This window comes from Pseudophryne corroboree, chromosome 2, assembly GCF_028390025.1.
Source record: "Pseudophryne corroboree isolate aPseCor3 chromosome 2, aPseCor3.hap2, whole genome shotgun sequence".
Classification (NCBI taxonomy): domain Eukaryota; kingdom Metazoa; phylum Chordata; class Amphibia; order Anura; family Myobatrachidae; genus Pseudophryne; species Pseudophryne corroboree.
Genome location: NC_086445.1, coordinates 736,602,695 through 736,674,783, shown reverse-complemented (window position 1 = coordinate 736,674,783; position 72,089 = coordinate 736,602,695).

Sequence of the window (72,089 nt, the reverse complement as noted above, 5' to 3'; positions counted from 1 at the left end):
ATAAAGCAGGTGCTGTCCACGCCCCACTCAGACCTCACAGACTGTGAGCACAAAGACCAGCACCGGATCCCCTGCCGTGCACAGAGCCTGTAACCACTGCACAGCAAAAGACCCGAACCGGAGTATCAGCTGCGCTCAGGTTACTCCGCTAGCACTTGTCTCCCGGTTGCCATGACGACGTGGCAGCACAGGGCAGGAGACCCTAACAATATGTCTATTAATTGGAGAGTTTTTAACAGTGAAGGTATCCCCAGGGAGGGGGATGGGGTACGCAGTCTTCGCGTGGAGGATCTATCAAGAGTAGGGTGAGCAGTCAGGTTGAAGTCGCCACAGAGAATAATGGGGGCAGACATATGTGGGAGGAGTAATTTAATGAGCTTCTGGAGGAAGGATCTAGAATAGACATTGGGTGCGTAAATAGAGCCAAGAGTGTACGTCGTGTTGAATAATGAGAAAGAGACTATCAATATCCTGCCATCAGGGTCAGAGTAAGTGGACAGTATTTCTATAGGTAGTGATTTGGAACATAAAATTACAATTCCTCTGGATTTGGAGTTATAGGGGGCAGAGGCCAGAATTTTCCATTTAAGCATTTGGAGTTTCAAAATCTCAGGGGGTAAGAGGTGTGTTTCTTGGAGACATGCAATGTCTATAGATTGTTTATGTAAATAATATAAAACCTTACGGCGTTTAGCCGGAGAGTGGATGCCACCGACATTGAAGGAACCTATCTTCAGCTCAGTCATATGTGTCTGGATGAGAGTAGAATCCGTCCCTCTGGACATGACCTTGTTGGAGTAAAATGGTGGTGGACCTAAATGAGGACAAACATGAGGTGAGAAAGGGGGGGGGGGGGACATGCAAAGACAAGACATGGGGAATACAAGAAAACATAATAATAGCATGATCAACATGCCAAGCGTCCAAAGGACATAAATGACATTCCGCAAATGTAACAATAGATATAACTGTGGGCTTATCCCGTATAAGGGGATAGCAATAGACAACTGTAGATACCGGGGCATGACGGGTGCTTAGGGACCCTGTAAAAAAGAGCTGACGTAATGGACCAAGACATCAATATTAGGGAGAACCATAGGCTCTGGGTCATATCGAATTAGGGGAGAGATTATAAGGAAGCATAGGCCAAGACAAAAAAAAAGGGGGGGGGGGATAAGGGCTGAAATAATAACCGTTTGAAATATATATGCGTCACACAATAACTGAAATAAAGCGGAGTTTTAAACCAAAAGAGAGGCAGTTCCAGGGGTGGCAAGAGTTCAAGCAGGGGTGTCAGTGATGTCAGCAGTGGAATCCTCGCGGTCATCAGATAGGAAGGCGTGTGCATCTTCAGGCATCGTGAAGTCATAGTGTGTGTCATTTATGAAGATCCTTAGCTTAGCCGGATAAATGAGGGCAAATCGTCGATTCATGGAGACTAGCTTCGAGCAGATAGGAGAAAAGGATTTACGCATACGTGAAAGTTTCACAGAGAAGTCCTGGAAAAGGCGTAGTCGTTTTTCTTCCCACATAAGATTCTGGATCTTTCGTGATGCTCTCCAGAATGCCACTTTGCGAAGATAGTTTAAACATCGGTATAATGTGACCCTAGGGCGTGATTCATTCGGGTGGGGAGGCGGGCCGACTCGATGAACTCTCTCCACCACTAGATCTTTACATTCATCTTCAATGCCTAGTAGCTTGGGTAGGGTTACAGAAACAAAAGAAGCCAGTGCTGGACCTTTAACATTTTCAGGGAGTCCCACCACCCTGATATTATTACGACGGGAATGATTTTCAGCGTCATCGATTTTATTCCATAATTGATTATTTTCTTTCTGCAGCTTAATAATATCACATTGTGCCAAATGCATATCATGACACAGCGCTCCTATATGGTTTTCAGAGTCAGAGACTCTAGTAGTAAGGTGCTGCAGCTGCTGAGAGATGTCAGCCACAGCCTTAGATAACAAAGGTGACATCGTGGATTTAATGGCATCCACAATGTCGCCATACGTAGCGGGAGTGTCCGGGTTGCGGCGTACCTGCGGGAGGTCTGTTAACTCCTGGGGTGAAGCCACCTTCTTGGAGGCTGGCGTGGACGGGGCCGAGGACGCGTCCGGCGCCATGTTAGGATCGGCGCGGCGCAGAGCCAGGTACTTATCCATCTGGGGAGAGTGGGTGATGAGCCGGGTAGCGGTCGCTGTGTGTAGCCGAGAACGGCTACTTATTAGCGGGTGAGCGGGTCCCTAGCGGAGCAGCGTTTTCAAGCTGCACTCCGCATGCAGCCGGAAGCGGAAGTCTGGTTAATACTTTTTTTAAAAATAATAACATGTTCCATCATAAAACATTTATTAAAAACATATTCAAATTAATACAGAGGAGATATATTATTCCACACTTTAAGATGTATGACTCTTATATATATATAAAAGGGATGAGCGGGTTCGGTACTCTGAGAACCGAACCGTACCGGATTTCACGCTCTGAGCCTGGTTCCTAGTCTGGCTCCGGTTTTCCCACCTGACTAGGAAACCAGAATGAGGCAAAACGTCATCATCCCGCTGTCGGATTCTGGCGGGATTTGGATTCCATATAAGGAGCCGCGCGTCGGGCCCATTTTCACTACAGTCTCGGAGAGTGTAGTGAGAGGACGTGTCTCCGTCCTCAGTGTCTGTGTGGGGGCGGAAAAGTGGGGTGGCGAGTCTAGTGCTGTCTTGTGCTGCTCAGTCAAGTACAGTGTAGTCAGTGTTTTATGCTGCAGCAGTCCAGCCAGTCGTAGTGTTGGTGTCCTCTGCTGCTATTTGTCCCCAGTGCTGCTGGCTGCTGTATAAGTCCCTTGCATTTTTGCTGTGTTGTATTGCATCAGACCAGGGGTAGTGTCTTGTGCAGCATCAGTCCAGTGACCAGTCACAGTGGTGGTGTCATCTGCTGCCATATATCCAGTGTTACTGCCATATGATTCCTGTGATACTGGCGTATAATTCCTATGATATTGTCGTATAATTCTCGGAATACTGGCGTATAATTCCTATGATATTGCTGTATAATTTCTGTGATATTGCCGTATAATTCTCGGAATACTGGCATATAATTCCTGTGACATTGCCGTATAATTCTCGGAATACTGGCGTATAATTCCTGTGACATTGCCGTATAATTCCTGTGATATTCCCATATAATTCTCGGAATACAGCCATATAATTCCTGTGACATTGCCGTATAATTCTCGGAATACTGGTGTATAATTCCTGTGACACTGGTGTATAATTCCTGTGATATTGCTGTATAATTTCAGTGATAAAGCCATATAATTCTCGGAATACTGACGTATAATTCCCGTGATACTGGTTTATAATTCCTGTGATATTGCCGTATAATTCCTGTGATATTGCTGGATAATTCTTGGAATACTGGTGTATAATTCCTGTGATACTGCCATATAATTACCGTGATACTGCCATATTAATTCCCATGATACTGGCGTATAATTCCTGTGATATTGCCGTATAATTCTCTGAATACTTGCGTATAATTCCTGTGACATGGCCATATAATTCTTGGAATACTGTCATATAATTCCTATGATATTGCCGTATAATTCCTGTGATATTGCCATATAATTCTTAGAATACTGGCATATAATTCCTATGATATTGCTGTATAATTCCTGTGATATTGCCATATAATTCCCGTGATATTGCCATATAATTCTAGGAATACTGGCGTATAATTCCTGTGATACTGCTACATAATTCCCGTGATACTGGCGTATAATTCCTGTGATATTGCCGTACAATTCTAGGAATACTGGTGTATAATTCCTGTGATACTGGTGTATAAGTCCTGTGACATTGCCGTATAATTCCTGTGATAATGCCATATAATTCTCGGAATACTGTCATATAATTCCCGTGATACTGGTATATTGCCATAAATTCCTGAGATATTGCCAGATAATTCTAGGAATACCGGTGTATAATTCCCATGATACTGGCGAATAATTCCTGTAATATTGCCATATAATTCCAGTAATACTGCCATATAATTCCAGTTATCCTGCCATATAATTCCATGTAAATCCATATAATTCCATATAAATCCAGTCCAGTGGTGCTGCCATATATGTTCAGTGGTGCTGTCCTGTGTTGTATATTATTTACTCCAAATAAAGGGGTTATTAATATTTAAACCAAATACATTTTACAGGGTTTGCCCTGTGAGGTGTAGGGGTACACTCTCTTGTGCAGCATATTTTGTTATATAACTCCAGAAAAATAATGGAGAACAAACATTTTGAGGAGTTAATAGGGAAAGATCAAGAACCACTTCCTCCTAGTGCTGAAGCTGCTGCCACTAGCCATGACATAGACAATGAAATGCCATCAACATCATCTGCCAAGGTCGATGCCCATTGTGATACTAGAGGGCATGTAAAATCCAAAAAGCCAAAGTTCAGTAAAAAGACAAAAAAAATTTTTTTAAATGGTCTGAGGAGAAACGTAAACTTGCCAATATGCCATTTACGACACGGAGTGGCAAGGAACTACTGAGTCCCTGGCCTATGTTCATGACTAGTGGTTCAGCTTCACATGACGATGGAAGCCCTCATCCTCCCGCTAGAAAAATTAAAAGAGTTAAGATGGAAAAAGCACAGAAAAGAACTGTGCATTCTGAGATGGTATCACAAATCCCCAAGGAGAGTCCAAGTGTGTCGGCTGTTGTGATGCCTGACCTTCCCAACACTGGACGGGAAGAGGTGGCTCCTTCCACCATTTGCATGCCCCCTGCAAGTGCTGGAAGGAGCACCCACAGTCCAGTTCTTGTTATTCAAATTGAAGATGTCAATGTTGAAGTACACCAGGATGAGGATATAGGTGCTGTTGGCGCTGAGGAGGATGTTGTGGTTTGTTTAAGTCAGGCACCGTGGGAGACACCTGTTGTCCGTGGAATGAAGTAGGCCATTGTGATGCCTTGGCAAACTACCAAAAAAGCCACCTCTTCGGTGTGGAATTATTTCTCCACAAATCTGGACAACAGGTGACAAACCATATGTTGCCTCTGTCAATCTGTAATAAGTAGGGGTAAGGATGTTAACCACCTAGGAACATCCTCCCTTATATGTCACCTACAGAGCATTCATCATAAGTCAGTGTCAAGTAGTGAAACTTTGGGTAAAAGCGTAAATAGTCCACTGACACCTAAATCCCTTCTTCCTCCTGTACCCAAGCTCCTGCAAGCCACACCACCAACTCCCTCAATGTCAACTACCTCCTCAGTCAGGAACGTCAGTAGTCCTGCAGGCCATGTCACTGTCAAGACTGAGGATTCCTCTCCTAACCGGGATTCCTCCAGAGGATCCTTGAGTGGTGCGTCTGCTGTTGCTGCCACTGGTGTTGTTGCTGCTGGGAGTCAATTGTCATCCCAGAGGGGAAGTCGAAAGACCACTTGTACTACTTCCAGTAAGCAATTGACTGTCCAACAGTCCTTTGTGAGGATGATGAAATATGACATCAGTCATCCTTTTGCAAAGCGGATAACTGAGGCCTTGACACTTATGTTGGTATTAGACATGCACACGGTATCCACAATTAGTGCAGTGGGATTTAGACAATTGATGGAGGTATTGTGTCCCCGGTACCAAATCCGATCTAGGTTCCACTTCACTAGGCAGTCGATGCCGAGAATGTACAAAGATGATTTGTGATATCGTACAACGCCAACAATATTGTGCGTGCATTACATCTGGCCAAATTCCAGCAAGTCCCATGCTTTGCACATACAATTAAAAATGACAGGGGTGTACAGGAGATGCTGTCGGTGGCCCAAAAATTTGCGGGCCACTTTCGACATTCTGCCACTGCGTGCCAAAGACTGGAGCACCAGCAAACACTCCTAAACCTGCCCTGCCATCAACTGAAGCAAGAGGTGGTAACGAGGTGGAATTCAACACTCTAAATGCTTCAGAGGATGGAGGAGCAGCAAAAGGCAATTAAAGCCTATACATCCACCTACGATATAGGCAAAGGAGGGGGAATGCACCTGACTCAAGCGCAGCGGAGAATGTTTTCTGTCTTGTGCAAGGTTCTACAACCCTTCGAACTTGCCACAAGTGAAGTCAGTTCAGACACTGCCAGCTTGAGTCAGGTCATTACCCTCATCAGGCTTTTGCAGAATTAGCTTGAGAAATTGAAGGAGGAGCTAAGACTGAGCGATTCCGCAAAGTATGTAGGTCTTGTGGATGGAGCCCTTCATTCACTTTGCCAGGATTCAAGGATTGTCAATCTGTTGAAATCAGAGCACTACATTTTGGCCACCGTGCTCGATCCTAGGTTTAAAGCTTACTGTCAGGTCTCTAGGTTTGTCTGTCCCCGGCGGGGGCGCTAGTGGGTCAGTGTTGGTCTGATGGATAAAACGTGGAGGCAATGTAATAGTCCTGTGCATAGGCGCTGATGTTTTATTGTTACTGAGCAGATCAGATAACACAGTATAAATAGAAAACCGGTAATGGAATGACAATAGATGATAACTGGATTTAAATAGCAGAGGTCTCTTGCAAAATGAAATGTTAAACAACAAAACTGAAGGCAGATGATATAACTAAAGTCCAATAGTACTTGATAGCACACAGTCTCGGTATAATGTAAGATAAAGTAACTTGAAAGGCAGAACTCCGGTATGTAAAAGAAACACTCAGTCTCTATAAAGCACACAAGTCCAGATAGCTATACTAGGTTCAAGCAGGAAACAGTCTCTAAGCCATCAATAGTAATACTGCTGAAATGCACAGATGGAATACAGATAGCCAGTGTACAAGTGAGATACGAACACCTGAGGAGAGTCTCTGCTGCTGGTGATTGTGGCTGAATGGAATTGGAGTCCGGAGTTGACAGGAGAGCTGTGAGAATGAAGACTGGAACAAATGGAAGTAACCACGGGGATCGCTGGAAACAGGAACCAGAAGAACTAAGGCACACGGTGTGTGACTTGTTGTCCGAGGCAATGTGAGAGAGCCACAAGCTGGAAGTTATACCTCCTGCCCAGCAGTGATTGGACACAAACTGCAGGCGGAGAAACAAGCTGGATTGAACATCAGAATCAGCTGCGTGCAGGTGCCATGGTAACGACCACACAGGCTGTACTTCGGCACGCCGCAAAACCCACACAGGACCAGACTCAGGAATACTCAGCAATGTGAAATAGAACGCTCGCGGATACTACACCCACGCAGCCGCAACTGGGGCCAAGACCTCCGGAGGCCCGCACACCAGCACGCTGGTAAGTGAGATGTAGCAGAGCGCCGATTCCTGACACCTACATTGTATCTTTCTTTCTGGCAGACACAAGTCTGCAGAGGTACAAAGACCTGCTGGTGAATAATCTGTCAACTCAAGCGGAATGTGACCTGTCAACAGCTCCTCCTTCTATTTCTCTTGCCACTGGGGCTGCAAGGAAAAGGATAAGATTTCCTAGCCCACCTGCTGGCGGTGATGCAGGGCAGTCAGGAGCGAGTGCTGACATCTGGTCCGGACTGAAGGACCTGCCAACGATTACTGACATGTCTACTGTCACTGCATATGATTCTGTCACCATTGAAAGAATGGTGGAGGATTATATGAGTGACAGCATCCAAGTAGGCATGTCAGACAGTCCGTATGTATACTGACAGGAAAAAAAGGCAATTTGGAGGCCCTTGCACAAACTGGCTTTGTATTACCTAAATTACCCCCCCCCCCCTCCAGTGTGTACTCCAAAAGAGTGTTTAGTGCAGCCGATCACCTTGTCAGCAATCGGCGTAGGAGGTTACTTCCACAAAATGTGGAGAAGATGATGTTCATCAAAATGAATTATAAATTCCTCCGGGAAGACCTTTACCAGCAATTGCCTCCATAAAGTACAGAGGGACCTGTGATGGTGGATTCCAGTGGGGACAAATTAATACTCTGTGAGGGGGAGGAGGATGTACACAGTGAAGGGGTGAGGAATCGGAGGATGAAGTAGACATCTTGCCTCTGTAGAGCCAGTTTGTGCAAGGAGAGATTGATTGCTTCTTTTTTTGGTGGGGGCCCAAACAAACCAGTCATTTCAGCCACAGTCGTGTGGCAGACCCTGTCGCTGAAATGATTGCTTTGTTAAAGTGTGCATGTCCTGTTTATAAAACATAAGAATGGGTGGGAGGGCCCAAGGACAATTCCATCTTGCACCTTTTTTTCTTCTTATCATCTGTGCTGTTTGGGGACTATTTTTTTTAAAGTGACATCCTGTCTGACACTTCCGTATATATCCAGTGTTACTGCTATTTAATTCCAGTGATTTAGACGTATAATTCCAGTGATTTTGCCATTTAATTCCAGTGATTTGGACATATAATTCCAGTGATTTGGACGTATAATTACAGTGTGAATTGTTTGTGTCGCTTGGCTACCTCATTGCACCTCTTTGACTTCTTTGCATGAGGTGCTGTGTGGGGCCTAGTTTTTGAAAAGTGCCATCCTGTCTGACACTGCCGTATGAGTCCAGGGGTACTGCTGTATTAGTCCTTGGGTACAGCCGTATAAGTTCACCTATAGCAGAATTTTTAAAAAAATGACAGGAGCGTGCTGGAGATGCTGTCAGTAGACCGAACAATTGCGGCCCACTCTCAACATTCAGCCACTGTGTGACACTACTAGATGGGCCAAGTGGTTGTGTCGCTTAGCTTAGTCATACAGCAACCTCGGTGCACCTTTTTTTCTTCTTTGCATCATGTGCTGTTTGGTGCCATTTTTTTATATCTGCCCTCCTGTCTGCCAATGCAGTGCAACTCCTAGATGGGCCAATTGTTTGTATCGCTTGGCTTAGTCATACAGCTACCTCATTGCACCTCTGCTACATCTTTGCATGAGGTGCTGTTTGGGGCATAGTTTTTGAAATGTGCCATCCTGTCTAACACTGCAGTGCCCCTCCTAGATGGTCCAGGTGTTTGTGCCGCACACTTGTTTCGCTTACCTTGACCATCCAACTACCTAATTGCACCTCTTTTTCTTCTTTGCATCATGTGCTGTTTTGGGACTAGTTTTTGAATAGTGTCATCTTGTCTGCAACTGCAGTGCCACTCCTATATGGGCCAGGTGTTTGTGCTGTACACTTGTGTTTGCTTAGCTTGGTCATACAGCCACCTCGGTGCAACTTGTAGGCTTAAAAACAAAATTGTGAGGTGTTCAGAATAGACTGGAAATAAGTGGAAATGAATGTTATTGAGGTTAATAATACCGTAGGAGCAAAATTACCCCCAACGTTATGCGTCATGCGCTGGCATGGTGGGTATATCATGTGTGCGATAGGCCCTCTGCACACATTTCACTCATTGCTATCATGGGTAAATGGGGTGATTTATTGAAATGCAAAGGGGGATGAATATCGACTTTTGAGCCAAGGATAGCAGTATTTCTGAGACAGCGCAGTTTGTGAACTGTTTGTCTGCTGTTGTGGTGAAGGTCTATCATGGCTGGACAAATGGCACCATTGCGAATAACTGATGTAAAAACGGCGGATCACCAGGTGCCATTGGTGTGAGAGGTTAACATCGGCTATGAAGGTGCATGAGAGCCGACCAACACACTACACTATACTACTACAGCTCACCATCAAAATGAACTTTGGGACTACCAGATGTGTGTCTAAAACAACAGTTCGGCATATCTAGGTGCTGTCTGTGCTACACATGGCGGTTACTCTGGCTATCAGCTGGTGGTCATAATAATGACTGGACCATGTATATATACACAATATGGACATAACTATTTGGCCATGCCTGCTAATTATTGAATTCAGGTGTTTCAATCTGATCTGTTGCCACAGGTGCATAAAATCAAGCACCTACCCATGCAGTCTCCATTTGCAAACATTTGTGATACAATATGGGTCATTCTGAAGAGCTCAGTGACTTAAAGCATGTTACTGTGATAGGATGGCTTGTTTGTAAGAAGTCAGTAATAGGTCAACTGTAAGTGATATTATAAGACAGTTCCAACGTTTAGGAGCAAAAAGCAACTGAGCCATGAAGAGGAAGACCATGTAAAATCACAAAGCGGTGTCAATGACTGCAATGGCTCATGGTTCATAAAAGTCACCAATGCTCTATATTATCAATGAGCTGGATGTAACTGTCAACTGTTATAAAACTAATTAGTAGCTTAGTAGCTCTCCCAACACAGTCCTGATCCCCAGCTTTCTTTCTGTTCAGTTTTATAATAATTTTACCATTGCTGGATGGGTTTAAAGTTTTCCTTCTGTTATTAATGTTGCAATTCCAAGGCTTTTGGGTACACAACATTTTTTGGCATCCTACCTCCATTTCTGTTAGTTATTTTAGTTAATTGATTTAGTATTATTTCAGTCAGTTTTGTCAGGTCAGTGGTCATATGGTCATATAGTATATGTCACTTACTACAGTTAAAGATGTCTTCCAAGTTCATCCAGTAGGAGGACCAGAACATTCTCCCTGTATCAAATTTCTACTCAGCGTACACCATAGGGAGGTATTACTGGGACCCCAACCTCCTAGTATTTCTTCTTGGATCCAATCTTACCACGCTGTGAACTTTTCTTCCAAATCCATCCAGTGGAAGGTCGAGAACAGGCTCCCTACGTAAAGTTCTGACTGGCGCATTCTGTCGTGAGGTCTGACCAACCCCCTAATTTGGCACACCGGAAGCATTGCTCCTTTCAAAAGTTACTCACAGGTCCACAGCGGCACCGGAAGAGAGCACGACACGCAGAGCTGAGTGGGAGCAGAGAGAGACCAAGTGACATCCACAGTATGCTGAGTGTTTAAAAACAGTGCTGCAGAGTGTGAGCAGCGGGGAATGCCAGAGAGAAAAAAATTGGATGAGGAGGGGGGTGGGACACCACCACCGGACACCTCTAGATCTAAGGAGAGGCGTGGATGCCTATGGCCATCTTGGGACTGAAAGGAGCCATTAAGGACTGGCTGAACAAGTGAACACCTCTGCTTAAGAGGGCCGGAGTGAGTTAAAAACCACAAGAGCCATGTGCAAGCTTGATATCAAGGTTAAGAGACCCCTATCCATAACTGTGACAGAGAATGGCATGGACAACATAACGACACATTGCTTAAGTTAGTTACTGAAACAACATAATTCTGCCAGCTAAGTACTGCAAGGAGTTTATTGAGGCAACCCATCCCTCTACCACATTAAGACTCTGAGACTCAGTAAAACTGAGTTATGGTATCAGTGCAAGTACAGAAATTTAATTTGAGAGATTGAGTTTTTTGACGAGTTTTTGTACAACCCTGAAAGCAGTAAAAGAGACAGCGTGTGCTACATTGGAAAAGACCCTCATTGCTTAGTAAAATGTATCTGTTGACATACTGGCACACAGCAGACTTCTATTTGAGCTCCAACGTTAATTGCTTCTGAATATTGAAATACCTTGGCTAGAGAAAACTAGACAGTAGTGTTGATTATCGTTATTTGTATTTGTCCATCTTTTACATTCCAAATTCTTCTTTTTTGTGATTGTCCAAATTTACTGCCATTTCATCATCTTCAATCCAGAGTTCATTGCAGCTCAATAAGAGACATCCTGTTGGAATTGCTGACTCACTCCTGTTTCACATAAATCTGTCCTACCTCTCTGAATAGTACTGCAGGATAAGGTACAATGAGAACATTTCATAGGAAATATCTGTCACATAGCCACCCAACACCTGTGAATCCTCTCTCAACCACTTAGACATACCCACTAGTATGTCTTCTGTGATCCAATGTTACCACTCTGTGAAGTTTTCTATCAAACACATCCAGTGGAAGGCCCAGAACAGACTCCCTGGATCAAAGTTCTGCCCAGTGTACACCAAAATGAAATCTGACCAGGAACCCAACCCCCTAGTACGTGTTCTGGGATCCAATGTTACCACTCTGTGAAGATTTCCCTTAAAAGTCCTTTTGGTGGCAAGCCCAAAATAAGCTCCCTGGGTAAAAGTTCTATCCAGTATAAACCAACAGGAGGTCTGACTGGGATACCAACCCCCAGTATGTCTTCTGGGATCCAATGTTACCACTTTGTGAAGATGTCTTTAAAATTCATCCAGTGGAAGAACAGGCTCCCTGGGTTAAATTTCTGGCCAGCGTACACCAATGTGAGGTCCAACTGGCACCTCTACCCTTTAGTATGTGTTCTGGGAACCAATGTTACCACTCTGTTAAGTTTTCTTCCAATTCAATCCAGTGGAAGGATCAGAACAGGCTCCCTGGGTCAAAGTTTTGCATGGCACATTCTGCTACGAGTTCTGACTGGGACCCTAACCCCTTTATAACCTGTCCAGGAGCCAACTGGACCACCTCACATTGGTTATATCCCAATCGGTGCAGGGGTGTCCGAATGCATTACAAGACAGACAAACAAACAGACCAATTAATTTTATATATAATACTATATATATAGATATGGCCGTGTCCCCAAAAGGGGTGGATTTTTTTAGTTTAAAACCTGCCATTAAGATGGATAATGAAGGGTATTTTTACGAAGTTTGGTCCAGATACATCAAGCCATGTAGGAGCCTATGAAGAACAAACATAAAGTACATACATATTTTCTCAGTGCTGGAATAATGACAGACAGCAGTCCTTTATGCCAACATTTCAATGTCTATTATGACATTTTCATCATGGTGCATTTACAGAATAAAAGATAACTCACATAAATTCTGTAGCATAACCAGACCGTTCATGGCACTGTCACCCGCTGTTCTTGCACCAATGAATGACGTTAGAGATCATGTGAGATCTAGAGCCACAGAAGGAGCTGCACCAGGTGGCTAACACCAACCTATCACCAAAAATCAAATATTGCTAAGTTACCAAACCAGGACATAAACTATCATGCAGAAAACAATAACAATGAGCTTGGGACTGCAATATGGTACATCATTGACAATCAGTGCTAGCACAATCTTAATCCTATGACAAGGGAACATGTGTATAGGTACTAATCATTTCCTAACATACAGTATACATAGCTTCTATCTAGGACCCAAGTAGGAGCTAAAATTGCTCTACTCATAAAAATATAGTATTGTTAAGCATTAATAAGAAATTTGGTAGCTGCTCAATTCAATCAGTAATGTCATTCAGGTGCATGAAAGGGAGCGGTTATTCTGAACAAAAAAAAAAAAAAATTCAGGTATCCCCCAGCATTCAGGATGACATCAGCAACAGGATTTGAAAACTACATAGTGGTAGATAATTCAGAGATCTCAGTTGCATATATTTGCATAGATAAAACTTCCTGGCCAACTACACAGCATCTCTGCCCCTGGATGTCACTAATACTAAGTCTATGTCCAGGGTTCAGAACCCCACAAACCAGCGAGGGCCAGGGCTGCACACCAGTGAGAAGCTAAAGTTAGTGAATAAAGTAATAAGAAATAAGCAAAAGCTATGTATTAAAAGGTGATACACCGGTGAGAGGAGGTGTAATTAAAATGCTGAAAAGAGTAGTATTAGTAGAAAAATATTTGAAAGTTTAAGAAAAAGTGCTAAATGAAATAGTACAGTGTGCTACCCAAGAGCAGCATAGCCCCCAGTCCAGGAGGCACCGCAGCTCAAACTCATCCTTAAAACTGTTATGCACACCAGTGCCTGCAGGAAAGTACTGGTGTCAGGACTGTTATGCACTCCAGTGCCTGCAGGAATGTACTGGTGTTTGAACTGTTATGCAAAACAAATGGACTCACAGACAGACTAGGGAATATGACATAACGTACACAGAAGGTGGTAGGGTAACAAAATACACACAACGTGAACAGAGAAGCCCAGAGGCTAAGGAACTGGGTATCTCCCTTGTATTAGAACTGCTCAGATGTGAAAAGCAAGATGTTGTGTTTTAATACATAGAAAACCCGAAATGCTGTTGCTAAGGGCAACAGCAAAACCCTAAAGGGTTACCAACGGGTGTGGCAGTAAACTCCTTGGTCAGAGATGGAATGATAGACACAAGGAGATTCTCCACAATCCTAATTCTCACTTGCAGTGCACAGGTTCGGTTTACTGCCACTAAACTGACCCCTGACACCTAGCACAGTGAGACAGGATTAGACAGGCAAGTCTTAGAATACAGCCGCAAACTTGCTAAGTTCACAGAGTAGTAACAGAACCCCAGCAAGCTAAACGACTGACTCCAGTCTTACTGCTAGGTCTGGATTGGCAGAGTGTAATACCAAATCCCCAGGCCTATTTGCAGTAAGCAACAAACAAATACAAAGCTACACAGTACTGGCTAACTTTCAGAAACTGACTAACCAACAAAGATTCAGCAGCATCTGCTTACCCTGAAAAGAGGCCTTATAAAGCAGGTGCTGTCCACGCCCCACTCAGACCTCACAGACTGTGAGCACAAAAACCAGCACCGGATCCCCTGCCATGCACAGAGCCTATAACCACTGCACAGCAAAAGACCCGAACCGGAGTATCAGCTGCGCTCAGGTTACTCCGCTAGCACTTGTCTCCCGGTTGCCATGACGACGTGGCAGCACAGGGCAGGAGACCCTAACAGTACCCCCCCTCTGACGAGGGGTCAAAGAACCCCTACCACCGGGTTTATCGGGGAACTGCGAGAAGAAAGAGCGTATCAGTCTGGGGGCATGAAGATCACAACTGCGCACCCACGACCGCTCCTCCGGGCCATACCCCTTCCAGTGCACCAAAAATGACAGCCGACCCCGAACCACCTTGGAGTCAAGAATCCTTTCAACAACAAACTCCCTCTGGCCACGTATCAGAAGAGGGGAAGGTCTTCCACTGGAAGAAGGATTACTAATCGCCCGTTTTAAAAGGAAACAATGAAATGTTTTATTGATACCCAAAGAACGGGGCAGATCTAACTGAAATGCCACCGGATTGATAACCCTGGTGATCTTATAAGGGCCGATGAACCGGGGGCCTAACTTATGAGATGGCTGTCTCAACTTCAAATTCTTGGTAGACAACCAGACGAAGTCTCCTAATTTGAAGCTGCAGGGTCTTTTCCGCTTATCAAAAACCCTTTTGGTCACTAATGACACAGACACAAGGGCTTTCTTCACTTTCCGCCAAATACCTCTAAGGACCGAAACCACAGAGGAACCACCAGGCGTGGAGTCCAGGGGGTCAAAAGAATTGGCCTTAGGATGATGCCCATACACACAAAGGAAGGGAGAGATCCCTGTAGCAGAGTGAGCCGCGTTGTTATAGGCAAACTCCGCCATGGACAGATGAGCAACCCAGTCAGTCTGACACTTGGAGACATAACACCTGAGGAACTGCTCCAAGGACTGGTTCACCCTTTCAGTCTGCCCATTAGACTGCGGATGGTAGCCCGACGACAAGCTGACAGAAATCTGGAGATCGGAACAAAATGCCCTCCAGAATTTGGCCACAAACTGGGATCCGCGGTCAGAGACCACATCAAGTGGCAACCCGTGGAGACGCACAACATGCAGCATAAATAATTCAGACAGGCGTCTGGCCGATGGCAGCCCAACCAGTGGAACGAAGTGCGCCATCTTCGAAAACCTGTCAACGACAACCCAGATGGCTGTCATCCCCTAGGATTTGGGCAAGTCCACCACAAAATCCATTGAAATGTGGGTCCATGGCTTAGATGGGATAGAGAGAGGATGTAGTGGGCCAACAGGAACCCCTCTAGGAGTCTTATTTCGGGCACAGATGTCACATGCCCGAACCCACTGATCCACATCCTTAGCCACCGAGGGCCACCACACCGCCCTAGATAGCAACTCCCGAGTTCTGGCAATACCCGGGTGACCTGCAGACTTCTTGGCATGGAATTCCAGGAACACTCGCTGTCTTAACCTAGGAGGCACAAACAAAAGACCTACCGGAAGGTCTGGAGGAGCCTGCTCCTGTGCTCTAAGGACTAATGATAAGAGGTCCTGGGTAATGCCCACTTTAATACATGATGGGGAAACAATGGGCAACGGCTCCTCGGTGGTCTCCTGGATTGGAGCAAAACTCCGCGAGAGCGCATCAGCCTTGATGTTTTTTGACCCAGGGCGATATGTTATCAAAAAATTAAAGCGAGCAAAAAACAAAGCCCATCGTGCCTGCCTGGCATTGAGACGCTTCGCTGACTCTAAATATGCCAGATTCTTATGGTCAGTGAGAATTGAGACCACAAACTTAGCCCCCTCAAGCCAGTGTCTCCACTCCTCGAGTGCATCCTTAATAGCCAACAATTCCCGGTTACCCACGTCATAATTCATCTCGGCAGGCGAAAATTTACGGGAAAAGTAAGCACAGGGATGAAGGCGATTATCTGACACTCCCATCTGAGAAAGCACTGCCCCAATACCCATCTCAGAGGCATCCACCTCCACCACAAAAGGACGCTCTGGATCTGGGTGTCGCAGCACCTTGGCCGAAACAAATGCCCTTTTGAGACGGGCAAAAGCCGCTTTAGCCTCACAAGACCAGTGAGCAACATCCGCCCCTTTCTTAGTGAGTGCCACCAAGGGCGCCACTATAGACGAAAATCCAGCGATAAATCGTCTATAAAAATTCGCAAAGCCCAGGAAACGCTGAAGCGCCTTCAAACTAGTGGGCTGCACCCAATCCAGGACTGCCTGTACCTTGGAACCCTCCATTTGGAAACCTTCTGGGGAGATAATATATCCTAGAAATGCGATTTGCTGAACTTCAAATTCGCACTTCTCCAGCTTCGCCCCAAGCCGGTGGTCTCTGAGTTTCTGGAGGACTAAGCGTACATGCTTCCGATGTTCCTCCAGGGAATGGGAGAAGATTAGGATGTCATCTAAGTATACAACTAAGAATCTATCCAAATATTCCCTGAGCACATCATTCATGAAATCCTGGAAGACTGCCGGGGCATTACAGAGCCCAAAAGGCATCACCAAATAGTCATAATGCCCCGAGTGGGTATTAAAGGCAGTCTTCCATTCATCCCCCTCTCTTATTCGGATTAGATTGTACGCACCGCGTAGGTCAATCTTAGAAAAAATGGTGGCAGTACGAAGCTGGTCAAACAAGACCGAAATGAGAGGCAGTGGGTATGAGTTTTTAATCGTGATACGGTTCAATTCCCTGAAGTCGATGCAGGGTCGCAACGAACCGTCCTTTTTACCCACGAAGAAGAACCCCGACCCAACTGGAGACTGTGAAGGTCTGATAAATCCCTTAGCCAAGTTCTCCTGAATGTACTCTGCCATAGCCTGAGTCTCAGGACGTGACAGGGAGTACAACCTGCTCTTGGGAAGCTTAGCATTTGGCAACAAATCAATGGCACAGTCATAGGAGCGATGGGGAGGTAGTACCTCTGCAACTTTTTTGGAGAACACGTCCGCAAAATCTGCATAACACCCTGGCAATCCTGGCAAACTTAGCTGCGAGAACCTGACTGGAAGGCTCAAGCAACTCCTGAAACAATCAGTACTCCAACTAAGAATCTCCCCAGAGACCCAGTCAAATTGAGGATTGTGGGCCCTTAACCAGGGTAACCCCAACACCAATGGGGCAAAAGTACAGACAGTCACATAAAAGGACAATTTTTCAGAGTGTGTGGCTCCAATAAACAAAGAAATCTGGCTAGTGCAAGAGGTAATTTTACCTTGGGATAATGGTTCCCCGTTTAACCCACAAATCTCAATTTCCGATGCCAAGGGTACTAAGGGAACAGAGTGTTTCAGGGCGAATTGGCGGTCCATAAAAACCCCGTCGGCCCCACTGTCCACAAAGGCCTCAGTCTTGACAGTTTGACCGAGGATCTTCAAGGTCACCGGAATGATAAAAGTCTTCTTGGGAAATTCTGACTTCTGGCCTGACAGGATATTTCCCATCACCCTCAGGCCCTGAAGTTTTCCGGCTTTTCTGGGCATGATACTACCACATGACCTTTATTCCCACAGTACAAACACAACCCCTGCTGTCTCCTCCGCATCTTCTCACGCGAGGAGAGGCGGGTAGCCCCAATCTGCATAGGCTCCTCGGAAAATTCCTCAGAGTCTGAGGTTCCCTTGGGAAGGAAGGAAATCTCAGTCTCCCTTTCAAGCCTACGCTCTCTCAGCCGTCTATCCACCCGGATGGATAACTGCATGAGCTGATCCAAGCTATCAGGCAAGGGATGTTGTACCAGTTGGTCCTTTATCTGGTTAGAAAGACCTCTTCGGTACTGGTGTCTCAGGGCTGGGTCATTCCACTGGGTATCATGGGCCAACCTCCGAAACTCCGTACAATAAACCTCAACTGGCCTTCGCCCTTGCTTAAGGATCGAAATCTGAGCCTCGGCTGAGGCCGTCTTGTCAGGGTCATCATACAACATGCCCAGTGCCGTAAAAAAAGCATCAACACTTTTAAGCGACGGACAGTCAGGCTGCAACCCATATGCCCAGACCTGTGGGTCTCCTTGAAGCAAGGAAATCACTATGCCCACCCGCTGAATCTCCGACCCAGAAGACTGAGGCCTAAGCCGGAAGTATAGCTTGCAGCTCTCCTTGAAACAAAAGAACTGCGAGCGATCTCCAGAAAAACGATCCGGGAGATTACTTTCGGCTCCTTAACCCCTGCAGGTGCTGCTGCTGCGGGAGCTCCGCCAGCAGCCTGGGAGGTGTGCATTTTAATGGACAAATCATTACATTTTTGAGTCAGGACCTGCACCTGATCAACCACCTGTTGCAACGTATTTTGAGGGGTATGCTCCATATTCCCACAAAATTTCAACAGGAGTATTGGGCTGCTGAATATGTTATGCACACCAGTGCCTGCAGGAAAGTACTGGTGTCAGGACTGTTATGCACTCCAGTGCCTGCAGGAATGTACTGGTGTTTGAACTGTTATGCAAAACAAATGGACTCACAGACAGACTAGGGAATATGACATAACGTACACAGAAGGTGGTAGGGTAACAAAATACACACAACGTGAACAGAGAAGCCCAGAGGCTAAGGAACTGGGTATCTCCCTTGTATTAGAACTGCTCAGATGTGAAAAGCAAGATGTTGTGTTTTAATACATAGAAAACCCGAAATGCTGTTGCTAAGGGCAACAGCAAAACCCTAAAGGGTTACCAACGGGTGTGGCAGTAAACTCCTTGGTCAGAGATGGAATGATAGACACAAGGAGATTCTCCACAATCCTAATTCTCACTTGCAGTGCACAGGTTCGGTTTACTGCCACTAAACTGACCCCTGACACCTAGCACAGTGAGACAGGATTAGACAGGCAAGTCTTAGAATACAGCCGCAAACTTGCTAAGTTCACAGAGTAGTAACAGAACCCCAGCAAGCTAAACGACTGACTCCAGTCTTACTGCTAGGTCTGGATTGGCAGAGTGTAATACCAAATCCCCAGGCCTATTTGCAGTAAGCAACAAACAAATACAAAGCTACACAGTACTGGCTAACTTTCAGAAACTGACTAACCAACAAAGATTCAGCAGCATCTGCTTACCCTGAAAAGAGGCCTTATAAAGCAGGTGCTGTCCACGCCCCACTCAGACCTCACAGACTGTGAGCACAAAAACCAGCACCGGATCCCCTGCCATGCACAGAGCCTATAACCACTGCACAGCAAAAGACCCGAACCGGAGTATCAGCTGCGCTCAGGTTACTCCGCTAGCACTTGTCTCCCGGTTGCCATGACGACGTGGCAGCACAGGGCAGGAGACCCTAACAAAAACTAATAACAGCACTCCATTGGGTCATATAATTGCCTAATATAAGACCACATGGTAATGTCATATACACAAATATATCTAAATTGAGAGCAAGCTTACCTGGAGACACTCCTATATTCTTCCGATTGCACTACAGGAGCCAACATGCCCATATCCAATTGCTAGTTCCATCCATGCCTCTCAGAACAGCAATAAGAAATTTGGTAACTACTCAATCCAATTAGTAATGTCATCCAGATGCATGAAAGGGAGGGGATATTATGAACATGGAACAAAAATACAGGCATACCGCAGCACTTGGGATGACATCAGCAACAGGATTTGAAAACAACATGATGGTAGATAATTTAGAAATCTCAGTTGTATCTACAGTAAATGCAAAGATAAACCTCCAGACCAACTTTACAGCGTCTCTGATACTGGAGGTCCCTAATACTAAGCCTATATCTGAGGCTCAGAGCCCCACATGCCGGCATGGGCCAGCCACCCTATGGCAGTGTACCAGTGAGAAGCTAAAGCATTAGTGAATGTTAATAAGAAAAAAGCAAAAGCTATTAATTAAAAGGTGATACACAATAGCAGCTCTAAAGGTGTGATGTGCTGCCATCCTCTCCTTAAAACCGCTTTTTGTTTTACCCACATAATGTCAACCACATGGACAACTCATTAGATAGACCACAAATTTTGATGTACAGTACTGTACACGTAACCCTATGACATTTTTTTCTCTTGAAAATGAGTGAAAAAAGTATCACCACAAATCCTAAAACTACAGGTGGTGCAGTAAGCACACTTAAAACAACCCAGTTTGGTGACATTTAAAAAGTATCTCTGTGGTTTCTGAGTTTGTGTAGTCATTTTAGAAAAGTCCATCTTCAGTATGTGATTCTTAATGTTGCGACCACGCTTATATGCTGGAATCTTCTTGTTAGACAGTGCACTGAAATGTGGGTCTGATTGAATGGGCGGTCAGTAAGATCTAGTGATCTTATTGATGGCTGGTTATCAGAATGAGAATCAGCTTTATTGGCAAGGTATACTTGCGTATACTATTAATTTGATTTTAGTTTACAGTGCAGCAGCCAGGGGGGGACATGCAGACAAGAGGGGGAATGGGGAGGGGGGGATACATGGAGTATACAGCTTAAGTAAAAGTACACAGTGTTCATTACAATCAGAAGATCGGAGTAAAGCGACTGGACAGTCAACCCGGTGGTTTCTTAGGAGTTCAGCAGGTGGACTGCTTGAGGAAAGAAGCTTTTTAGGCTTCAATTGGTTCTATTGGTTCTGGTGGGAATGGCCCTGCATCTTTTTCCTGATGGCAGCAGGTTGAGCTTGCCATAGCCCAGGTGAGGCAGATCATTGACTATCCTGGTCGCCCGTTTTTTGTCTCTGGACCGGTACAGGTCGTGGACAGGTGGGAGGTCAACTCTGATGATCTTCTCAGCAGACCTTACCACTCTTTGGAGTCTGCGTTTGTCTCTCTCACTGGTGGAGCTACACCAGATGATAATAGAGGAGCACAGAACAGATTCTACAATTGCGGAGTAGAAGAGGAGCAGGAGATTCTGTGGGATGTTAAACTTCTTAAGTTGCCTTAGGAAGAACAGCCTCTGCTTTCTGAATTATGGGAATTAACCCAAATTCTTGCCTTGTTATGGGAATTAACCCAAATAAAAATTTCAGTTGTTTTTTTCTGCAGTTTGCAAAGTGCCACATTTTCCTGGTATGCTAAGACTTTCTCTTTGGCTTTTATTAAATACTCACAGTCGTATCCTCTAGATGCAAATTTGTCGACCATCTTTGTGAGTTCACAATTAAGTTTGGTTCAATCACTTGTGATCCAATTAGCTTGAAGCATTTGTGAGAATGATAGTCCTCTTTTTAACGATTGCAAGTGATGGCTAGTTTCCAACATGAAATTATTCCTATCGGTAGGCTTTGACTATAATAAAGTACAGATATGTCCATCAATTATTTCAATTCTGACATCTAAATCGTTAATATTATCCAACTCGATCTGGTAGGTACATTATTACAGGTGATACAGTCTCATTGTGGGAATCAATAAGTGTGGACAAAGACTCTTTAGAACTGGACCAGAAAAATACAGAAACTCAGAAACTTTTTAAATGACACCAAACTGGGTTATTTTAAGTGTGCTAACATTTGTGACCTATCTAATGAGTTTTCCAGACAACATTATGTGGGTAAAACAGAATGTGCTTTTAAGTAGAAGACGGCAGAACATTGCCACACCATTAGAGCTACTATTCAGAGTGGCCAAAGCAAAGACTCTGCCTCTAGGCATTTTAGTAAGGCCCATCATAGTTTAGTTTCACTTAACTATCAGATTATTGACCACATCCCTTCACCAGTGAGAGAAAGGGGGTCGCTCCTTTATGTTGTTATAAGTGGAATGTAAGTGTACAGTATATACCGATTAAAAACTTTGTTGCCTCAATATTTTTTATTCTTTTTTTTTCAGTAACAGTTTGGTTTTTGCCTATATAATATTTCACTGCTACTTTAGTTTACTGCCATCCCAAGCTCATTATTATTGTTTTCTATATGATAGTTTAGTGGGATGCAGTTAAAATATTGGCTGTCGAGGTCCCGGCATTCAGGAAACTGACACCAGAATCCCTACAGCCGGTGAAATACCGCTGGATGGAATTGCGATCTCCACTGGGTATTCCAACTAAGTTGGTGGGTCCATGCCACCAATCTAGTTATAATATAACCAAAGCGAGCCACCAGGCACAAAGTGTTACAACTGCAGCGAGCTCATGAGGGGACTTGCTGCTTCGCTGCCGGGATTCCGACAGATGGGATGCCACTGTTGGTATACTGATAGCGGGCATCCTGTCTGCCGGTAACACATACCAAATCCAGTTTACTTCCTGGTTTGGTAGCTTAGCAACTTTTAATTTTTGGTGATAGGTTGGTTTTAGTCACCTGGTGCGGCTCCCTCCGTAGCTACAGATCTTGCGGGATCTCTAATGTCATCCATCAGCGTGGGAACAGCGGGCGACGGCACCATGGGCAGTACAGTGAAGCTATTTAGGTGAATTATCTTCATTCTGTGCATAATAGGGAGACATTGAAATTTTAGCATAAAGGACTGCTGTCTGTAATAATTCCTGTGCAGAGTGACGCCGAACAAGACATATATTATGACAGGGATTTACTAACAGCATGGAAGTCACCTGCACTCTGTTACAAGTACAAACGGTTGAGGAGTGTTGCACTGCTTGAAAATTATATATATATATATATATATATATATACTGTGTATATATATAATACATAAACACAGGGAGCACAGATAGTGCAGTATCTCTTAAAACACATTTAGCTGTACTTCAATTCTGCATGTACTGTACATGTAAAAAATTAAAATGAGCTTATCACAGTGGAGGGTAGTCATCCAGGTCACAGCGGGTTAGTCTCGGTCATTAGATGCAGCGGCTTATCCCGAAAACAGGTCGGGCTCTTTGCACAGCCTGCATATCTTGCGCTTGACTCCTGGCTCCTTGTAAAAAAAAATCTTTTATTTTTACAGAGGTTTTTCTAGCCTGGGATCAATAAAGAGGTATCTGAATACTGTGCATCATGTCCTGAATGCCAGTATCATGCTCCAAGGACACATTTTTAAATTCTGCTTGTCCCATCAATATACTCTGATTATAATTGATACACTACCAGGTACACTGAGGCAATACCATTGAGCAATACGTCAACAAAAACCATTGCTAAAGAACTAGGTCATTAGCAGGTTGGGAATACCTGACTGATCATGGAACCCCATTTCATGAAAGAATTACTCCGCATGTTTAAAATTACTCAGTTAAGAACTTTCGTGTATCACCCCCAGACTGATGGGTTAGTGGAGAAGTTTAACAAAACGTTAAAACACATACTAACGAAAGTGGTAGTTAAAGATGGAAGAGAATGGGGTTATTTACTACCTTATTTAATTCTGGCCATAAAGGAGGTTCCCCAATCCTCCACAGGGTTTTCACATTCTGATTTGTTGTACGGGAGACACTCAAGAAATTATTGCACATTGCCAAATACACATTGGAGGGGCAAACCAGTACATATAAAACTGTTAATAAGCATGTTTCTCAGATGCAGGAGATGATAGAAGCAGTGATGCTGATAGTGAGAGAGCACTTGGGACAAGCCAAACGGGCACAGCAGTGGGTGTACAATCACAATACCCAGTTGCGTATCTTTACTCCTGGGGACAAAGTGCTGGTTTTTGGTTCCCAAAGTAGAAAGTAAACTTTTGGCTAAGTTGCAAGGACCCTTTGAAATCCTAAAAAAAGTGGGGGAGCTTAATTACAAAGTGTACAAACCTGGGAAGAGAAATCCAGAACAGATCTACCATGTAAATCTTATAAAACCTTGGAAGGATAGATCACAGCATGTGGTCACAATGCGGGATTTCGAGATCTCGGCAGTTGAAATACTGACGCCGGAATCCTGACTCTCTTTATAATCCAAATGCTGGGACTCTATAAGGAACAGGACACCGATGCTGCAATCCCGATAGCCGGCATCCCAACCGTGAGTGCAGCCGGAGGGATTGGTTTAGGGTAGGGGAGATTACGTTTAGACACCAGACCGAGGGTTAGTTTTAGGCTGTGGGGGGTTAGCGTAGGTTAGGGATAGGCTGCTGGAAGGGAGGGTTAGGGACAGGCACCCCCAGCGGGAGGGTTAGTACTGTAGTGCTGCACCCAACTGGAAGATAAAGAGCCCCTGCTAATATAACTTCAGTGGGCACTGATCAATTAAAAGATTGTGGTGGAGGCTAATTCTGCCCACTGAGCATCAGCGCTCTGTGCTGTGGCAGTGACCTCACCACCCTATTTATCTCCCTGCCTGATCCCCTGTCAGAGCCCATTACACCAAAAGAGTAAACAGCATACATAATAATTTTTATTGATTAAAATACTACCTATAATCCTTGTTTGCCACTTTACTTTGATTCCCACTCTCTCAGAAAAACCCCGTAATCATAAGAAAAAACAAAAACTACATTAGCATTGACTGAAGCTCTCATAAAAGTTGGGAATTCCATGATACTCACCTTCTTCTTCAACCAATTTCATGAAGTCAGCATAGCATGGTGCTTCCAATTGACTGAAGGTGAAAAGTAGCTGTCTTTGAACTTTTTGTGTCAGTCAGTGTTATTAGTGGGTTTTTTTTCTTCATGGGAAAATTTACAGTGTTTGTCACTCATTTGCAGGACAAGAAGTAAGAAATAAGAAAATAATATTTTCCATTAGGACTACAAGAAAGAATGTATTTTTATATTTAATAAATTAGTGAATTTAAGATTTTAGAGGTCTTGTTATTGTTAAACACACATAGGTTTGAAATATGGTTTGTTTTAAGTTCTTTCGGTATACTGGGCACTTTATTGTCTATTGTTTATTGCCTAATGATGTGGTAAAGTTACTAGTCCAGGATTGCAAATGCCATAAAGGGCTCAGGAAAAGCCCTAGCTTTTTTAGCTTTGGCCTTGCAGGTTCTGGGGGAAAGGGGAAATGAGTCAAATTCACTAGAGAAGCTTCAACCATTCCCTAATCAGTCTGGGTCTGAGCTTCTCTGTGGTTAGATCTTGCCTTTTTAATTACAAACCATCCTAGGCTGTCTAGCATTGATACTGTAGTGGAGCTGTATCAAAGCTTGGAGAGAGAAAATACAGAGAAAGATTAAGTGCTGTACAAACCAATCAGCTTCTAACTGTAATTTTTCAAACACAGGCACAGATGTATTAGGCTTTGAAAAGTGATAACGTAGAGTTAGATAAAATACCCGCCAATCAGCTCCTAACTGTCACTGGGTTTGAAAAATTACAGATAGGACGGGATTGGTTGGTAGTTTATCTCTCTTCACTTTATCACTTCCCAAGGCTTAGTACAAGTGTCCCACAATCTGTAAATTGGCAATTAGTAGCTGATTGGTTAGTACTCTGTTTCTCTCCCCTTTCTCTTTCTCCAAGTTTTGATAAATCTCCCCGAATGAGCATTTACAGAGGCATAACTCTCATTTGTTTTGCTTTTTTTTACTTTATCTGGGAATGAGAGGACCAGGTTGCTTATTTTTCCTTTTGGAATAGGAGAGAGACATTTACATAACGTAGATTTACAGAATAAAAATGATAGAAAACAGAATTTCTGGGATTGAAGCACTGAGTGATTTTTGTAATTAGTTAAAATGACAACTACTAAAATAACTTTTCTTTTTAAATTGTTTGAAAAACCAGTCTCATTAAATTTGACTTGTTGCTGAATATATGCAGTAAAACAAGCCATCTGATTGTGCAGGTAGCACAGGCTACTTGCTGCATTTGGCTCACTTAGCTTACCAATTAGATTGATCAATATCACAGCTTTTCATTAAAGTTAATGGATTTGGCTGTGACATTTTACATTCAGTGCATTGCAAAATTTGTGCCAAAGTCTTATCTATCTGGACAAACAGTCCATTTTGTTGAAGTAACTACTTTTGGAGACTTGACATAAGTTTCTAAACTAATCAGGTACAAAATTGATGAGAAATGGGTGAAAGCTATACTGCTACCACACAGGTTTCATACACCAAAGGAAACCATGTAAAAGAGTGTTGTTAATACAAAATTACACATTGATTCAGCCAATGAGTTATGAAGAACTGTTAATGACCGACTACTAATATTGACTAACAGAGCAAATGGATGGACAAGATTTACATTATCAATGCTTTGGAAAAAGGAGCCCTGCAATCAAAGTTATAAGGATTTTTTTCTATCTGTGTAATTTGGGGAAGTTTGAGTTTCCTTCCAGCAATGAAATTCAGAATAGTCTGTATCCTGAATTAAATCCTCAACAGATGTTTTAATCTCACTCATCCTTTTGGATACCAGACCAAGTTTAATTTAACCTGCCTGAACTGTTTCACTGGAAACTGTTTCTGCATGAGTGAATTTAATTCTTTGCTCTACCATATAATTACATGTTATTGCTTCTCGATGTGTTTGTACTTCTCTCATTTACCATGTCATTTTCACCTTCTGCTGACTACAATATCTTTGTCTTTAGCTTACAACTATTTCTGTTATAGAGAAGACATACTGTATCTAAGAACTAACATTTCTATGTGTATGATATTGTTAGATCTAATAAGATTAGATACATTTAAAAATACTTAATATTGTAGAGTAATTAAAAAAACATTTTATGGAGATCTTAGTGCAATATAAAATAAGATACTAATAAGTATGAGGGATTCAATATACAGTATTAATTGTGTAATATTGTCAAATTTACAATGTTAAATGGTACATTTGTCAGAAGCATTCATGTTACATTACAGTCTACTCTATGGGGACTTTCTAAGAAAGATTATTGTGCTGTTCCCATAGATGTTTTGCTGCCAAAACAGACTGTCACCACTATTCACATAATTATGGAAGGGCATTATAGTGTACTGTAGGTGAGAAACACTGGCTAGGCATCATGTATTTTAAAGTTTTGCCTTAATAACTAATCAAAGTCAACAACTCAGACATATTTTGACTTTTTGTTTAATAAATTATTAAGCATAATGCCTTTAATACGCATAATTTTCACATTAATATCAGTGACATGACAATATCTATCCCCTACTTGCTTTTAGAAACAGTATGAGGTAGACAGTTATATGGATCTATATCGACTTATTCTGTTGAATTTACTTCACAAATCTGAGTAACAGGAAAAGAAATGTAAATCAAATATTTTTATTTTAAATATTATAAACATTTATAAATATTTACAGCTATATTCTAAACCACTATTTTTTCTAAACAAATACTGTATGTCCGGTTAAGTCATGTTTCATTCATTACTTTCTATATGGAAATATGGGTATTATTAGAGGATTGTGGAAAAAAAAAGGCATAAAGTCAACAGTGCAACTTCAAGAAAGAATTTTACATTTCCATTAAAATAACTAATGTTTCTCTTTATTTAAGTTTTCTAGTGTTTGTTCATTTCACTTGTACAGGTAATAGAATGGTTCTTTTCTTTGTATTTGTTCAATGTTGTTCTCTTTATACATTGATGATAGTCTCCAGTTGCTATTTATTTTTGCTGTTTTCCATTTGTATATACTGTACCATCAAGACAGACTTTATTTTTTTATTGTTTGTTTGTAAGATGTTACATATATCTGCAGTGGCATACAATGATTGAATGGAACGTATATACTAAAGTATACATAACACAGAATATGCAAGGAAAAAGGCATACAAGATAAATAACAGCATAAGACTTGAACCCGTAGATGCAAGGTACATTTCAAAGGGACATACTACTACTACTACTACTACTACTACTACTACTACTACTACTAATAATAATAATAATAATAATAATAATAATAAATATAATAATAATAATAATAATAATAATAAAAGACAAAACATAATAAATGTAATATTAGCTAACAAAATAAATGGAGGAGGTAAGACACAGGTTAAGGAGATGGGAGCTGGCAAAAACATAAGGAAAGAGGATATTTTTTGTGAAAACTTACAATCTAAAAGAAAGTCTTTACTGTATAAAGGATTTGAGGAATAGATACAATTTTAAAAAGCTTTTGAAATATTAGAGGTTATATAACAGTCATAGGAAATTGCTCTATGCTAGAGCAGCATGATAGACGTTTTGAATGTGGTAGGAAGATATAGTTACCAAGGGAGAAATGAATAAGTGTTCATTTGAGTGGAGTGGGCAAGAGAGAGTTTAGAAGGAAAAGAGATTTAAAATGTAGTTGGAATAGGGATCACTGAATTAAGGTAGAATTGTACTGGGGAGGTTGTAGAGATGACGGCAAGAAATATTGAAAGACTGGATAAGGGTTTCCTTATGAATATTCAAAGGTTGAAGTAACAGGTTTGGAAAAACTGGGTGCAGGAAGTGAAATAGAGAGGAATTGAGGATACTGCCATAGCGGTGAACATGAGGAACAGAGGATGATTGTGGTGTTGTTAGACGAGGGAGAGAGGTGTAGAGGAGCGATGACTTTAGAGGAAGGGAAGACAAGAGGTTCTTTTTTGGACATGATTCATTTTGGAAAAAGCTGGAACATCCATAAAAAGATATCATAGATACATACAGACATGAAAGAAATGTGTGTAAGGGAGATGTTAGGATAGGAGTGGCAGATATGGTTATCATTGGCATAATGGTTGTGCTAGAAACCTATGGTTTGATTAATTCACCAAAAGACTAGAAGCTAAGCCAGAGGACTGAGGGTGGTCCTTTTTGTTATGCCAATGTGGAGAGTAAGAGTAGGGGAGAAGCAGCCTGAGCTATAACTTTTGAGCTGAAAGGTACTGTATACAAGAGATTCTGTGGTACAGTGGTTAGAAAGACAGAGTGAAGAAGATTATTGAAAGGATTGATGTGAGAATAGTATGTTTAAGGGAAGAGGGGAGAAACTGAAGAGTTGGGTAAGGTGGAGTCATACATTGTGAATGAGAGTACAAAGAAAGTAAGAGGGTCAATAAGTTAGGTAGTGGGGGTAGAGAATAAATGTAGAGGTGATTAAGAAAGTGTGCCTCATGGTTAGATTTTTCTTGATGAATGGTGTTGATTTTGCAGATTGAATGGCTGTCAAAGTCTTCACATTTAGGGTTGGAGAGAAGATGGTGGGGTTGAATCTGGCAAATATGCAAGGGTGGTTTCTAGGAAAGATAGCATGAAGAGTCATGCAATGACAGAATGAATTTGAATGGACAGAATCAATGTGAAAACAATACTTCCTTCTGCAGAGCTCAGTAGTGTAGAAGCACATTTGAAGGTAATGGCTTTGGAGTGCAATGGTACAGGCTTGGTACAGTGGAGGGTAAGGGTGGTGTCCTGAGCAGAAGAGTCAAGAGCAGAGGTGTGAGGGTTTTCTGTAAATGGAATAAGCCTGATTGGGGAAAAAAGTATTTGCAGATAGGAATGCACTGAGTAAGAATGAGAAGATGGCAGATTTATAGGCAATAAGATTACTTATGGGGAGTATAGATTTCGATGATGGGAGTGCTGCAAGTGATGGGGCAGGCTGAAGGAAAGTAGAATGTTTGGAGAATGAGACATGTGAGTTTCAAAATGTCAGAGACAGCATAGTGGTTAAAAAGTATGAGAATAAGTGGGCAAGAGAGGAAGTCCACTGTGGAAGGTCAAGTAAATATGTCAAGTAGAGGCATTACATCTTTTTTGGAAAATCACACTGTTTACATAGCACTTTGCAAAGATATTTTACTATTTCCTTGATTACACTGAGGAGAATTTAAATGCTTCTAAAACAAGAGATTTGTGTGTGTAAGTGTATAAATGTTCATCTGACCTACAGTAAGTAAAGTAGTTCTGGTGCCTTAACTTTTGTTGACAATCTTGGGTTCAGATATCTAAGCAAGTCACTGCTCTAATCATTTTACAGTACTTAAAGAGAAACATGACAACAATCATCTTTGCATTGATTTATGAACCAGATGAGGTAAATGCTCCATCTGTAGATCATAAAAAAGATATATGACAATAAATGCTCACAGCTTTCAAAGCCCAGGTAAAATTCCTGCAAGATTTTTTAGTCTAAAAGCATTTTACTCAATCTACATGCAGTGGTGTGACTATAAAAATGCAAATCTGAGTCTTGGGGTAAGTGTATCTTATTCTAGTAGTTTTCATAAAGCATTATTGTTTCAGGCAGCAGGGCATCATGGCACAGTGTTTCAATGAAAATGCACAGTTACAGTGCTGTATATTCTTTAAAAAAAGTTCTTTATTACAAATAAATTGTTTGCAGATCTTGACTTTGGGCCCGATTCAGAGCTGAATGCAAGTAAATGATAGGGAGCAACACCCAATGTTTTACTTATGGTCATGTCTGAGATGCTCTATGTCCTGATGGTCTTTACCGCCAAAAGCAGATCTGAACTGTATTGATATCCTTGCAGTTCTGATAGTGGTTCCTAGGCGGTGACAGGGAATGTGGCTTGAGTTGGAGTTCATGTCAGTGGGCATCTTGGTGGCAAGCCGGTGCCAGGGACTGTATTGAAAGATGCAGTACCTTTGACATAAGCAGCCAAATGCCATAGGGTTGTTGAGAAGTCTCATGGTGTGGCTGAAGTCCGCTTGATGGCAGTGTGTCATTGTGTGCTCTACAGCAGCTTCAAAATGCAGCCTGTGAGTGTCTCAACAGACAGCCCATCATTAGCATAATTTTGCAGTAGTACAGTAGCTGCTCCTGCTGATAATCCACCTCTGAATCAAGCACTTACCGTAATTAGTAGAGGAAAATTAATATATATGTAAATAATCATTTTATCTAACATATAGTAATGCTGTAGTTAAGAAATACATATTTTCAATTTATTTAAACCAAAAAAAAGCACAGTGCAGGATTTTTCCCACTCAGTTAAATTAGAGAAAGTAAAACATGGTAATTTCTATAGAAATCACTGCTTCTTTTTTTCTCACAGTCCCAGAGAAAGTCAGATTTTTCCTAAAATCTTTATTTTTAGGAAAAATTGATGGGACTTGCTCTGGAATCACTGTGGCACCCCCCTTTATGATTAATTAAGCAAATTGAAGTTTCTAATTAGCTTAATTAGGTCAATAATAATTACTCACCTTCTGACAGTGCTGTCATCTGGAGGAGCATTCCCAACATTCAGAAATGACTGAGTCTTCTTCTGACTTCCACTAGTGAGATTCCAGTGTGTGAGATCAGTGTCTGTGATGCCCTTGTCAGTGTGTATGAACCCCCTCAGTGTGTGTGACCCCCCTGTCAGTGCGTGTGAGCCCCCTCAGTATGCGTGACCCCTCCACCAGTGTGTGACCCCTTTGTCAAGACATGTGACCCCTTGTATTGTGTGTGACCCCCCCCTCAGTGTGTGTGTGTGAAAACCCTGTCAGTGTGTGTGAGAGTTGAACTCAGAAGAGGTAAGATTCTTTTACTTTCTATCACTTGGACCCATTATGCAATGCCATCTAGAAAATGCCATCACCTCATAGAAGCCTATGGGCATCTTTCTACAGGCTTCCCTGAGAGGGATCCCTCCTAGTGTCCTATGCTGCATCCCTGCATGTGCAGAAGGGCTCCCCGGTCATAATGCTGGGTGCAGTAGACTCTGGAAATGTACCAGAGTTTATTGCGATTGTGTAGGTCTCCAGGAACATAGCGCCCACACCGCTTTCCCAGTGACATCTCTATTTCGTATACGCGAATCACCAGAAAATGGCCGTGGCGGCCATTTTCCAAGTAATATTTGCAGCTCTGCGGCCAGTGACTGGGCCGATGGAGCTGTGAATATAACTAAATGGGTTCAGGGTGTGGCCCATTATCGATACGCCAGTGATACTGGTGTTGTTATTGGGTAAGCATCCGAAAGTGCTGGGATGTATCACATCCAAAATGCTACAGTACATTATATGTAGCACAGTACATCCTGCCTATAGACTTATAAATTAGGTGTGCAAGATGTGTACAGATGGAGCCACACTCATCAGACGTGCACTCCCGGCACTACGGGAGTGCTCAGAGATGCTCCCATTAAAGTGAATGGGGTGCATGCACGTCACAGACGCTGCAATGGGCGCACCTAGGCGGGCGTGCCCAGGCACAGACGGAGCCACGATTGGCGTGGCTCCATCTGTACATCTGTGTGTGACTGAGTTTGAATCTGTAAAAAAAGAACTCCAAACTCGCAAACTGCTGCAGCTCTTCCCAACACCAGGTTCCGCTGAATTTCATCTGCAAATTTGCACAGTATGTGTGTAAAACAAATTTCTGTGTAGTTAAAGTTGCCTCCCAGTATCTCTGGTACACTATGAGCAGCTTGTTGCTAGTTCTAAAATGCGATTACGATGCAAAATTGAATGATAAATATAGTAATCTACTCTTGGAGCATCTCAGTCACACTGGACATCTCACGCCCCTGAGACGTGTGGTGAGGTAAATGGCTAGCACCAGAGCCAGATTTGCGCATAATATATGAGCAAAAGGGTTCATGTGGGCATTATACACATTATACACAGGAGTCAGTGGCGCACGCAGGTGGGGTTTCCGAGTACCGGGAAACCCCTCTTGAGGTGCCACGTCTTTTTTTCCCCTTTGAGACGGAGACAGCTCTCCGCGGTAGAGCTGCAGGCAGGGGTTGACAGCGGCATGAGTGAGATGGGTGAGGGGAGCTGGATGCAGAGACTCCGCAGCGGCGGCAAGCGGCTCAGGCATGGGCGGCTTAGTACGCCGGATCACTTCCCCCTTGGCCGGCTCTGATGTGCCAACCTTCCCTCCCCTCTCGGTGTCCTGGGCTGGCCGCCGGGCTGTATGAAAGCCAGCGCTGGCTCAGTGTATCACACTGGCCGCTCCGGCAGTAGTAAAAATGGGGGTGGAGCCATCCGGAGTTCAGAGCAGTATGGCTGGTTCCCCAGACCACCCACTGTGAGCAGATGCCGCCAGTTACCGCAAGTTGTGCTGGACACCCGCTGCTGTACAGGATAAGCGAGCGGTGTGCCTGACTCTGAATAGCAAAACAACATCACTGGCAGCCTCCTAGAGAGCCGACTCACTCCTACACATAGCCTTGTGAGCCGCAGGACTGGATGCTGTGGGGAGACAGCCGCTTCCACTTTCAAAAGGACTTTCAGGTTAGTGCCTAAGCATGGGTTGGGGCACAGTACGATGGTGACTGGCAGAACTGGCAGACCCTGTGCATGACCCACTGCCACCCCGCGTACATATGTCCTACTGTGTGTATGACCCACTGCCACCCCACGTACATTCGTCCCACTCAGTGCATGACCCACTGCCACCCTGCATACATGATCCACTGCCACCCCGCGTACATATGTCCCACTGTGTGTATGACCCACTGCCGCCCCACATAGATGACCCACTGCCACCCCATGTACATGACCCACTGCCACCACGCATACATATGTCCCACTGCGTACATGACCCACTGCCGCCCCACATAGATGACCCACTGCCACCCCACGTACATTTGTCCCACTCTGTGCATGATCCACTGCCAACCTGCGTACATATGTACCACTGTCTCCCCACATACAAATGTCCCACTGTCTCCCCGCGTACGTGTGCCCCACTGTCTCCTCATGTATGTGTGTCCCACTGTCTCCCCTCGTGTGTGCCCCATTGACTCCCCACGTACGTGTGCCCCTCTCTCTCTCTCTCCCCACGTACGTGTGTCCCACTGTCTCCCCGCATACATGAGTCCCACTGTCTCACGGGGAAGTGTGTCCCACTGTCACCCCACCTACGTGTGTCCCACTGTCTCCCCGTGTACATGTGTCCCACTGTCACCCATGACACATAGTGTAAGGTATGGGGCAGAGTGATTGGTCCACAGACATTGGTTCCAGTGCCTCTCTGCATCCTCCTGTAAACACAGACTCCTCTCTCTCTCTCTCTCTCTCTCTCTCTTTCTTTCTCTCTCTCTCTCTCTCTCTCTATAGCTTCGGCTTGCCATAAAATCCCTTGAATCTGGGACACCTATTATTTACACTAGAAATCAGTAATTTAGTCCACCCCCTTAGGCTCCACCCCTCAACAGACCCCACTCCCATTAGGGCTGCTTGCAGAGGTTTCCTGGGCTGGTTTTCCATCCCAATCCGCCCCTGCAGCGGCTGTAACTGATATGGCCGCCTGTAGATGCAGGCAGGCTTGCGGGGTACAACGGGCAGTTGGCTGAACTGAACTCCGGATCAGCGGGCACTCAGCTGCACTAAACTGTGCAGCTGTACTGTGTATCAGTAACAGGAGTGCGTCCAGCAGATTCATGTGCAGAAGATCTTGTGCATGTACTGTATGTATTTTTTTGTGTGTGTGCGTGCATGCATGCATGTATGTATGTACACAGTCTATTTGCAGGGTGTTAGGGCTTTCCAGATGTGTAAAAGTAAAGCTTAAGTGCTTCATACTTTCAACTTTTAGGACTGCACTCCCGAAACATTAATAGAACAAATAAATTTTCAAGTTACCACAGTCCCAGACTGCTGCCATCACGCTATATATATGTATATATATATATATATATATATATATATATATAATTATTTTATTTTTTTTACATATCCGGAAACCCCCCCTTGCAAATCCTGCGTTTGCCACTGGGAGTAGCAGTATATAGTGCTGGAAAATTGGTGAGTTTTGATCAGAGATGTGAAAAAAAGATAGGCGGGGAAGCACTGCCACACCTGTCATACACCTTTACTTCAGATATTTGACTATAAAAATGATTAGAATAAGAAAAAATATATATTTGATTTACTTTGTATTTTTCTTTGTATTTTTCATTTACTTTATAAAGTCAAAACTTTTGTGTATATATTAGTATGACCAGAAAGGCTCTGCCCCACCTTCCTCTCCCCACCGCATGTCACTGCCCCACCATATGGCAAACGGACAACCAGTAAGTGAGGACACGTTCATCTTGTCAGTTTTTATTCTTTCTATATTTTTTATATATTTAAATTTTTCTACTTTTTAGCTTTCCTTGAAGCGAATCTATACAGTTTATGGGCTTCAGCCTAATTCATGTTTGTACGCAATGCCAATGTTTAACAACAGAGCATTTATCAGCAGACACACATGTGCTGCAATTGCACTGTACATGCACCAAGGTACCTTTGTGACTGTGCTTGCACTGACATGATATACGCAGAGTGATTGACAGGGAGGGGCCATTTTGGGGAGTTAACGGAGTGGTGGCAAAAACGCAGCCGTGTTATGGCTGTTTTCATGGTATGTATCTGCCTTCAGCTGCAATCATGTATGTAGAGAAATATGGCACCAGCGTCGCTACTGCCAGTCTGCATAGCCATAGGTAAACCCCAAGAGTCAATATTCCTCTTATTTTGTCTGTGCTGCCTGTGAGGACGCAACTGAGGAGGACTTTGTGATGACTTTGGTGGGCGTCTATCTTCTTTCCCGGGCGGTAGCTTCACTTGCAATGATTATCAGTTCCGCAACCTAGAATAATCCTGAGTATAGATTTGCGTACAAACATGAATTAAGTCCAATGTCCATAACTATGACCTACTGTATGTGTTGTCCATTTCCATATAATAGTGTTGTTTGTATTTACTTTATAGAGGTATAGGAAACATGCTGTTTTTTATATTCAGTATGTCTCCTAACACTACATGTATGATAATCTATTCATTGAGAGACATATTACTACAATATGGGTATATTGTTATATATAGTTATTTTGATATATATTTAAGAATATTTGATTTACTGCACTGATGCATTGTGGGCCATCAGATGACGTGATTGTATACCAATGTTGTAAGACACATTCTTGCAGCTTCCCTGTTATTAGCACAGCTTTCTGTGTGAGCCACGGTTCATGGAAGAGTACTGTAAATGTGGCATTATGCAGCGTGGGTCTACAGTAACATGATACTCAAACCTTGACCTGTGATTCTTTAAAGCACCATTTCTGACTAGCTGAAGCAATCAGTGTCTTTGTGTGATGGACAGAGGTCACATGTGTCCTGCATCCATAGAATACTATTATTCCTAAATTGACAAAGTACTGTAGTTACTTGAACACTTTGATAGGCTACAGGGGCTGGCTGGCAACGTTCAGCCTGGATGAGGGGGAGAGGGGGGGGGGCAGACTCAAGCAAGTGGCCCAGCTTTTTATAGGAAATGCAACGCACAAATGGACCTGGAACGCTTAAATTGCACTGGCACTCTGCCCCCCGCCCAGCCAGCCCCTGATAGGCTACCATAGCAGTGACAATCTCTGACATAATTACTTATACAAATCAAGTTGTTATAGTTTTCTGCATACAATACACAGTTATGACAAATCAGAAAATCATAGATTTCCATTAAAAAACAAACAAAAAACCTATCCTAACATAAATGCATCAGTCATGAAATAAAAGCTAGCTGATCATAAGTTTCACTCAATAAACTGGCAACTGGCAAGAAGCATTTCATAAAAAAATGATTTTATTGTTTTGTAGCGTACTGTAGTTGCAGCATTTCTGTATCTACAACAACAGATTCAATCTGCCCTTAATGTCCAGAGAGTTCAGTTAAACTATATATTTTTATACTGCTATAGAGACTCACCACAATTACCGAATCTTTGAAATAGCTGCAGCATTTTTTCCTTTGCTAAAAATGCCACCCTCAGCAAACACTGCATATTACATGGTGTTTGTTGTTCTGCAAACACCACAGAATTAAGATGCTGTAATTTCGAACTTGGCTTTTCCAAGACTTTATTTATTTATTTTCATTACCAGCAACTAGGCATTAAAAAACCTTTAATTACCAGCTTAAATATTCCAGCACAACTGAGAAATATCATAAATGGTTTTGAGTTCCCTGTACTATAATCATATAGCACAGATAAAAGCTGTAGTGGTTTTGTTTTCCTCAATCTCCCCCATTTTTTCCCTTAAATCTTTGTCTATAACAGCTAATTCTGCATATAATTAATTATTTTTAAATTGGATTGTTTGTTAATTGAAACCTGCTAGTAATTCAATTAGCACTTAGATACCAAAGTCAAGGCTACATTCTGTGGTGAGTTCATTATGCATCTCTATAAAAAGTCATAATCTAGTAAACTAAAGTAAGCGTCCTCATACTTGAAAGGACTTTTTTTTACATAAATGTGAAACTATTTTGTGATGGAAAATGTGTACTGTAGGCACTACTTGTTTTTCCCTGGAAGAGATTAGTAACATTTTCAAAATTGTCCCACAGAATATTTTTTTTCCTCACTCCACTGCAAAATATTCAGCCTACATTGGGGTAAATTTAGTAAGGTGTTCGTTTTTTAGAACTGGTGATGTTGTCCAAAGCAACCAATCAGATTCTACTTAACATTTATCTAGCTGCTTCTAGAAAATAATATTATTATTATTATTACATTTTATTTATAAGGTGCCACAAGTGTTTCGCAGTGCCATACAAAGGACAGTACAGGGAGACAAAACTTAACACTACAGAAAATAAATAACAGAATTAGAGTACAGGTAACAGAGAGGACCACACATTCTCAAGACATAATACAGCTAAGATGTAAGTAGTGAGGGAGTGATCATCATCCTACTAGGGGCTGGTAGCCATAGGTGGAGATGAGCCTTTACCAGCAGGAGAAAAAGCGGTAAAGATGGTCACTGAGTAGGAGAGAGCTGCGAGTGAAATGTGTCGAGAAGTGGGCTTAGATAACAAGAGGAAAGAGGGCACTGCTATGAAGAGCTAACAATGTAGTGAATAGATAGAATAGATAGAATCTGATTGGTTGCTATGGGCAACATCACCAGTTCAAAAAAACTCCTACCTTAGTAAATGTACCCCATTGTTCCCGGGCCTCCCACCACCACAACACACAGCAGATTTAGATGACTGTTATTGCCCTACTCTGTTTATAGCTTAAAAAATCAACTGGCATAAATATATTTTGGAGAATTATAAAACAAAAGTGGTATTCAAATGTTATTTTGCTGGAACTTTGTACAGTAGGTCTGCAAAATGTCATGTATGTCTACATATGGATATGCAACAAACCTATGGGTTAACAGCATTTGCTACTACTTTGTGTAGGACTGCATATGGAACAATGGGCCGGATGAAATTATGCCCAAGTTTGGTGGCTGAGCAGGATGCCGGCTGAACTCAGACTTTTTTTTAAGGGGCAATCGCTTACAAGGCAAAACTATGCCTTGTAAGTGATTGTCACTTTAAAAACAAAATCAGAGTTCAGCTGGAATCCTGCATGGCTTCTGAACTAGGGCATCATTACATCCGGCTCCATGTGTGATACCGCTCAGTTGCCATTTTGGAAAGGAGCTGAAGTCAGTGCCATTTTAAAATAAAGTTGATTTATAAAAGATCAGTTGGAGGAGTGAAAGTTGGAGCTGTGGACAGTGTAGACCTGAGGTGACGTCACTGCACAGTGAAAAGCAGCTGAGAGAGAGGCAGAGGAAAAATAGAAGAGTTGCTTGGATTTTTAGGGGGTCATTCTGACCCAATTGCATGCTGCAGTTTATCGCAGCGGTGCGATCAGGCCAGAATTGCACATGCGCCGGCGCATGCCAGGTGGCCGAAGGGCCGCTACGATCGCCTCTGCCTGATTGACAGGCTGAGGCGGTCGCTGGGCGGGAAGGTGGGGGGCAGAACGGCGGTCGCTGGGCTGAGGGGAGCGGAACATTTCGTGGGCGCAGTCCGGCCAATGCAGGTGTGACCAGACCGAATGGGGGGCAGGCCGCAGCGGTTGCGTGACGTCACACGCAGCCGCTGCGGGCCGGGGAGCGATGAGTAGCTCCCGCCCAGCACACTAAAGCTGCGCTGGTCGGAAGCTACTCTTGTAGTGCAAAGGTATCGCCACTGTGCGATGACTTTGCCCTTCAGCGGGGGGGGGGGGGGGGGGGGGGGCGGGCGGCGGCACTGACATGCAGGGTGGGATAGCCCTGTGCTGGGCGTCCCTCCGCATGTCAGCGTGAATGATCGTAGCTGAGCTAAATTTCGTCTAGGAATGACCCCCATAGTGCCTTAGCTAAAGCCAAGCTGAAAGCCCTGTCCAACTGTTTGCTGTGCCTACCTTTTAAAGCATGGTTCTTCAACCTGCGGCCCTCCAGCTGCTGTGAAACTATACATCCCAGCATGCCCTGCCACAGTTTTGCTATTAAGACATAATAAAACTGAGGCAGGGCATGTTGGGATATGTAGTTTCACAACAGCTGGAGGGCCACAGGTTGAAGACACATGTTTTAAAGGGTAAGTCACATCCTGGTTTATGTCCTCAGATTTGAGCACCTATTGTATGTTCTATGTGTGATATAGAGACACTGCTCCTACTTTATACTGTTCATTAGTGCTGCAACATTGCTATTTGACTTTCAATTGGGAATAAACTTTAAGGGTCCCAATGTGTGCACAAAGAATAAACCATAGTCCAGATTATCAGTGATATGTCATCTATATTAGGATATTGTGACATTCTACTCAGATGCGTCATAAGGGGGTGTGGACCACACCCGGTTGTCACCCTTCCAGGGGGTGACACCATAATGCCAGCTCCTCCTCAGTGATAGGAAGCCTAGTGCTGCACTGTGACATTCTCATGAAGTGCCTGGCTCCTGTCACTGTATAGGAACTGGCAGTTCAGACAGTCTCCTATGGCAGTCCATCATCTTCCTTTGGAATGTTGGACACACCTACAGAGTAATGTAATGTGGGCTTCGTATGAGACCACACCCTCTCCCCACAAGGCCACCTCCTCTTTAAGTCATGCAAAGTTGTGCATAGGAGGACTATTTACAGCACTGGTTGTCACTAACCAGGTGCCTCCTCTGATTCTACTAATGTGTAAAGGACATTGTTAATTTAGTATCATGAATAATTAATTAGAGAAACAGTACTAGCTTTTGTTATTGTCATATATGTGAATTATTGTGTTTATTGACCCAAACCTATTATTCCATAACAGTGAATAATTCCAGTGATTGGGGTTACTAGAAATGAGATGAGCGCCGGAAATTTTTCGGGTTTTGTGTTTTGGTTTTGGGTTCGGTTCCGCGGCCGTGTTTTGGGTTCGACCGCATTTTGGCAAAACCTCACCGAATTTTTTTTGTCGGATTCGGGTGTGTTTTGGATTCGGGTGTTTTTTTCAAAAAACCCTAAAAAACAGCTTAAATCATAGAATTTGGGGGTCATTTTGATCCCAAAGTATTATTAACCTCAAAAACCATAATTTCCACTCATTTTCAGTCTATTCTGAATACCTCACACCTCACAATATTATTTTTAGTCCTAAAATTTGCACCGAGGTCGCTGTGTGAGTAAGATAAGCGACCCTAGTGGCCGACACAAACACCGGGCCCATCTAGGAGTGGCACTGCAGTGTCACGCAGGATGTCCCTTCCAAAAAACCCTCCCCAAACAGCACATGACGCAAAGAAAAAAAGAGGCACAATGAGGTAGCTGTGTGAGTAAGATATGCGACCCTAGTGGCCGACACAAACACCGGGCCCATCTAGGAGTGGCACTGCAGTGTCACGCAGGATGTCCCTTCCAAAAAACCCTCCCCAAACAGCACATGACGCAAAGAAAAAAAGAGGCGCAATGAGGTAGCTGACTGTGTGAGTAAGATAAGCGACCCTAGTGGCCGACACAAACACCGGGCCCATCTAGGAGTGGCACTGCAGTGTCACGCAGGATGTCCCTTCCAAAAAACCCTCCCCAAACAGCACATGACGCAAAGAAAAAAAGAGGCGCAATGAGGTAGCTGACTGTGTGAGCAAGATAAGCGACCCTAGTGGCCGACACAAACACCGGGCCCATCTAGGAGTGGCACTGCAGTGTCACGCAGGATGTCCCTTCCAAAAAACCCTCCCCAAACAGCACATGACGCAAAGAAAAAAAGAGGCGCAATGAGGTAGCTGACTGTGTGAGTAAGATAAGCGACCCTAGTGGCCGACACAAACACCGGGCCCATCTAGGAGTGGCACTGCAGTGTCACGCAGGATGTCCCTTCCAAAAAACCCTCCCCAAACAGCACATGACGCAAAGAAAAAAAGAGGCGCAATGAGGTAGCTGTGTGAGTAAGATAAGCGACCCTAGTGGCCGACACAAACACCGGGCCCATCTAGGAGTGGCACTGCAGTGTCACGCAGGATGTCCCTTCCAAAAAACCCTCCCCAAACAGCACATGACGCAAAGAAAAAAAGAGGCGCAATGAGGTAGCTGACTGTGTGAGTAAGATAAGCGACCCTAGTGGCCGACACAAACACCGGGCCCATCTAGGAGTGGCACTGCAGTGTCACGCAGGATGTCCCTTCCAAAAAACCCTCCCCAAACAGCACATGACGCAAAGAAAAAAAGAGGCGCAATGAGGTAGCTGACTGTGTGAGTAAGATAAGCGACCCTAGTGGCCGACACAAACACCGGGCCCATCTAGGAGTGGCACTGCAGTGTCACGCAGGATGTCCCTTCCAAAAAACCCTCCCCAAACAGCACATGACGCAAAGAAAAATAAAAGAAAAAAGAGGTGCAAGATGGAATTGTCCTTGGGCCCTCCCACCCACCCTTATGTTGTATAAACAAAACAGGACATGCACACTTCAACCAACCCATCATTTCAGTGACAGGGTCTGCCACACGACTGTGACTGATATGACGGGTTGGTTTGGACCCCCCCAAAAAAAGAAGCAATTAATCTCTCCTTGCACAAACTGGCTCTATAGAGGCAAGATGTCCACCTCATCATCATCCTCCGATATATCACCGTGTACATCCCCCTCCTCACAGATTATCAATTCGTCCCCACTGGAATCCACCATCTCAGCTCCCTGTGTACTTTGTGGAGGCAATTGCTGCTGATCAATGTCTCCGCGGAGGAATTGATTATAATTCATTTTAATGAACATCATCTTCTCCACATTTTCTGGATGTAACCTCGTACGCCGATTGCTGACAAGGTGAGCGGCGGCACTAAACACTCTTTCGGAGTACACACTTGTGGGAGGGCAACTTAGGTAGAATAAAGCCAGTTTGTGCAAGGGCCTCCAAATTGCCTCTTTTTCCTGCCAGTATAAGTACGGACTGTGTGACGTGCCTACTTGGATGCGGTCACTCATATAATCCTCCACCATTCTTTCAATGTTGAGAGAATCATATGCAGTGACAGTAGACGACATGTCCGTAATCGTTGTCAGGTCCTTCAGTCCGGACCAGATGTCAGCATCAGCAGTCGCTCCAGACTGCCCTGCATCACCGCCAGCGGGTGGGCTCGGAATTCTGAGCCTTTTCCTCGCACCCCCAGTTGCGGTAGAATGTGAAGGAGGAGATGTTGACAGGTCGCGTTCCGCTTGACTTGACAATTTTCTCACCAGCAGGTCTTTCAACCCCAGCAGACTTGTGTCTGCCGGAAAGAGAGATCCAAGGTAGGTTTTAAATCTAGGATCGAGCACGGTGGCCAAAATGTAGAGCTCTGATTTCAACAGATTGACCACCCGTGAATCCTTGTTAAGCGAATTAAGGGCTCCATCCACAAGTCCCACATGCCTAGCGGAATCGCTCCGTGTTAGCTCCTCCTTCAATGTCTCCAGCTTCTTCTGCAAAAGCCTGATGAGGGGAATGACCTGACTCAGGCTGGCAGTGTCTGAACTGACTTCACGTGTGGCAAGTTCAAAGGGCATCAGAACCTTGCACAACGTTGAAATCATTCTCCACTGCACTTGAGAGGTGCATTCCGCCTCCTATATCGTGCTCAATTGTATAGGCTTGAATGGCCTTTTGCTGCTCCTCCAACCTCTGAAGCATATAGAGGGTTGAATTCCACCTCGTTACCACTTCTTGCTTCAGATGATGGCAGGGCAGGTTCAGTAGTTTTTGGTGGTGCTCCAATCTTCTGTACGTGGTGCCTGTACGCCGAAAGTGTCCCGCAATTCTTCTGGCCACCGACAGCATCTCTTGCACGCCCCTGTCGTTTTTTAAAAAATTCTGCACCACCAAATTCAAGGTATGTGCAAAACATGGGACGTGCTGGAATTTGCCCATATTTAATGCACACACAATATTGCTGGCGTTGTCCGATGCCACAAATCCACAGGAGAGTCCAATTGGGGTAAGCCATTCCGCGATGATCTTCCTCAGTTGCCGTAAGAGGTTTTCAGCTGTGTGCGTATTCTGGAAAGCGGTGATACAAAGCGTAGCCTGCCTAGGAAAGAGTTGGCGTTTGCGAGATGCTGCTACTGGTGCCGCCGCTGCTGTTCTTGCGGCGGGAGTCCATACATCTACCCAGTGGGCTGTCACAGTCATATAGTCCTGACCCTGCCCTGCTCCACTTGTCCACATGTCCGTGGTTAAGTGGACATTGGGTACAACTGCATTTTTTAGGACACTGGTGAGTCTTTTTCTGACGTCCGTGTACATTCTCGGTATCGCCTGCCTAGAGAAGTGGAACCTAGATGGTATTTGGTAACGGGGGCACACTGCATCAATAAATTGTCTAGATCCCTGTGAACTAACGGCGGATACCGGACGCACGTCTAACACCAACATAGTTGTCAAGGCCTCAGTTATCCACTTTGCAGCAGGATGACTGCTGTGATATTTCATCTTCCTCGCAAAGGACTGTTGGACAGTCAATTGCTTACTGGAAGTAGTACAAGTGGGCTTACGACTTCCCCTCTGGGATGACCATCGACTCCCAGCAGCAACAACAGCAGCGCCAGCAGCAGTAGGCGTTACACGCAAGGATGCATCGGAGGAATCCCAGGCAGGAGAGGACTCGTCAGAATTGCCAGTGACATGGCCTGCAGGACTATTGGCATTCCTGGGGAAGGAGGAAATTGACACTGAGGGAGTTGGTGGGGTGGTTTGCGTGAGCTTGGTTACAAGAGGAAGGGATTTACTGGTCAGTGGACTGCTTCCGCTGTCGGCCAAAGTTTTTGAACTTGTCACTGACTTATTATGAATGCGCTGCAGGTGACGTATAAGGGAGGATGTTCCGAGGTGGTTAACGTCATTACCCCTACTTATTACAGCTTGACAAAGGGAACACACGGCTTGACAAATGTTGTCCTCATTTCTGGTGAAATACTTCCACACCGAAGAGCTGATTTTTTTGGTATTTTCACCAGGCATGTCAACGGCCATATTCCTCCCATGGACAACAGGTGTCTCCCCGGGTGCCTGACTTAAACAAACCACCTCACCATCAGAATCCTCCTTGTCAATTTCCTCCCCAGCGCCAGCAACACCCATATCCTCCTCATCCTGGTGTACTTCAACACTGACATCTTCAATCTGACTATCAGGAACTGGACTGCGGGTGCTCCTTCCAGCACTTGCAGGGGGCGTGCAAATGGTGGAAGGCGCATGCTCTTCACGTCCAGTGTTGGGAAGGTCAGGCATCGCAACCGACACAATTGGACTCTCCTTGTGGATTTGGGATTTCGAAGAACGCACAGTTCTTTGCGGTGCTTTTGCCAGCTTGAGTCTTTTCAGTTTTCTAGCGAGAGGCTGAGTGCTTCCATCCTCATGTGAAGCTGAACCACTAGCCATGAACATAGGCCAGGGCCTCAGCCATTCCTTGCCACTCCGTGTGGTAAATGGCATATTGGCAAGTTTACGCTTCTCCTCCGACAATTTTATTTTAGGTTTTGGAGTCCTTTTTTTACTGATATTTGGTGTTTTGGATTTGACATGCTCTGTACTATGACATTGGGCATCGGCCTTGGCAGACGACGTTGCTGGCATTTCATCGTCTCGGCCATGACTAGTGGCAGCAGCTTCAGCACGAGGTGGAAGTGGATCTTGATCTTTCCCTAATTTTGGAACCTCAACATTTTTGTTCTCCATATTTTAATAGGCACAACTAAAAGGCACCTCAGGTAAACAATGGAGATGGATGGATACTAGTATACAATTATGGATGGACTGCCGAGTGCCGACACAGAGGTAGCTACAGCCGTGGACTACCGTACTGTACTGTGTCTGCTGCTAATATTGACTGGATGATAATGAGATGTAGTATGTATAAAGAAGAAAGAAAAAAAAACCACGGGTAGGTGGTATACAATTATGGACGGACTGCCGAGTGCCGACACAGAGGTAGCTACAGCCGTGGACTACCGTACTGTACTGTGTCTGCTGCTAATATAGACTGGTTGATAATGAGATGTAGTATGTATAAAGAAGAAAAAAAAAAAACCACGGGTAGGTGGTATACAATTATGGATGGACTGCCGAGTGCCGACACAGAGGTAGCTACAGCCGTGGACTACCGTACTGTACTGTGTCTGCTGCTAATATAGACTGGTTGATAATGAGATGTAGTATGTATAAAGAAGAAAGAAAAAAAAACCACGGGTAGGTGGTATACAATTATGGATGGACTGCCGAGTGCCGACACAGAGGTAGCTACAGCCGTGGACTACCGTACTGTACTGTGTCTGCTGCTAATATAGACTGGATGATAATGAGATGTAGTATGTATAAAGAAGAAAGAAAAAAAAACCACGGGTAGGTGGTATACAATTATGGACGGACTGCCGAGTGCCGACACAGAGGTAGCTACAGCCGTGGACTACCGTACTGTACTGTGTCTGCTGCTAATATAGACTGGTTGATAATGAGATGTAGTATGTATAAAGAAGAAAAAAAAAAAACCACGGGTAGGTGGTATACAATTATGGATGGACTGCCGAGTGCCGACACAGAGGTAGCTACAGCCGTGGACTACCGTACTGTACTGTGTCTGCTGCTAATATAGACTGGATGATAATGAGATGTAGTATGTATAAAGAAGAAAGAAAAAAAAACCACGGGTAGGTGGTATACAATTATGGATGGACTGCCGAGTGCCGACACAGAGGTAGCTACAGCCGTGGACTACCGTACTGTACTGTGTCTGCTGCTAATATAGACTGGATGATAATGAGATGTAGTATGTATAAAGAAGAAAGAAAAAAAAAACACGGGTAGGTGGTATACAATTATGGACGGACTGCCGAGTGCCGACACAGAGGTACCTACAGCCGTGGACTACCGTACTGTACTGTGTCTGCTGCTAATATAGACTGGATGATAATGAGATGTAGTATGTATAAAGAAGAAAAAAAAAACCACGGGTAGGTGGTATACAATTATGGATGGACTGCCGAGTGCCGACACAGAGGTAGCTACAGCCGTGGACTACCGTACTGTACTGTGTCTGCTGCTAATATAGACTGGATGATAATGAGATGTAGTATGTATAAAGAAGAAAGAAAAAAAAACCACGGGTAGGTGGTATACAATTATGGACGGACTGCCGAGTGCCGACACAGAGGTAGCTACAGCCGTGGACTACCGTACTGTACTGTGTCTGCTGCTAATATAGACTGGTTGATAATGAGATGTAGTATGTATAAAGAAGAAAAAAAAAAAAACCACGGGTAGGTGGTATACAATTATGGATGGACTGCCGAGTGCCGACACAGAGGTAGCTACAGCCGTGGACTACCGTACTGTACTGTGTCTGCTGCTAATATAGACTGGATGATAATGAGATGTAGTATGTATAAAGAAGAAAGAAAAAAAAACCACGGGTAGGTGGTATACAATTATGGATGGACTGCCGAGTGCCGACACAGAGGTAGCTACAGCCGTGGACTACCGTACTGTACTGTGTCTGCTGCTAATATAGACTGGATGATAATGAGATGTAGTATGTATAAAGAAGAAAGAAAAAAAAACCACGGGTAGGTGGTATACAATTATGGACGGACTGCCGAGTGCCGACACAGAGGTAGCTACAGCCGTGGACTACCGTACTGTACTGTGTCTGCTGCTAATATAGACTGGTTGATAATGAGATGTAGTATGTATAAAGAAGAAAGAAAAAAAAACCACGGGTAGGTGGTATACAATTATGGATGGACTGCCGAGTGCCGACACAGAGGTAGCTACAGCCGTGGACTACCGTACTGTACTGTGTCTGCTGCTAATATAGACTGGATGATAATGAGATGTAGTATGTATAAAGAAGAAAAAAAAAAACCACGGGTAGGTGGTATACAATTATGGATGGACTGCCGAGTGCCGACACAGAGGTAGCTACAGCCGTGGACTACCGTACTGTACTGTGTCTGCTGCTAATATAGACTGGATGATAATGAGATGTAGTATGTATAAAGAAGAAAGAAAAAAAAAACCACGGGTAGGTGGTATACAATTATGGATGGACTGCCGAGTGCCGACACAGAGGTAGCTACAGCCGTGAACTACCGTACTGTGTCTGCTGCGACTGGATGATAAATAATGATATAAAAAATATATATATATCACTACTGCAGCCGGACAGGTATATATTATATAATGACGGACCTGCTGGACACTGTCAGCAGAATGAGTTTTTTATAGAATAAAAAAACACCACACAAGTCACACGACGAGTGTTTAACTTTTTCAGGCAATCACAATATAGTATACTATACTGGTGGTCAGTGTGGTCAGGTCACTGGTCAGTCACACTGGCAGTGGCACTCCTGCAGCAAAAGTGTGCACTGTTTAATTTAAATAATATGTATGTACTCCTGGCTCCTGCTATAACCTATAACTGCTCCCCAGTCTCCCCCACAATTAAGCTGTGTGAGCACAGTCAGATATTATACATAGATGATGCAGCACACTGGGCTGAGCACAGATATGGTATGTGACTGAGTCACTGTGTATCGTTTTTTTCAGGCAGAGAACGGATTATATTAAATAAAACTGCACTGGTGGTCACTGGTCAGTGGTCAGTCACTAGTAAACTCTGCACTCTCTAGTACTCCTAAGCTCCAGTAAATCAAGTGTCTCTGTCTCAATCTCACTCTCTCTCTTCTAATCTAAATGGAAAGGACGCCAGCCACGTCCTCTCCCTATCAGTCTCAATGCACGTGTGAAAATGGCGGCGACGCGCGGCTCCTTATATAGAATCCGAGTCTCGCGATAGAATCCGAGCCTCGCGAGAATCCGACAGCGTCATGATGACGTTCGGGCGCGCTCGGGTTAACCGAGCAAGGCGGGAAGATCCGAGTCGCTCGGATCCGTGTAAAAAAAGCTGAAGTTCGGGCGGGTTCGGATTCCGAGGAACCGAACCCGCTCATCTCTAAATAAAATCTACAGTATATTGCTTTTGCATAAGTTTTGTTTTCATTATCTGTGTCTGAGGAAATCTTGCCTCTCTTCAGTGGCATATCTATAATGGGTGTAGTGTGTGTGGTGCACACGGGCCCCTGGGTCCTGAGGGGGCCCACACTGCACACACTGCACCCATTTCTTCTATACTTGCCTTTCTGGTATCCATGCATGGGCCCCCTCCTCTCCCGCCACTGTAGTTGGCAGCAGAGCTGTTAGCACTTTGTCTGAGCACTAGAGACTCTGGCACAACGCCAGAGTCTACAGCGCATGCGCAGGTCTCCGACAAAATGACTGTCGCACCATTTTTTCGTAGACTTGAGCATACGCTGTAGACTCTCCAGTGCTCAGACAGACCACTAACAGCTCTGCTGCCGGTTTCGGGATGGAAGAGGAGGGGGCCCATACCCGGAGACTGCACACAGGTCCCCTCCTCTCTAGAAACGCCCATGCCTCTCTTGCCAGGTTTGGTCTGAGTTAGGGATTGCTGCCAGCTTACACCTGCACCACACTATCAGAATCCTTACCATCAGGGTATTACAAATGTTTATATAGCTTGTATTCCATGTTCTGCAATATTTTGTGCTGTAAGTCTTTTCTTATTTTTTTCTTGTTTTGTGTGCACTGTTTCTCTCTATGTACAGTGCTTTGCAATGTTCTGTAAAATCCTGTGGTTCAAAATAAATAAAGAATAATAATAATATGCAAACGTTGCTTTTGTTGAATACCATGTGCTGCTGTTAACATTCTAATGCTTAGACTTGGTTTAGTTGAATCATCTTAATCCAAATTATTCTTACTTTGCATGAAAGAAAGAAGTGTTCTGAACTTAGTAAAGCATAACTTATAGTAAAAAAAATCTAATGGCATATATAAACAGCAAAGAGTAATATGCATGCTGTATGTCTCCAAACATTTAAAAAAACGTCCAAATGGTTATTAGGAATTGGTATAAAAATCCATGTTCAATTTAACATAAGACCAACTAATAATGCAAGTTAATGCAAAAAAAAATTATATGTTGAAGGTAAACAGGACATTGGTTGGAAAAGAGGAACTATTACCAGGGGAGTAAGCTCATAGTAGGAGCCCAGAGTCAAGATAGCTGTTGGTGTCCCCCAGCCTCCGCTTGCATTTACCACCAACATCCCCTACAGGCATCACCCAGACACGCACTCTCCAGTCAGCCCCAAATATTTCACATATCAGAAGTCCAGCGCTTACACCTGTATCATGTCTAATCTTTCAAAAATAAAGTTGTTATTTTTAAAACAAAAATACACTCTATTGAAGATGTATCAAGCATCAGAGAGTGATAAAGCAGAAATGTTTCCCAAAGCAATCAATCAGCTTCTGTCATTTATCTAGCACAATCTTTGAAATGACAGAGACTGATTGGTTGCTTTGGGAAACTACCCCAATTTATTTCTCTCCTAGGCTTGTAAAGTTTCCCAAGAGCTAAATTCTTCTTAAAACAACAAAAATCACTACCCCCGTGTTCTTTCTCTCGGTCTAATAATTTTATCTACTATATAGGTAAGGTAAATTTGGTGAAGATGAACGTTCTCCCTTGGCTCCATTATCTTTTTCAACCCCCCCCCCCCCAATCTTCATCTCTTCTTGTGTATTTACATTTCTGCAATCCCATACTTCATGCTTCATCTGAGCAGGTAGGCGCCATTGCATTTGTCTGAAACTCCTTCAACATCCTGCATGAAGTGGAGGACTCAGCATTCCAAACTTCAAGAGCTATTCTATGGCTGCGCAACTCGCTCAGTGTATATTATGCTGCAACCCTGGAATCAGGGGCATTTAACAGGAGACTCTGGTTGGGGCCCCTCTTCTCGGCGCAGTAGGCTCCGACATTTGCCGAAGTCTACTGCGCATACGCTGGTCTCCAGAACACGTCGCCCACCATGTCAAGGACATGAATTTAATTACTGGGCATGTGCACCATCCATATTGGCTGTTATTTTTGTTATGTTTCCTCACCTGATGTGAGTCTCTAGGAAAAGGTAAGTATAACATGGATGCAGTGCGTGCAGTTTCAACACCCCTGCTCCAAGGGGCCCGTGTGCACTGCTCACATTGCACACATGATATAAATGGCAATGCCTGGAGTGCAAAAAATTGGGTAGAAATTGAGGCAAATACTTTAGGGTTGTCCACTGTCTCATCCCTCCTCTGACTTTCCAGACCACAACATCCTAGATTTATTTTTTCTCACGTGATCATAGCTCACTCATTGACTATTTGGGATTAAGGTAATCAGAAATTTTTGCTTGCATTTCCATTATTCTCTTATTGCTCTGATTTTTCACAGTCCTGACTTTCCCAGGTTCATTCAGAATTCCTTGGTAGGTGAGTGGTACTAAATATTTGAACGACCTCTCTTGGAATGGCGAATTTACTTCATTCTCAGAAGTGTAATCTAAAAAATTGCTTAGACATTATTTCTCTATGGCTAAACAGTGTCTTTCTCTTAGACCTCTTTATGCCTTAAACTGACCTCAACCAAAGGTTTAATTTCATGTTTATACTCACTGTTGACTGAAGAAACACCCTCTTCATGGAACCTTCATGAAATTGGCTGGGAGACAGATTTGGGTGGTGCATTAGACAAGGATGATTTGGGATAATGCAGCTTCTTGTTCAATTTGTGTTAAAATAAAATAAAACAATTACTGTTAGGGTCTCCTGCCCTGTGCTGCCACGTCGTCATGGCAACCGGGAGACAAGTGCTAGTGGAGTAACCTGAGCGCAGCTGATACTCCGGTTCGGGTCTTTTGCTGTGCAGTGGTTATAGGCTCTGTGCACGGCAGGGGATCCGGTGCTGGTTTTTGTGCTCACAGTCTGTGAGGTCTGAGTGGGGCGTGGACAGCACCTGCTTTATAAGGCCTCTTTTCAGGGTAAGCAGATGCTGCTGAATCTTTGTTGGTTAGTCAGTTCATGAAAGTTAGCCAGTACTGTGTAGCTTTGTATTTGTTTGTTGCTTACTGCAAATAGGCCTGGGGATTTGGTATTACACTCTGCCAATCCAGACCTAGCAGTAAGACTGGAGTCAGTCGTTTAGCTTGCTGGGGTTCTGTTACTACTCTGTGAACTTAGCAAGTTTGCGGCTGTATTCTAAGACTTGCCTGTCTAATCCTGTCTCACTGTGCTAGGTGTCAGGGGCCAGTTTAGTGGCAGTAAGCTAAAACCTGTGCACTGCAAGTGAGAATTAGGATTGTGGGGACTCTCCTTGTGTCTATCATTCCATCTCTGACCAAGGAGTTTACTGCCACACCCGTTGGTAACCCTTTAGGGTTTTGCTGTTGCCCTTAGCAACAGCATTTCGGGTTCTCTACGTATTAAAACACAACATCTTGCTTTTTCCATCTTAGCAGTTCTAATACAAGGGAGATACCCAGTTCCTTAGCCTCTGGGCTTCTCTGTTCACTTTGTGTGTATTTTGTTACCCTATCACCTTCTGTGTACGTTATGTCATATTCCCCAGTTTGTCTGTGAGTCCATTTGTTTTGCATAACAGTTCAAACACCAGTACATTCCTGCAGACACTGGAGTGCATAACAGTTCTGACACCAGTACTTTCCTGCAGGCACTGGTGTGCATAACATATTCAGCAGCCTAATACTCCTGTTGAAATTTTGTGGGAATATGGAGCATACCCCTCAAAATACGTTGCAACAGGTGGTCGATCAGGTGCAGGTCCTGACTCGACAATTTACTGATTTGTCCATTAAAATGCACACCTCCCAGGCTGCTGGCAGAGCTCCCGCAGCAGCAGCACCTGCAGGGGTTAAGGAGCTGAAAGTAAATCTCCCGGATCGTTTTTCTGGAGATCGCTCGCAGTTCTTTTGTTTCAAGGAGAGCTGCAAGCTATACTTCCGGCTTAGGCCTCAGTCTTCTGGGTCGGAGATTCAGCGGGTGGGCATAGTGATTTCCTTGCTACAAGGAGACCCACAGGTCTGGGCATATGGGTCGCAGCCTGACTATCCGTCGCTTAAAAGTGTTAATGCTTTTTTTACGGCACTGGGCATGTTGTATGATGACCCTGACAAGACGGCCTCAGCCGAGGCTCAGATTTCGATCCTTAAGCAAGGGCGAAGGCCAGTTGAGGTTTACTGTACGGAGTTTCGGAGGTTGGCCCATGATACCCAGTGGAATGACCCAGCCCTGAGACACCAGTACCGAAGAGGTCTTTCTAACCAGATAAAGGACCAACTGGTACAATATCCCTTGCCTGATAGCTTGGATCAGCTCATGCAGTTATCCATCCGGGTGGATAGACGGCTGAGAGAGCGTAGGCTTGAAAGGGAGACTGAGATTTCCTTCCTTCCCAAGGGAACCTCAGACTCTGAGGAATTTTCTGAGGAGCCTATGCAGATTGGGGCTACCCGCCTCTCCTCGCGTGAGAAGACGCCGAGGAGACAGCAGGGGTTGTGTTTGTACTGTGGGAATAAAGGTCATGTGGTAGTATCATGCCCAGAAAAGCCGGAAAACTTCAGGGCCTGAGGGTGATGGGAAATATCCTGTCAGGCCAGAAGTCAGAATTTCCCAAGAAGACTTTTATCATTCCGGTGACCTTGAAGATCCTCGGTCAAACTGTCAAGACTGAGGCCTTTGTGGACAGTGGGGCCGACGGGGTTTTTATGGACCGCCAATTCGCCCTGAAACACTCTGTTCCCTTAGTACCCTTGGCAACGGAAATTGAGATTTGTGGGTTAAACGGGGAACCATTATCCCAAGGTAAAATTACCTCTTGCACTAGCCAGATTTCTTTGTTTATTGGAGCCACACACTCTGAAAAATTGTCCTTTTATGTGACTGTCTGTACTTTTGCCCCATTGGTGTTGGGGTTACCCTGGTTAAGGGCCCACAATCCTCAATTTGACTGGGTCTCTGGGGAGATTCTTAGTTGGGGTACTGATTGTTTCAGGAGTTGCTTGAGCCTTCCAGTCAGGCTCTCGCAGCTAAGTTTGCCAGGATTGCCAGGGTGTTATGCAGATTTTGCGGACGTGTTCTCCAAAAAAGTTGCAGAGGTACTACCCCCCCATCGCCCCTATGACTGTGCCATTGATTTGTTGCCAAATGCTAAGCTTCCCAAGAGCAGGTTGTACTCCCTGTCACGTCCTGAGACTCAGGCTATGGCAGAGTACATTCAGGAGAACTTGGCTAAGGGATTTATCAGACCTTCACAGTCTCCAGTTGGGTCGGGGTTCTTCTTCGTGGGTAAAAAGGACGGTTCGTTGCGACCCTGCATCGACTTCAGGGAATTGAACCGTATCACGATTAAAAACTCATACCCACTGCCTCTCATTTCGGTCTTGTTTGACCAGCTTCGTACTGCCACCATTTTTTCTAAGATTGACCTACGCGGTGCGTACAATCTAATCCGAATAAGAGAGGGGGATGAATGGAAGACTGCCTTTAATACCCACTCGGGGCATTATGAATATTTGGTGATGCCTTTTGGGCTCTGTAATGCCCCGGCAGTCTTCCAGGATTTCATGAATGATGTGCTCAGGGAATATTTGGATAGATTCTTAGTTGTATACTTAGATGACATCCTAATCTTCTCCCATTCCCTGGAGGAACATCGGAAGCATGTACGCTTAGTCCTCCAGAAACTCAGAGACCACCGGCTTGGGGCGAAGCTGGAGAAGTGCGAATTTGAAGTTCAGCAAATCGCATTTCTAGGATATATTATCTCCCCAGAAGGTTTCCAAATGGAGGGTTCCAAGGTACAGGCAGTCCTGGATTGGGTGCAGCCCACTAGTTTGAAGGCGCTTCAGCGTTTCCTGGGCTTTGCAAATTTTTATAGACGATTTATCGCTGGATTTTCGTCTATAGTGGCGCCCTTGGTGGCACTCACTAAGAAAGGGGCGGATGTTGCTCACTGGTCTTGTGAGGCTAAAGCGGCTTTTGCCCGTCTCAAAAGGGCATTTGTTTCGGCCAAGGTGCTGCGACACCCAGATCCAGAGCGTCCTTTTGTGGTGGAGGTGGATGCCTCTGAGATGGGTATTGGGGCAGTGCTTTCTCAGATGGGAGTGTCTGATAATCGCCTTCATCCCTGTGCTTACTTTTCCCGTAAATTTTCGCCTGCCGAGATGAATTATGACGTGGGTAACCGGGAATTGTTGGCTATTAAGGATGCACTCGAGGAGTGGAGACACTGGCTTGAGGGGGCTAAGTTTGTGGTCTCAATTCTCACTGACCATAAGAATCTGGCATATTTAGAGTCAGCGAAGCGTCTCAATGCCAGGCAGGCACGATGGGCTTTGTTTTTTGCTCGCTTTAATTTTTTGATAACATATCGCCCTGGGTCAAAAAACATCAAGGCTGATGCGCTCTCGCTGAGTTTTGCTCCAATCCAGGAGACCACCGAGGAGCCGTTGCCCATTGTTTCCCCATCATGTATTAAAGTGGGCATTACCCAGGACCTCTTATCATTAGTCCTTAGAGCACAGGAGCAGGCTCCTCCAGACCTTCCGGTAGGTCTTTTGTTTGTGCCTCCTAGGTTAAGACAGCGAGTGTTCCTGGAATTCCATGCCAAGAAGTCTGCAGGTCACCCGGGTATTGCCAGAACTCGGGAGTTGCTATCTAGGGCGGTGTGGTGGCCCTCGGTGGCTAAGGATGTGGATCAGTGGGTTCGGGCATGTGACATCTGTGCCCGAAATAAGACTCCTAGAGGGGTTCCTGTTGGCCCATTACATCCACTCTCTATCCCATCTAAGCCATGGACCCACATTTCAATGGATTTTGTGGTGGACTTGCCCAAATCCTCGGGGATGACAGCCATCTGGGTTGTCGTTGACAGGTTTTCGAAGATGGCGCACTTCGTTCCACTGGTTGGGCTGCCATCAGCCAGACGCCTGTCTGAATTATTTATGCTGCATGTTGTGCGTCTCCACGGGTTGCCACTTGATGTGGTCTCTGACCGCGGATCCCAGTTTGTGGCCAAATTCTGGAGGGCATTTTGTTCCGATCTCCAGATTTCTGTCAGCTTGTCGTCAGGCTACCATCCGCAGTCTAATGGGCAGACTGAAAGGGTGAACAAGTCCTTGGAGCAGTTCCTCAGGTGTTATGTCTCCAAGTGTCAGACTGACTGGGTTGCTCATCTGTCCATGGCGGAGTTTGCCTATAACAACGCGGCTCACTCTGCTACAGGGATCTCTCCCTTCCTTTGTGTGTATGGGCATCATCCTAAGGCCAATTCTTTTGACCCCATGGACTCCACGCCTGGTGGTTCCTCTGTGGTTTCGGTCCTTAGAGGTATTTGGCGGAAAGTGAAGAAAGCCCTTGTGTCTGTGTCATTAGTGACCAAAAGGGTTTTTGATAAGCGGAAAAGACCCTGCAGCTTCAAATTAGGAGACTTCGTCTGGTTGTCTACCAAGAATTTGAAGTTGAGACAGCCATCTCATAAGTTAGGGCCCCGGTTCATCGGCCCTTATAAGATCACCAGGGTTATCAATCCGGTGGCATTTCAGTTAGATCTGCCCCGTTCTTTGGGTATCAATAAAACATTTCATTGTTCCCTTTTAAAACGGGCGATTAGTAATCCTTCTTCCAGTGGAAGACCTTCCCCTCTTCTGATACGTGGCCAGAGGGAGTTTGTTGTTGAAAGGATTCTTGACTCCAAGGTGGTTCGGGGTCGGCTGTCATTTTTGGTGCACTGGAAGGGGTATGGCCCGGAGGAGCGGTCGTGGGTGCGCAGTTGTGATCTTCATGCCCCCAGACTGATACGCTCTTTCTTCTCGCAGTTCCCCGATAAACCCGGTGGTAGGGGTTCTTTGACCCCTCGTCAGAGGGGGGGTACTGTTAGGGTCTCCTGCCCTGTGCTGCCACGTCGTCATGGCAACCGGGAGACAAGTGCTAGTGGAGTAACCTGAGCGCAGCTGATACTCCGGTTTGGGTCTTTTGCTGTGCAGTGGTTATAGGCTCTGTGCACGGCAGGGGATCCGGTGCTGGTTTTTGTGCTCACAGTCTGTGAGGTCTGAGTGGGGCGTGGACAGCACCTGCTTTATAAGGCCTCTTTTCAGGGTAAGCAGATGCTGCTGAATCTTTGTTGGTTAGTCAGTTCATGAAAGTTAGCCAGTACTGTGTAGCTTTGTATTTGTTTGTTGCTTACTGCAAATAGGCCTGGGGATTTGGTATTACACTCTGCCAATCCAGACCTAGCAGTAAGACTGGAGTCAGTCGTTTAGCTTGCTGGGGTTCTGTTACTACTCTGTGAATTTAGCAAGTTTGCGGCTGTATTCTAAGACTTGCCTGTCTAATCCTGTCTCACTGTGCTAGGTGTCAGGGGCCAGTTTAGTGGCAGTAAGCTAAAACCTGTGCACTGCAAGTGAGAATTAGGATTGTGGGGACTCTCCTTGTGTCTATCATTCCATCTCTGACCAAGGAGTTTACTGCCACACCCGTTGGTAACCCTTTAGGGTTTTGCTGTTGCCCTTAGCAACAGCATTTCGGGTTCTCTACGTATTAAAACACAACATCTTGCTTTTTCCATCTTAGCAGTTCTAATACAAGGGAGATACCCAGTTCCTTAGCCTCTGGGCTTCTCTGTTCACTTTGTGTGTATTTTGTTACCCTATCACCTTCTGTGTACGTTATGTCATATTCCCCAGTTTGTCTGTGAGTCCATTTGTTTTGCATAACAGTTCAAACACCAGTACATTCCTGCAGACACTGGAGTGATTAACAGTTCTGACACCAGTACTTTCCTGCAGGCACTGGTGTGCATAACAATTACAAGCTGCTGTATAGATGTTACTATGTGCCATCCCATATAAGTAACATGTTCCCAGATACTTTGAGTAGATGTTGGAGATGTTGTGCTTCTGAAGGTACTTTCCTTCATATCTGGTGGTCATATTCAAAAATCTTCAATGTCTGGCAGTAAATTAATCTCATATTCTCCTGATTCCAGTCCCATACAAGCCCAATTTTTTTCTCTTCCCTTTGGGCCTACCAATAGCAACTAAATAGCAAAACAAACTAATATGTAACATCTGCTACCACCTGACTGGAAACAGTGAGCTCCCCCTTTACGAATGATATCCCGAATTTGGTAAACACACCATTAGGAATACATGGCCAGTATAATTAGTAACTCTTTAAATCCTTTGGTAAGGTTTGGGAATCCTAGTTTGCTCCACAAAGCGCACCCTACCCATTTGAATTTGATTGCGCTTTTTCAACCTTTTGTTCAGTATCCTCCATCCAGGATTTCTTTCCCTTTCTTTCTTCTTTAATGTCCTCATCTATATCTGACTCTTTCTTCTTTCTTTGCAGTCTCCCAAAAGACCCTTTTTCTTCTCTGAGTTCCTTCCTCCCCTCTGTTGACCATAAAACTGGTTACTTTATTATAATCTATATTTATTTTTATTGGGGAAATTCTATTTTTGTTCCTTCTGATTACTGATATGTACAGTGTAATTGACTGTATTCACTCTGTGACCTTTAATACATTTTATATATATAAAAAAAAGTATTACAGGAGATAAAAAAAAATCCAGAAAATATATAGGAATACATTAGAATAAACAACATAAAATAAATCTTTCTAAAAGCTTCTGATGAAACTCCTAAAGCCCATTTTTAGGACTTATATGAGGAGGAAAAAAAACATTTCATTACTTATATTCTCCCTTCAACAAACATTCATTTACAATATTATTGCTATCCAAAAACATTTTAGAACAACAAATTAAAAATAAGTGCCCACTTACATCTAGCCTCCCTGCACGTTAAACACCCCTTCTAGGCATGCCATGCCATGGCGTGACTCAGTAGCGCAGAGTATCTTTATGTGTGTGACCGTGGCATTTTCTGCATACAAAATGGTATGTTACAGCTGTTGAAGTACATGAATGCTGTGCATCCACAGTAATATATGTTAGTTGGAATACAGTGTTTTTCCAACCTTTACTGCAAGTCTAAAGGCTTTATTTTATTCTAGCTGGTCATTAAACTCTTTCTATACCTGATGGTTCCATTTTGATATTATTTTTATGATGTATTTATAACTACTGGCCAGTACTTATGTTATATTACTACATTTATTATTTTATATTATTTTTATTTTTTAAATAAAAATTCTTATTCACCAACACGTTTCTTATTTTTAGTTTTTTTTTGTCTGACGGGGTGAGTTTTAACCTTTATTGATATCAGCAGGCAAATTAAGTCTACATAATTAAGGTTTTCAGTGCCAGGTTTTCTAGTTTTTATATGCAGCCAGTATATGCCTTACACAGAAACAATATAAATGCATTTGCTACCCTTGCATGGCAACATGGTTTATTCAAGAAACAAAGTCACTTGCTTTTGGTGCTTTAATTACAAATCAGAATCAGGCCCTTTGTTCAATATTTAGTATTTCAAATATATTTGTGTCAGTATTATGAATATTTTCCTGGATTAAAAAACAAAAACTTTGCATCCAATGAAACTGTCAGTAGAAAGAGTAAATAGAAAAAATATAAAACATCAGAGGACATTAATGTTTAGACCACTGTGTATTTGCTAAAAGGTAAGTAGTATGGACAATACAGCACTCCCTTTTTGGTTTGAGAGGGGGATCAATAAATATGTGAATGAATGATACTTGGGAAATGGAGATTGTGTAAACTTGTTAAGGGAAGATACATCAAAACTCAAATCATGCATCCCTTTTGATTCATTTGTAAAATGGAACTATTACAGATGTGTACTTTCTTTTTTCTTTGGTTGATCGTTTGTCCCTTGGGTTGTACTCCACATTGGTAGTCACAAATATATGAAGAAAAGAAATGAAAACAATTGTGTAGTATTGTCACAATAATGTAGGAAGACAAAGGTGAGATCGGGAATCGTGCTTACGGATAACTTATAGAGAAATCTTGGGTTTTAGTTTTGGAACTTTATCACCATCTTGTTTTGGATCTGTAGTGGTTTTGCCTAAAACCACCCTTGTGGGTTTTTGTTTTTGTTTTGGATCTGTATTTTTTTAGAAAAAAATCATAAACACTGCTAAAGTCACATAATTTTGGCCTGTGTTTGTTCCTACAGTATTATTAACATCAATGACATTAATTTCCACTAATTTCCAGTAAATTTTGACAACCTCACAGCTCACAATATTGTTTTTATCTGTTTTAAGCCACAGACTGCAACGACCTGGCTGGTTACTAACCAACAGATCAGCGGCACAAACATACAGTGCACAAATGAAATGTGGTGCAAGATGGAATTGTCCTTGGATCCTCCCTCCCACCCTTATGTTGAATATTAAAAAGGACATGCACAATGTAACAAACCAAGCACCTCAGTGACAGGGACTGACACTTTTGTGGCTGAAGTGCTTGCTTTGTTTGGCCCCCCACAAAACATTTTTTTTGGGAAGGACTACCAACGATCGCTAATGAAATTAATAATGAGATTGTTAATTACATTATACGGTAATCATGTAAAAAAAATCATGAATTCACGCAAATGATGTAACATGGAGTAGGTGCCTAGATGCTAATGTCCATAACTCTACTAAGTTTGGCGATACAAATGGAACAGATGCCTTCACAATCATTGTTAGGAATTGTGAAAAAATAATTCCACACCCAAGAGGCGGCTTTTTGGTCTTATGTTCAGGGGTCACAATGGCTTTCTTTTTATCCCGGGCAAGAACTGCAGCCACTGGTAGCTTACTTACACACACAACATCATCAACATCCTCAGTGTCAGATAGTAGTAGTACACACATATCCCCCTCATCCTGTTCCACTTACACACATGAATCCTCAATTTCTATTATGCCCTCATCAGTATCTTTATATGTACTGCTCCCCACTTGTGCAGATGGTATAGAAATGGTGGAAGGTGGTGAAAGAGGCTTTTCAATTTAGACTGTGTGAGAATTGTAATACTCACACATAGATAATGTGGCCACCCCTAAATGTTTCCTAGGATTGTGTGATAGTTCTGAACGCACAGTTTGTTCTACTGCTTTAGTTGTTTTCATTTTTTGACACCTCTTCTAAACTGAAAAGAGTGAAAAGTTCTTGTATCATCATGAGAAGCAAAATAAGATGCAACACTGACAGTTGCAGAACCACCACTTATAAATAAAGGCCAAGGCCTGAGTTTTTCTTTGCCACTTTGCTTGGTGAATGGCATTTTGCCAATTTTATGTTTCTCTGCATCTAACCTTCCTTTTGATGTGTTTTTATTTACTACTGTGAAATGATATTACTTATTTGATGTTACATGCCCTGACTTAAGCCCTCAATGCCCTTGGGCATAGACCTTAGTAGATGACGTTGACGGACTTGTATTGTCATGACTGGGGGCAGCAGCTGCAGCACTAGTATGTGCTTCCTGCTTTCCTCTCAATTGTTTATCCTCCATATCTATCAAGAATCATCAAACACGAATAAATGGGAGTACAGTACACACCTCAATTTATACAAAAAATGTACCACCTACAGTTTCACAATACGTGTATGAGTCAGAAATAGTGATCAAACACTGCAGGTTAATTTCACCAACAGTGTTGTACAATAAATATGTGTATGATTGTGAAAATGTTTTACTGTGGTACAACCTTCACCCACAATGTCACACAATACATGTTTGAGTATGAGATAATAATATACTGTGGTTACAGTACTTATGAAAATAAAGATTGTACAGTACACTGGGGTAGAGCACAAAAAAATATATATTTTTTAGAATTATATTTTAGGAATTTTAAGTTTCATTATGTTAATTTTAAACTGGGAGAGCACCCATGGACTGATACTGACAGGACGCACAAGCCCCTGGATGTACACACAGTATACTGGGTTTTAATTTTTACCCTGGGGCAAAGCCCCTGGATGTATATGGACACATTGGCATTTCTATAATGGGTGCAATGGGTGCGGTGCACACAGGCGCCTGGGTCCAGGGGGGCCCACACTGCACCCATTGCACCAATTTGAATACTTACCTTTCTGGAGTCCAGCGCCGGGAGCTGTGATTGCGCTGGAAATGGCTGCTGCTCATGCGCGGTAGCCAAATTGGTCTCCGGATCATGGCGGGCACCATGTTTCCGGAGACCTGCGCATGTGCAGTAGACTCCGGCACAGTGCCGGAGTCTACAGTGCCACACAGAGGAGGGGGCCCACCCAGAGGTGCACAAGGTCCACCTCCTCTGTAGAAATGCCTCTGTAGAAATGCATGGACAGATCGCCCCTTGTCAGATACACCAGATAACAGACACAGCACCCTTGGACACAGGGTCATATTTACCAATTGGTCAGGATAGCACTTACCAGGGGCACAAGGCAAGGATGGGGTGCTGCCCGGCAGTGCCATTCACAGCAAGGGGGTAGAATCAAATAGTACTGTCAGACTTGGTGACTGTCTGTTAGTGCTGGTGCCAGTGTCTGGCAGCAGTGCATTGCATCTTGTACTCAGACTCAACATAAACTACAGCTCCCAGCAGCCCTTGTTGCAGCAAGCTCCCGGCAGCAGGGGATGCTGGGAGCTGTAGTTAATTTTCAGGTAAGATATCCTCCCTCTCTCATAGATGGGACTATGTCCAGTATAAAATAAAAAGTTTTATTTGTATACATACTATACATAAAGGTTGGTGCATAAAAAAATTATATAAAAAAGGTATGTAAAAATTGGCATGTGGTGATATTCAGGCAGTTCCACAGTACTGTATTACACAATCTCAGCAATCTAGGTTAAAGAAAAAGCAAAATAAGTGTGTGGAACTCACCTTTCATCTGAGTTAGTTGCTACAAGGTCCGAACAACACTGCTTAAGGGGCCAACATTTTTTTAAGATTCCTATAACTTTCTCAGGGCATACATGCAGTGTGCTCAGTTTGACTTTAAACAGGCAGTAAGGCATCTATTTCTGATTCCAGTATTTGAGGACCAGTAGTGGCTTTGTTTACATCCCCCAAAAAATGTTTTTAAACATAATTCATAGTTCCCATTGTGTATATATTACATTTTTGATGAGGGAGAGGCCACTGGGGGTTCTTAGTTGTGGTAACATTGTCTTTCTCTTGTGTATATAAACCAGAAATTGCAGACCCCACTTCCAGAACTTGTACCCTCATTTGCAATCGGGGTGATGGGAAATGTAGCTTCTGCTGGGACTTCCGGAAAATGGAAAAAGATTATAATCAGTACACAAATTAGACATTTTTCATAATATTTATACCATGAAAACTGTGAATACAATGAGCATAAGAAAATGTTCACCATGGAAAGGTAATTTTGACTTTAGCAGTGGTTCCTGCAAAAATGGATAATGAAAATATAATGTATAAATATATAACTATATAAAAATAGGGTGTATAAATCTTAGAATGGGATGATGATAGTGTCAAGAATGAAGGTAAAATGTGACAGTTTGGGTTCTATTTACTAAACCTTGAATGGAAATAAAGTGGATGAACTAAAGTACCAGTTCCTGTCATATTTCAGACCCAGCCTGTGATATGGCAGTTAGCAGTTGATTGGCTGGTACTTTATATCTATCCACTTTATCTCCATCCAAGGCTTAGTAAAGAGACCCCTATGTTTGGTTTTTAAAGGAACCATTTTAGTTCAAAGTGCTGATTTAAACTTCTTGGTTCCAAAGTTTTGATGTTATATATTAAATTAATTTTGGACTTTGCAAGGTTCTTTTCCAAGTTTCTATCTTTCCCTGTGCAAAGCCAGCTCTAGGCACGTTCCTTAGGAAACGGCCACGCTAGGCGCTAACTCCTAAGGGTGGCCGGTAGCTGGCCGCAATTTCAAATCATCCAGTGGCTCCATCAGCCAATCAGAGCTCGCAGACTGGCAGCAGCAGCTCCTGATTGGCTGCCGGACTGCGAGCTTTGACTAGCTGATGGACCGGCGACTGATTTCAGATGCAGGGCAAGGGGCTGCTGGAGACCGGACTGAGGGGTGTAGAAGAGGAGTGTGCTGATCTCTCCTCCCCTCACACATACTGTGGTGGAACATGTGTATCTGACATATTCCTCCTGGAGCTCAGCCGACCGCAATTAGCAGGGGTAAGTAGTAGAGAAAGACCACCTTTCTGTCAAAGTGACAGTTGCTCCACCCCTTTCTCCTGGGTAATGCCTCCTTTAATATTAAATTATAGTGTTTGATATCGCTTTTATATAAAATTTAATATAAAATTTATAGAGTTCGATATTAAACTGTATTAAAAGATAATTGCTTTGAAAAGAATGTCACATATGACACACACAAAAAAAAAGATATATTTTAAAGTAACACAAAATGTTCTTACATTCCAGCAGATGAAACTTCATGCATGCTACATATGGTACTATTTAAAAATCATACTATGTCACACATGATACTGGTTTAAAAAGCATATTGATTTTAATGACCGTGTCCATTTTCTTAGATGCACGGAAGCATCACACCTGGTACTGATTTAAAAAGCGTATTGATTTTAATGGCCATGCATGATTAATGATGACAGCACAAATTTCAAAATGACATTCTCACATGTTATTTTTTGCAAACATATGTAGAAACAGCGTATTTGGTTTTAAATTGAAGAATATTTAAAAAGCTTAACTGTATATTACAACCTATATATCGTTGCATACATGACATATGTTACTGTGTGTTAAATAGCACTAAAAAGTTTATCTTTATTGTGGCCGATCGCTGAACTTTGATTGCAAGCAGACATGACCAGACTTGTCGGTATTACAGCGTGACATGTCCAGACCTGTATATTAACAAAAAAAGATTTACACCAAATACCACATATTACTGTGTATTAAACCATTTATATCGATGCATACAGACCACATATTACAGTGTATTAAAGAGTGTATAGCACTGTATACAGACCACATATTACAGTGTATTACAACGTGTGTAACACTGCAAGCATACCACATATTACTGTGTATTAAACCGTTTATATAGCTGAGCACCATATATTACTGTATATTACATCATGACATGTCCAGACCTCATACAGCTCGAGGACTGAGGGTTCACCTCCCCATGTTTTAACGATGATCTAAGAACTAATGACCACAATGAGCCATGAGGTACTACATGCCTCTGTGGCATAACTAGTTAAAAAATTGATGGGCGAATTGGAAATGATCTAGGAACTAATGACCACAATGAGCCATGAGGCACTACATGGCTCTGTGGCATAACTAGTTAACAAATTGATGGGCGAATATTAGAATTCTGCCTTTCCATTATCTAGGAACTAATGACCTCAATGAGCCATGAGGCACTACATGCCTCTGTGGCATAACTAGTTAATAAATTGATGGGCGGCCGAATATTAGTTTCTGTTTATAATGATTAAAACATATCAGTTAGAGGGTTACTTACCTTTTGGTAAATTGGGCTGAACAGGGTTACCCCTGATTAGTGAATACATACCAAAATGCTTACACAACCAGTGAAGCAAAACATTTGGTCAACTGGGTTTGAACAGGGTTATCCCTGCTTAGTGAATACATACCAAGATGCTTACACAAACAATGATGCAAAACTTCTGCTGGGCATAATTTTATATATATATATATATATATATATATATATATATACACATATACTTGCCCCTGAGAATCAGGAAAAATAGCAAAACTATATAGATATCTTGATTTTATTACGAATTAAACAGCATTTAGAAAATTCTAATTTATATTATACAACAGCGGGGTAGCAAATATTTTAGTATACACTGTATCAGAACCCCATAGATTTTTAATTATCCTTGAATTGACATACCTTGAGCTTTGTTGCTGTAAAATCACAAATGACATGTTTAAAATAAGGTCATTTTCAGGCCTGTTTCCTATATGTATACATATATATTTACAATTTCTTTATTATTAAAATGTACCTTTTGGCTGCACATGGCAGCTGCCATTATCTCTGCTCTACCAATATAGATAAGAATTCAGCCTTTCCATTATCTAGGAACTAATGTCCTCAATAAGCCATGAGGCACTACTTTGATATAACAAAATGCTTACATCAACAATGAAGCAAAACAGTTGCAGGGCATGCAGGTATGTGTAGTTCAACAACAGCTCGAGGACTGAAGGTTCACTTCCCCACGTTTTAAGGCTGATCTAGGAACTAATGACCACAATGAGCCATGAGGCACTACATGCCTCTGTGGCATAACTAGTTAACAAATTGATGGGCAAAATCATTCATTTTTGGTCGACGCGGGCTGCGTTTGTTCGGGTTGATATAGCCGTGATGTATCCACATAGCCAACGGACTAGCATTCTTCTTTAGGCTGTTATGTCCGATCGAGGGCGTTGCAAATTGTTCGTTTGCCGTTTCAGCGACGGTTGTGCGAATTGTTGTTTTGCCCAATTATGCTAGGACAGTGCATTAGCGCATCTGTAACATTGCAACTTGGTAAGCTAATGGGATTGATATATATGAATGGTATTGAATGTGAATTTAAAAAAAAAATCAATTCTAGGGAACAGGCTATATAATAGGTAGCATGTATCACCATCCCAAGTTTGTGATAATCCCCAGGGCAATTCCACTGGATATTTATCCTAAAATTTTGGTATAATTTTTAATCAAATAATACTATGTGATCATGTGCAATCTGACTATCTGCACCACTATTATGTGTTCCAGAATCATAATATATATGATAAATATATAGCGTTTAAATAAGATACCGTATTCTCACACTGACATACATATGAAAACCGATAATAAATTGCCCAATTATGCTAGGACAGTGCATTAGCGCATCTGTAACATTGCAACTTGGTAAACTAATGGGATTGATATATATAAATGGTATTGAATGTGAATTAAAAAAACAAAACAAATCAACTCTATTTAACAGACTATGGGGCAGATGTATTAACCTGGAGAAGGCATACGGAAGTGATAAACCAGTGATATGTGCAAGGTGATAAAGGCACCAGCCGATCAGATACTAACTGTTAATTTACATATTGGGTCTGATTGGCTGGTGTGTTTATCACCTTGCACATATCACTGGTTTATCACTTCCTTATGCCTTCTACAGGTTAATACATCTGCCCCATTAATAGGTAGCATGTATCACCATCCCAAGTTTGTGATAAACCCCAGGGCAATTCCACTGGATATGTATCCTATAATTTTGTTATAATTTTTAAACAAATAATACTATGTGATCATGTGCAATCTGACTATCTGCACCAGTATTATGTGTTCCAGAATCATAATATATATGATAAATATATAGCGTTTAAATAAGATACCGTATTCTCACACTGACATACATATAAAAACCGATAATAAGCAGTTCCGGCTACTGTAATCCTTTACATGATGATTTTGGTATATGCACATATACTACAGGTCACTACAAAGATATGAATCATGATATATAAGATCGCTAAACAAAACAAGAGATCTGTAATGATTTCTGACTAACTAGTTAACTCAGTATACACTAATCATATATGTCCCTGTGTCATATAGATATGTGCTTGGCATAAATATTTCCAAACATTCCTAAATCTAAGATGTTTCATGCATGTTGTAACACTAAACATTGTAAATAGAATATCAACATGACAGATGATATAACTGAATTTATCATGATGAATCTTATATATTCCTATATTTTGCTAATGTAATACCCTTATGGGGGTATGAATTTTAAACAAATAATACTATGTGATCATGGGCAATCTTCCTATCTACACCAGTATTATGTGTTCCAGAATCATAATATATTTGATAAATATATATTGTTTAAATAAGACACAGATGCATTAAATTGAATAGTAACAATACTCGTATGTTATGTTGGTAATAATGTAACGGGCTATTTTAACATAACAGATCCTATTTAGGAAAATGATGACATGATATGCCTAGTGACCCAAGTTATTAAAACTTTTTACTGTAAATATAATGTTTGTGCATGCATACACCATGAGATATGTACTTCTATTAAGCACTAACAAGCATATTGGCATTCTACTCTAACATTTAGGGTAAAAGATTAGAATGGATCAAGGTAGCATAGCGTAAGGACAGATATAGGTTCAGCGGCCTCTTTGACAATCCATGTTATGGATATGAAGTAAACCCACCATTAATAAGCATTAAAAAGGATACCATCCTATAATTTTGGTATAATTTTTAAACAAATAATACTATGTGATCATGTGCAATCTGACTATCTGCACCAGTATTATGTGTTCCAGAATCATAATATATATGATAAATATATAGCGTTTAAATAAGATACCGTATTCTCACACTGACATACATATGAAAACCGATAATAAGCAGTTCCGGCTACTGTAATCCTTTACATGATGATTTTGGTATATACACATATACTACAGGTCACTACAAAGATATGAATCATGATATATAAGATCGCTAAACAAAACAAGAGATCTGTAATGATTTCTGACTAACTAGTTAACTCAGTATACAGTAATCATATAGGTCCCTGTGCCATATAGATATGTGCTTGGCATAAATATTTCCAAACGTTCCTAAATCTAAGATGTTTCATGCATGTTGTAACACTAAATATTGTAAATAGAATATCAACATGACAGATGATATAACTGAATTTATCATGATGAATCTTATATATTCCTATATTTTGCTAATGTAATACCCTTATGGGGGTATGAATTTTAAACAAATAATACTATGTGATCATGGGCAATCTTCCTATATATACCAGTATTATGTGTTCCAGAATCATAAAAGATTTGATAAATATATATTGTTTAAATAAGACACAGATGCATTAAATTAAATTGAATAGTAACAATACTTGTATGTTATGTTGGTAACAATGTAATGGGCTATTTTAACATAACAGATCCTATTTAGGAAAATTATGACATGATATGCCTAGTGACCCAAGTTATTAAAACTTTTTACTGTAAATATAATGTTTGTGCATGCATACACCATGAGATATGTACTTCTATTAAGCACAAACAAGCATATTGGCATTCTACTCCAACATTAGGGTAAAAGATTAGAATGGATCAAGGTAGCATAGCGTAAGGACAGATATAGGTTCAGCGGCCTCTTTGACAATCCATGTTATGGATATGAAGTAAACCCACCATTAATAAGCATTAAAAGGGATACCAAGAATATGATTTTGACATATGGCCCCAGATTTTCAAATAAAGGATGTGTAGCATACAGTATCTCCTTATTTAATCCTAATGAAGTCATAGTATTCAACAGGCATATGTATCTAGATTTTTCTTTAGTGACTACTTAGTAATGTTACCACCACTTATACCTAGCTCAAACTGTTCTAGATCATAAATTTTCACCTTTTTGTGATTACTAGTGTGGAATCGTAGAAAGTGTCACGCCAAAACTTGTAATTTTCTTCATGTTTCTTATATCTCTTTGTGTATTTTTAATGATATACACATGATCCAATTTTGGTTTTTAAAAAGCATCTTAGTCATGCCGATATATTTATAAATGAATGGGCCTATTAAGCAGTAAATTACACAAAATGTGTGGCGCAGTTAATGAATCTTTTTTATTTCTGTTTTATTGTTATTTCTGTCAGAGAACTTCTGGGTGATATGAATATATTGGCATGCTTGACATGGTCCACAGGGATAACAGACAGATAATGATGGATTATTTCTCTGATGCTTGGAAAAGTGACTTCTTAACAAATTATCACGTAAATTTGTTGATATCTTCCAGATGATCTGTATGGTCTTATCAAATTCTTTCTTCAGATCATAAACAGTGTTGAGTATATATCGATATTTATGTAATGACGCATTGATGTGTATCCACTCTTTACAGTATGTAACGATGTATCTTATTTGGCACAAGGGCCCTCATTCCGAGTTGATCGGTCGCAAGGCGAATTTAGCAGAGTTACACACGCTAAGCCGCCGCCTACTGGGAGTGAATCTTAGCTTCTTAAAATTGCGACCGATGTATTCGCAATATTGCGATTACTAACTACTTAGCAGTTTCTGAGTAGCTCCAGACTTACTCTGCCTGTGCGATCATTTCAGTGCTTGTCGTTCCTGGTTGACGTCACAAACACACCCAGCGTTCGCCCAGGCACTCCCACCGTTTCCCCGGCCACTCCTGCGTTTTTTCCGGAAACGGTAGCGTTTTCAGCCACACGCCCCTGAAACGCCGTGTTTCCGCCCAGTAACACCCATTTCCTGTCAATCACATTACGATCGCCGGAGCGATGAAAAAGCCGTGAGTAAAAATACTTTCTTCATAGTAAAGTTACTTGGCGCAGTCGCAGTGCGAACATTGCGCATGCGTACTAAGCGGATTTTCACTGCGATGCGATGAAAAATACCGAGCGAACAACTCGGAATGAGGGCCAAGGTGCGTTCTCTTGTCTTGGATATAAGTAAGGATATACTTGAAGTTTTATTGTTGGCATTATAAGATTTCTGCAGGTTCTGTTTTTCATAGACCATCATAGTGTATATCTTTAACTAATCTTGCTCTTTTTCTATAAATTTCAACATCCGATCAATTTCTTCTGGTTCGGATATATTCTCCTTTTGTAATTGATCTCAGAGTGACGGGATAATGGGAACTGATGTGGTGTAAAATGCTGTTGGCGGACGTGGTCTTACAGAAAACAGCGGCGATGATTTCTCCAACAGCTGTTTTGGAAATCTACAAGTCATGAATAGTATTATTATTGTGACTTATATCCAATGTAAGTTTAAGTACTAAGTCGCTATTATTAAGAAGTTTAATAATTTTTCTAGACGGGTTTATATTAACACTCTACGGGAGCGGGCAGAGGAAGGTGAGGAATCCACCTCAGATGTTATAGATTACTCCAGATCAATCCTAAGAAAAAATGTAAAAAAAAAAACTTTGTCCCTAGCCCTCAAATATACACCCAAGTACAGCTATTCACTGAACTATTCTCCAACCAGCGCAATAATTAATATGATATTTAATCTACACACAGTGCAAAAAAGACACAAAGGGTACCATAGCAAATTATTGGTTGATAGTGTAATCCCATACATTTTATACAGTATGTCCATGATATCGTGCACATACGATGGATTATCTAATACAAATCTTCGTAAGTGCTTAACCACAAAAATGCTGGCTTTTTCCGTTATACTTTCAATACCAGAGACAAAAGGGGCTACCGGATTGTACATGTACAGTACTAATGAACTTTCGGCAATAAGCACAGCGTATAAACATTAGGATCAATTACTTTGAGGAAATTAAAATCAGACTTGGTTATAGTTCCACCATTAAAACCTCACTTAATGAGCTTTTCATAGAATATGAGTAAATTAGACGTAGAATTAAATCAGAGTCTCTGGTACGTAGTAGTGTCAGCTAGTTGACTGTATGTCTCCTTCAGTTTGTTTTTGTTTGTTTTTTTATTTTTTTCGTAGGATTGATCTGGAGTAATCTATAACATCTGAGGTGGATTCCTCACCTTCCTCTGCCCGCTCCCGTAGAGTGTTAATATCAACCCGTCTAGAAAAATTATTAAACTTCTTAACAATAGCGACTTAGTACTTAAACTTACATTGGATATAAGTCACAATAATAATACTATTCATGACTTGTAGATTTACAAAACAGCCGTTGGAGAAATCATCGCCGCTGTTTTCTGTAAGACCACGTCCGCCAACAGCATTTTACACCACATCAGTTCCCATTATCCCGTCACTCTGAGATCAATTACAAAAGGAGAATTTATCCGAACCAGAAGAAATTGATCGGATGTTGAAATTTATAGAAAAAGAGCAAGATTAGTTAAAGATATACACTATGATGGTCTATGAAAAACAGAACCTGCAGAAATCTTATAATGCCAACAATAAAACTTCAAGTATATCCTTACTTATATCCAAGACAAGAGAACGCACCTTGTGCCAAATAAGATACATTGTTGCATACTGTAAAGAGTGGATACACATCAATGCGTCATTACATAAATATCGATATATACTCAACACTGTTTATGATCTGAAGAAAGAATTTGATAAGACCATACAGATCATCTGGAAGATATCAACAAATTTACGTGATAATTTGTTAAGAAGTCACTTTTCCAAGCATCAGAGAAATAATCCATCATTATCTGTCTGTTATCCCTGTGGACCATGTCAAGCATGCCAATATATTCATATCACTCAGAAGTTCTCTGACAGAAATAACAATAAAACAGAAATAAAAAAGATTCATTAACTGCGCCACACATTTTGTGTAATTTACTGCTTAATAGGCCCATTCATTTATAAATATATCGGCATGACTAAGATGCTTTTTAAAAACCAAAATTGGATCATGTGTATATCATTAAAAATACACAAAGAGATATAAGCAACATGAAGAAAATTACAAGTTTTGGCGTGACACTTTCTACGATTCCACACTAGTAATCACAAAAAGGTGAAAATTTATGATCTAGAACAGTTTGAGCTAGGTATAAGTGGTGGTAACATTACTAAGTAGTCACTAAAGAAAAATCTAGATACATATGCCTGTTGAATACTATGACTTCATTAGGATTAAATAAGGAGATACGCTACACATCCTTTATTTGAAAATCTGGGGCCATATGTCAAAATCATATCCTTGGTATCCTTTTTAATGCTTATTAATGGTGAGTTTACTTCATATCCATAACATGGATTATCAAAGAGGCCGCTGAACCTATAT